General features: G+C 33.5%; 4 protein-coding genes and 1 long non-coding RNA gene across 6 annotated transcripts; 1 reads left to right on the plus strand and 4 right to left on the minus strand.

The window, feature by feature from the left end:
- Positions 1-23,004: 23,004 nt before the first annotated feature.
- On the minus strand, positions 23,005-23,466 carry LOC130980542 (conglutin beta 4-like). The gene has a single exon (XM_057904209.1). The coding sequence runs from the start codon at positions 23,464-23,466 to the stop codon at positions 23,005-23,007; it is 462 nt and encodes a 153-aa protein (XP_057760192.1).
- A 3,052-nt stretch (positions 23,467-26,518) lies between these two features.
- On the plus strand, positions 26,519-27,295 carry LOC130980543 (transcription factor TCP3-like). Its single transcript, XM_057904210.1, has one exon. It carries the CDS (start codon positions 26,519-26,521, stop codon positions 27,293-27,295), a length of 777 nt encoding a protein of 258 aa, XP_057760193.1.
- Positions 27,296-28,277: 982 nt separating this feature from the next.
- LOC130978970 (uncharacterized) lies at positions 28,278-31,724 on the minus strand. The gene is made up of 3 exons (XR_009086499.1): positions 31,679-31,724; positions 31,546-31,580; positions 28,278-28,378 (listed from the first exon to the last, which is right to left on the minus strand). It is a non-coding gene; the product is annotated as an uncharacterized LOC130978970 (long non-coding RNA).
- A 3,868-nt stretch (positions 31,725-35,592) lies between these two features.
- Positions 35,593-39,334, minus strand: LOC130982523 (type IV inositol polyphosphate 5-phosphatase 7-like). Of its 2 annotated transcripts, none has more exons than XM_057906560.1 (12): positions 39,114-39,334; positions 38,883-38,979; positions 38,667-38,741; positions 38,414-38,594; positions 37,649-38,324; positions 37,367-37,560; positions 37,167-37,275; positions 36,940-37,078; positions 36,580-36,849; positions 36,243-36,340; positions 35,946-36,110; positions 35,593-35,827 (listed from the first exon to the last, which is right to left on the minus strand). In XM_057906560.1, exons 1-9 carry the CDS (start codon positions 39,141-39,143, stop codon positions 36,716-36,718), a joined length of 1,635 nt encoding a protein of 544 aa, XP_057762543.1. In that variant the 5' UTR covers positions 39,144-39,334; the 3' UTR covers positions 35,593-35,827; positions 35,946-36,110; positions 36,243-36,340; positions 36,580-36,715. The 2 variants fall into 2 exon arrangements, with proteins under 2 accessions (XP_057762543.1, XP_057762542.1); XM_057906559.1 differs by having other exon boundaries at positions 36,940-37,088; positions 37,158-37,275.
- A 4,064-nt stretch (positions 39,335-43,398) lies between these two features.
- LOC130982470 (putative 12-oxophytodienoate reductase 11) lies at positions 43,399-45,033 on the minus strand. Its single transcript, XM_057906484.1, has 3 exons — positions 44,562-45,033; positions 44,299-44,475; positions 43,399-44,078 (listed from the first exon to the last, which is right to left on the minus strand). Exons 1-3 carry the CDS (start codon positions 44,893-44,895, stop codon positions 43,471-43,473), a joined length of 1,119 nt encoding a protein of 372 aa, XP_057762467.1. The 5' UTR covers positions 44,896-45,033; the 3' UTR covers positions 43,399-43,470.
- Positions 45,034-72,089: the final 27,056 nt, after the last annotated feature.

Raw genomic sequence — 72,089 nt, forward strand, 5'->3', positions numbered from 1 at the left:
ATTTTCTGGAGCTACAGAACCCCAATTGGCGCGCTCTCAACGGCGTTGGAAAGTAGACATCCAGGGCTTTCCAGCAATATATAATAGTCCATACTTTATTCGAAGAATGACGACGCAACTTGGCGTTGAACGCCAAGTACACGCTCCTTTCTGGAGTTAAACGCCAGAAAAACGTCATGATCCGGAGTTGACGCCCAAAGCACATCATAACTCGAATTTCAACTCCAAGAGAAGCCTCAGCTCGTGGATAGATCAAGCTTAGCCCAAGCACACACCAAGTGGGCCCCGGAAGTGGATTTATGCATCAATTACTTACTCATGTAAACCCTAGTAGCTAGTCTAGTAATATAGGACATTTATCTATTGTATTAGACATCTTTGGTCTCATTTTGTTTTATTCTTCATCCTAAGAGACTATTGATCACGTTTAGGGAGGGCTGGCCATTCGGCCATGCCTGGACCTCTTTCACTTATGTATTTTCAACGTGGAGTTTCTGCACACCATAGATTAAGGGTGTGGAGTTCTGCTGTACCTCAAAGATTAATGAAGTTCTATCTTCTCTTATTCAATTCTCTACCTTATTCTTATTCCAATATATTCATTCGTACTCAAGAACATGATGATGATGATGAGTTGGATAACCCTCATTATTATTCTCACCTATGAACTCACGTGATTGACAACCACTTCCGTTCTACATGCAACAAGGCGTGAATGTGTATCTCTTAGATCTCCAACAGAATCTACGTGGTATAAGTTAGATAGATGGCGGCATTCATGAGAAGCCGGAAAGTCTAAACCTTGTCTATGGTATTCCGAGTAGGATTCTAGGATGAATGACTGTGACGAGCTTCAAACCTGTAACCTGCTGGGCGTTAGTGACAGACGCAAAAGAGGGATTCTATTCCGGTAGGGGAGGGAACCGACCGGTGATTGGCCGTACTGTGACAGAGTGCGTGAGCATTAGCTTTCACTGCGAGGATGGGATGTAGCCACTGACAACGGTGATGCCCTACACAAAGCTTGCCATGGAAAGGAGTAAGAAGGATTGAGTAGAAGCAGTAGGAGGGCAGGCGTCCGAGAGCTCTACAGCATCTCCATTCCGCTTATCTGAAATTTCCACCAATGAATCTGCATAAGTATTTCTATCCCTTTTTATTAACTCCTTTTTATTCATTATCCATTCCAATAAATCCAATTTTAATCTGCCTAACTGAGATTTACAAGGTAACCATAGCTTGCTTCATACCAACAATCGCTGTGGATTCGACCCTTACTCACGTAAGGTTATTACTTGGACGACCCAGTACACTTGCTGGTTAGTTGAACGGAGTTGTGAAGAAAATAAACAGTGCCCTAAGAGTAAACATCCTTTATAAACAAATAACATGTGATCACAATTTCGTCCACCAAGTTTTTGGCGCCGTTGCCGGGGATTGTTCGAGTATGGACAACTGACGGTTCATCTTGTTGCTCAGATTAGGTAATTTTCTTTTCAAAAACTTTTTCAAAAATTTTTCTTTTCTTTTTCGTTTTTCTTCACTTTATTTTCGAAAAATATTAATAAAAATCCAAAAAAAAAAATTAAATTAGAAAATCATAAAAAATCAAAAATATTTTGTGTTCTTGTTTGAATCTTGTGTTAATTTTTAAGTTTGGTGTCAATTGCATGATTTAAAACTTTTTCTTGCATTTTTTCGAAAATCTCATACATTCATAGTGTTCTTCATGATCTTCAAGTTGTTCTTGATAAGTCCTCTTGTTTGATCTTGATGTTTTCTTGTTTTGTATTGTTTCTTGTTTTTCATGTGCATTTTTGCATTCATATTTTCCATGCATTAAAGATTTCTAAGTTTGGTGTCTTGCATGTTTTCTTTGCATCAAAAATTTTTCAAAATTTTGTTCTTGATATTCATCATGATCTTCAAAGTGTTCTTGGTGTTCATCTTGACATTCATAGCATTCTTGCATGCATTCATGGTTTTGATCTAAAAATTTCATGCATAAAGTGTTTTTGTTGTTTTTCTCTTTCATCTTTAAAAATTCAAAAATAAAAAAAAATATCTTTTCCTTATTTCCCTCCAAAATTTCGAAATTTTGGGTTGACTTGGTCAAAAATTTTCAAAATTAGTTGTTTCTTACAAGTCAAGTCAAAATTTCAATTTTTAAAAATCCTATCTTTTAAAAATCTTTTTCAAAATCATATCTTTTTCAAAATTTTTCATTATTTTCGAAAATTTCAAAAAAATATTTTTCAAATTGTTTTCAAAATCTTTTTCTTATCTTTATATCATTTTTTCGAAAATTAGCTAACAATTAATGTGATTGGTTCAAAAATTTGAAGTTTGTTACTTTCTTGTTAAGAAAGGTTCAATCTTTAAGTTCTAGAATCTTATCTTGTAGTTTCTTGTTAGTTAAGTCAATTTTAAAATTAAATCTTTTTCAAAATATCTTTTTATTAAAATTTTTATCTTGTCTTTTCATCTTTTATCTTATCTTTTTCAAAAATTTTATCTTTTTCAAAAAAATTGATTTCAAAATATCTTATCTAATTTGCTATCTTCTTATCTTTTCCAATTTTGATTTCAAATCTTTTTTTTTTTTCAAATCAACTAACTAACTTTTTGTTTGTTTCTTATCTTTTTCAAAACCATCTAACTACTTTTCCCTCTTCTATTTTCGAAAATATCTCTTTCTTTTTCAAAAATTATTTTTAATTAATTAATTGTTTCATGTTTTAATTTTAATTACATTTTATCTCTAATTTTCGAAAATCACTAACTCCTTTTCAAAATTATTTTCGAATTTTCTCTTCTTTCTTCTTCTTCTATTTAATTATTTAATTACTAACACTTCTCTTCACCTCTCTTCATTCATATCCTAACATCTCATCTCACATCTCTGCCATCCTCACAGTTGTGTTTCTTTTTTTTTTCCATTCTTCTTCATCCTTCTACCCTTTTCTTTTTTCTACTAACATAAAGGAATCTCTATACTGTGACATAGAGGATTCCTTTTTCTTTCCTTGTTTTCTTCTCTTTCATATGAGCAGGAACAGGGATAAAGGCACTCTTGTTGAAATTGATCCAGAACCTGAAAGGACTCTGAAGAGAAAATTAAAAGAAGCTAAATTACAACAATCCAGAAGAGCCCTTCTTGAAAATTTCGAACAAGAGAAAGAGATGGCAGACGGAAATAATAATAATAATGCAAGGAGAATGCTTGGTGACTTCACAAAGCCAACATCCAAATTTGATGGAAGAAGCATCTCCATTCCTGCCATTGGAGCCAATAACTTTGAGCTTAAGCCTTAACTAGTTGCTTTAATGCAACAAAACTGCAAGTTTTATGGACTTCCATCTGAAGATCCTTACCAGTTTTTAACTGAGTTCTTGCAGATCTGTGAGACTGTAAAGACGAATGGAGTTGATCCTGAAGTCTACAGACTCTTGCTTTTCCCTTTTGCTGTAAGAGACAGAGCTAGAGTATGGTTGGATTCACAACCCAAGGATAGCCTGGACTCATGGGATAAGCTTGTCACTGCATTCTTGGATAAATTCTTTCCTCCTCAAAAGCTGAGCAAGCTGAGAGTGGATGTTCAAACCTTCAAAAAAAGATGGTGAATCCCTCTATGAAGCTTGGGAAAGATACAAGCAGCTGACTAAAAGATGTCCATCTGACATGTTTTCAGAATGGACCATATTAGATATATTCTATTATGGTCTCTCTGAATTTTCGAAAATGTCATTGGATCATTCTGCAGGTGGATCTATTCACCTGAAGAAAACGCCTGAAGAGGCTCAAGAACTCATTGACATGGTTGCAAATAACCAGTTCATGTACACTTCTGAGAGGAATTCCGTGAACAATGGGGTACCTCAGAAGAAAGGAGTTCTTGAAATTGATGCTCTGAATGCCATGTTGGCTCAGAACAAAGTGTTGACACAACAGGTCAACATGATCTCTCAAAATCTGAATGGATTGCAACATGCATCCAACAGTAATAGAGAGGCAGCTTCTGAAGAAGCTTATGATCCTGAGAACCCTGCCATGGCAGAGGTTAATTACTTAGGTGAACCTTATGGAAACACCTATAACTCATCATGGAGAAATCATCCAAATTTCTCATGGAAGGATCAACAAAAACCTCAACAAGGTTTTAACAATGGTGGACGCAACAGGCTGAATAATAGTAAGCCATATCCATCATCTTCTCAGCAACAGACAGAGAATCCTGAACAAAATAATTCTAATTTAGCTAATATAGTCTCTGATCTGTCAAAGGCCACTTTCAGTTTCATGAATGAAACCAGATCTTCCATTAGAAATCTGGAAGCACAAGTGGGCCAGCTGAGTAAGAAAGTCATTGAAACTCCTCCCAGTACTCTCCCAAGCAATACAGAAGAGAATCCAAAAGGAGAGTGCAAGGCCATTGATGTGATCAAAGTGGCCGATTGCACAAGGAAGGAGGAGGACGAAAATCCCAGTGAGGAAGACCTCCTGGGACGTTCCTCAAGCAAGAAGGAGTTTCCTATTAAGGATCCTGAGGAATTTGAGGCTCATACAGAGACCATAGAGATTCCATTAAACCTCCTTCTGCCATTCATGAGCTCTGAAGACTATTCATCCTCTGAAGAGGATGAAGATGTCACTGGAGAGCAAGTTGCTCAATATTTAGGAGCTATCATGAAGCTGAATGCCAAGCTATTTGGTAATGAGACTTGGGAAAGTGAACCTCCCTTGCTCATTAGTGAACTGGATAATTGGATTCAGAAAACTCTACCTCAAAAGAAACAAGATCCTGGCAAGTTCCTAATACCTTGCACCATTGGCACCATGAGCTTTGAAAAAGCTCTATGTGATCTTGGGTCAGGGATAAATCTTATGCCACTCTCTGTAATGGAGAAGCTGGGGATCATTGAGGTACAACCTGCCTTGTTCTCATTACAATTGGCAGACAAGTCTATAAGACAAGCTTATGGAATAGTGGAGGACGTGCTAGTAAAGGTTGAAGGCCTTTACATCCCCACTGATTTCATAATCCTAGACACTAGGAAGAAAGATGATGAATGCATCATCCTAGGAAGACCTTTCCTAGCCACAGCAGGAGCTGTGATAGATGTCAACAGAGGTGAGTTAGTTCTTCAATTGAATGGGGACTACCTTGTGTTTAAGGCAAATTGCCATCCCTCTGTGACAAAAGAGAGTAAGCATGAAGAGCTTCTCTCAGTTCAAGGTCAAGAAGAGCCCACACAGCCAAACTCTAAGTTTGGTGTTCAAACCCCATATCTAAACTCTAAGTTTGGTGTTAGGACCACACTTAAATTGACCTGATCACCTTGTGGAGCATTGTCAAGCTACTCACATTAAAGAAGCGCTTGTTGGGAGGCAACCCAATTTTATTTATCTAATTTTATTTTATTTTGTTTCTTTGTTATTTTTGTGTTTAATTAGGTACATGATCATGAGGAGTCACGAAAAAAATCAAAAAAATTAAAAACAGAGTCAAAAACAGAAGAAAAAATTTTTCACCCTGGAGGACGCACGGGCTGGCGTTCAACGCCCAGAAGGTGCATCTGGCCGGCGTTCAACGCCAGAACAGAGCACCATTCTGGCGCTGAACGCCAGAAACAAGCAACAACCTGGCGTTAAACGCCAGGATGGTGCACAGAGAGGACAAACTGGCGCTGAACGCCAGGAACAAGCATGAAACTGGCGTTCAACGCCAGAAACATGCATTACATGGGCGTTGAACGCCCAGAACATGCACCAATGGGCGTTTGAACGCCAGAATGGTGTGCAAAGGCATTTTACATGCCTATTTGGTGCAGGGATGGAATTCCTTGACACCTCAGGATCTGTGGACCCCACAGGATCACCTCAGGATCTGTGAACCTCACAGGATCCCCACCTACCTCGCCCTATCTCTCTATATTCATGGTCATCCCTTCTGTTTTTCATTCACCACTCACCCTTTCCCAAAAACCCCACTCACCTTCAACATTCAAAATTTTTTCCCACCCAATCCCACCCATATAGCCGAATCCATCTCCCCTCACTCACCCCCATTCTTCTTCCTCTTCTCTTCTTTCTTTTCTTGCTCGAGGGCGAGCAATACTTTAAGTTTGGTGTGGTAAAAGCATAGCTTTTTTTTGCTTTTCCATTACCATTAATGGCACCTAAGGCCAGAGAAACCTCAAAGGGAAGACAAAAGCTTCAACCTCTGAGTCTTGGGAGATGGAAAGACTCATATAAGCTGGAATAGCTCAGTTGGTTAGAACATGTGGCTGCAAATCAAGAGATCCCTGAGATACCTCAGGGGATAAGTTGTCCTCCACACAACTATTGGGAGCAAATAATGTTAAAAACACCAAAATCACTAGGGATCATGCAACAGAAGCAAGGAAAAGACATAAAGAAGCTCAAAAAGCACCATTGGACCTTCAAGAAGGCGCCACCCTCACTCAGGTGGATTCATTCCTTGCTCTTTATTTCTCTCTGTTTTCGTTTTTAATGCTATGTTTATCTATGTTTTTGTGTCTCTACTTCATGATCATTAGTATGTAACCATGCCTTAAAGATTATGAATAATTCCATGAATCCTTCACCTCTCTTAAAAGAAAAATGTTTTAATTCAAAAGAACAAGAAGTACATGAATTTCGAAATTATCCTTGAATTTAATTTAATTATATTGATGTGGTGACAATATTTTTGTTTTCTGAATGAATGAATGAACAGTGCATATGTCTTTGGATCTTGTTGTTTATGAGTGTTAAAATTGTTGGTTCTTGAAAGAATGAAGAACAAAGAGAAATGTTATTGGTGATCTGAAAAATCATGAAATTGATTCTTGAAGCAAGAAAAAGCAGTGAAGCATTCGAAAAAAAAATGGCTAAAAAGAGTATATAGAAAAAGAAAGAGCAATAGAAAAAGCCAATAGCCCTTAAAACCAAAAGGCAAGGGTAAAAAGGATCCAAGGCTTTGAGCATCAATGGATAGGAGGGCCCAAGGAAATAAAATCCAGGCCTAAGCGGCTAAATCAAGCTGTCCCTAACCATGTGCTTGTGTCATGAAGGTCCAAGTGAAAAGCTTGAGACTGAATGGTTAAAGTCATGATCCAAAGCAAAAGAGTGTGCTTAAGAGCTCTGGACACCACTAATTGGGGACTTTAGCAAAGCTAAGTCACAATCTGAAAAGGTTCACCCAGTTATGTGTCTGTGGCATTTGTGTATCCGGTGGTAATACTGGAAGACAAAGTGCTTAGGGCCACGGCCAAGACTCATAAGTAGCTGTGTTCAAGAATCAACATGCTTAACTAGGAGAGTCAATAACACTATCCCAAATTCTAAGTTCCTAGAGATGCCAATCATTCTAAACTTCAAAGGAAAAAGTGAGATGCCAAAACTGTTCAGAAGCAAAAAGCTACAAGTCCCGCTCATGTAATTAAATTAATATTCATTGATATTTTGGACTTTATAGTATATTATCTTCTTTTTATCCTATTTGATTTTCAGTTGCTTGGGGACAAGCAACAATTTAAGTTTGGTGTTGTGATGAGCGGATAATTTATACGCTTTTTGGCATTGTGTTTATATAGTTTTTAGGATGAGTAAGCTACTTTTAGGGATGTTTTCATTAGTTTTTATGTTAAATTCACATTTCTAGACTTTACTATGAGTTTGTGTGTTTTTCTGTGATTTCAGGTAAATTCTGACTGAAATTGAGGGATTTGAGCAAAACTCTGAAAAAGGCTGACAAAAGGACTGCTGATGCTGTTGGATTCTGACCTCCCTGCACTCGAAATGGATTTTCTGGAGCTACAGAACCCCAATTGGCGCGCTCTCAACGGCGTTGGAAAGTAGACATCCAGGGCTTTCCAGCAATATATAATAGTCCATACTTTATTCGAAGAATGACGACGCAACTTGGCGTTGAACGCCAAGTACACGCTCCTTTCTGGAGTTAAACGCCAGAAAAACGTCATGATCCGGAGTTGAACGCCCAAAGCACATCATAACTCGAATTTCAACTCCAAGAGAAGCCTCAGCTCGTGGATAGATCAAGCTTAGCCCAAGCACACACCAAGTGGGCCCCGGAAGTGGATTTATGCATCAATTACTTACTCATGTAAACCCTAGTAGCTAGTCTAGTATATATAGGACATTTATCTATTGTATTAGACATCTTTGGTCTCAGTTTTGTTTTATTCTTCATCCTAAGAGACTATTGATCACGTTTAGGGAGGGCTGGCCATTCGGCCATGCCTGGACCTCTTTCACTTATGTATTTTCAACGGTGGAGTTTCTGCACACCATAGATTAAGGGTGTGGAGTTCTGCTGTACCTCAAAGATTAATGAAGTTCTATCTTCTCTTATTCAATTCTCTACCTTATTCTTATTCCAATATATTCATTCGTACTCAAGAACATGATGAATGATGATGAGTTGGATAACCCTCATTATTATTCTCACCTATGAACTCACGTGATTGACAACCACTTCCGTTCTACATGCAACAAGGCGTGAATGTGTATCTCTTAGATTCCCCAACAGAATCTACGTGGTATAAGTTAGATAGATGGCGGCATTCATGAGAATCCGGAAAGTCTAAACCTTGTCTATGGTATTCCGAGTAGGATTCTAGGATTGAATGACTGTGACGAGCTTCAAACCTGTAACCTGCTGGGCGTTAGTGACAGACGCAAAAGAGGGATTCTATTCCGGTAGGGGAGGGAACCGACCGGTGATTGGCCGTACTGTGACAGAGTGCGTGAGCATTAGCTTTCACTGCGAGGATGGGATGTAGCCACTGACAATGGTGATGCCCTACACAAAGCTTGCCATGGAAAGGAGTAAGAAGGATTGAGTAGAAGCAGTAGGAGGGCAGGCGTCCGAGAGCTCTACAGCATCTCCATTCCGCTTATCTGAAATTCCCACCAATGAATCTGCATAAGTATTTCTATCCCTTTTTATTAACTCCTTTTTATTCATTATCCATTCCAATAAATCCAATTTTAATCTGCCTAACTGAGATTTACAAGGTAACCATAGCTTGCTTCATACCAACAATCGCTGTGGATTCGACCCTTACTCACGTAAGGTTATTACTTGGACGACCCAGTACACTTGCTGGTTAGTTGAACGGAGTTGTGAAGAAAATAAACAGTGCCTTAAGAGTAAACATCCTTTATAAACAAATAACATGTGATCACAATTTCGTCCACCAGGCGTCCCTCCCTCTCACTAAAATCTCTGAAACCTTTCCGGATGAGCAACTGTTTGCCATCCAGGAAGTGCCATGGTTTGCAGACATTGCAAACTACAAGGCAGTGAGATTCATACCCAAAGAGTACAGTAGGGTGCAATCAAAGAAATTAATCACAGATGCAAAGTACTATCTTTGGGATGAACCATATCTCTTCAAGAGATGTGCAGACGGAGTAATCCGTAGATGTGTGCCTAAAGAGGAAGCACAGAAGATCCTTTGGCATTGCCATGGATCACAGTATGGAGGACATTTTGGAAGTGAGCGAACAGCCACAAGAGTCCTCCAAAGTGGCTTCTACTGGCCTACTCTCTATAAAGATTCCCGAGCATTTGTGCTTAATTGTGACAGCTGCCAAAGATCAGGCAACCTACCTCACAGTTATGCCATGCCTCAGCAAGGAATCTTGGAGATTGAGTTGTTTGATATATGGGGCATTGACTTCATGGGACCTTTCCCACCATCATACTCAAACACTTATATTCTGGTGGCAGTGAATTATGTATCCAAATGGGTGGAGGCTATTGCAACACCCACTAATGACACTAAAACAGTGTTGAAATTCCTCCAGAAACATATCTTCAGCAGATTTGGTATCCCTAGAATGTTAATCAGTGATGGGGGCACTCATTTCTGTAATAAACAGCTTTACTCTGCTCTGGTACGTTATAGAGTTAACCACAAGGTGGCTACTCCATATCATCCACAAACTAATGGGCAAGCTGAAGTCTCAAATAGAGAACTCAAAAGAATCCTGGAACGGACTGTAATTAACCGTAGAAAGGATTGGGCAAGAAGCTTGGATGATGCTCTGTGGGCATACAGAACAGCATTTAAGACCCCTATAGGGACCTCTCCATACCAGCTTGTGTATGGAAAGGCGTGTCACTTGCCAGTGGAACTGGAACACAAGGCCTACTGGGCAACCAGATTCCTGAACCTTGATGCCAAGTTAGCTGGAGAAAGACGATTACTCCAGTTAAATGAGCTAGAGGAATTTAGACTCAATGCTTTCGAAAATGCAAAAATTTACAAAGAGAAAGCAAAAAGATGGCATGATAAGAAATTGTCATCCAGAGTCTTTGAGCCAGGACAGAAAGTTCTGTTATTTAATTCAAGGCTCAAATTATTCCCTGGGAAATTAAAATCCCGGTGGAGAGGTCCATATGTAATTACAAGCGTATCACCATATGGATACATAGAACTTCAGGATAGTGACTCTAACAAAAAGTTCATTGTTAATGGACAAAGAGTTAAACACTATCTTGAAGGTAATTTCGAGCAAGAATGCTCAAGACTGAGACTTAATTGAAGATCAGTGATAGTCCAGCTAATGACATTAAAGAAGCGCTTGCTGGGAGGCAACCCAGCCATTTACAAAGTTTCTTTACTAATTAAATAAATTTCTTTTTTTTACAGGTTTAAGTCCAAGTGTCTTCAAAGGTGAAATAGCAATTGGTTGAAGTCACAGAGTTACAGGGAAATTTGGAAGTTCACTGGCATGAAAAAGCCAGTAAGAAATACTTTGGGCGTTGAACGCCCAAAAGAAGCACCCACTGGGCGTTTAACGCCAGTAAGGGTAGCCATCTGGGCGTTAAACGCCAGAAAGGAGCATCTTCTGGGCGTTAAACGCCAGAAAGATGCACCTTTTGGGCGTTTAATGCCAGTCTGCTAGCATCCTGGGCGTTCAGAAAAACGCCCAGTGACGAAGGACTTTCTGGCGTTCAACGCCAGAAAGAAGCACCAAATGGGCGTTGAACGCCCAGGAGAAGCAACATGTGGGCGTTGAACGCCCAAAACATGCACCATGTGGGCGTTCAACGCCAGGATGATGGGAGGAGGTACAATTCGTTTTTCTTCATAATTTTTCTAAATTTTTAAGTTTCAATTCATGATTTCTTGCATAAACATGTTTCAAAATGTCATCCTTCAAAATCAAATTGGTTTTCTAAGAACCCTAATTTCTAAAATCCCTTTTTCAAAAACATCAAATGTATCTTAATTCATAAACACAAATCTTTTTCTAAATCCAATTCTTTTTCAAATATTTTTAATTTCTTCTCATATCTTTTTTCAACTCATCTTATCTTTATTTGAAAATGCCTTTCCTTCTACTCCTCTCCTTTCCTTTCTTTTGCTTGAGGACAAGCAAACCTCTAAGTTTGGTGTGATTTGCCATGATCACTGAGCTAAAACTCATTAAGATCATGGCACCTAAGAGAACAGGAAGAGCAAGGATGTGAACTTAAGGGAGCTGAAGCATCAGAAATTAATTCTTGAAGGCACCCCACAGACTAGAGGAACATCCACTTCCCAAAATACAGGTTGTTAAGTTCTAATTCCAGCTTTAACTCTGTGATAGTATTATTATAGGATTTTACCTTAGAAGTTATATAGTAGTAGTAATTAGTATGTCTATTTTGATTTTATTTCCAATTAAGCTATAATTTATTTTTCTCATCATCATCAGGCATGAATACAGTAGTATAAATTTTTTAGAATTAAGAAGTAATCTATATTTTTCAAGTTCTTAATAATAAAATTTATAATTAATTATATGTGGTGGCAATACTTTTTGTTCTCTGAATGAATGCTTGAACAGTGCATAAATTGTACTTTGAATTTGATGAATATTGGCTCCTGAAAGGATGAGGAACACGAAAAATATTATTGATGATCTGAAAAATCATGAAATTGATTCTTGAAGCAAGAAAAAGCAGTTCAAAAAAAAAAAAAAAAAACAAGCCATGAGCACTAGCCAAGAGAAAAAAAGGATCCAAGGCTTTGAGCATCAATGGATAGGAGGGCCCAAGGAAATAAAATCCAGGCCTAAGCGGCTAAACCAAGCTGTCCCTAACCATGTGCTTGTGTCATGAAGGTCCAAGTGAAAAGCTTGAGACTGAGTGGTTAAAGTCGTGATCCAAAGCAAAAGAGTGTGCTTAAGAGCTCTGGACACCACTAACTGGGGACTTTAGCAAAGCTAAGTCACAATCTGAAAAGGTTCACCCAGTTATGTGTCTGTGGCATTTATGTATCTGGTGGTAATACTGAAAAACAAAGTGCTTAGGGCCACAGCCAAGACTCATAAAATAACTGTGTTCAAGAATCAACATACTACACTAGGAGAGTCAATGATACTATCTGAATTCTGAGTTCCTAAGGATGCCAATTATCCTGAAAGTTTAAAGATACAGGGGGATGCCAAAACTGTTCAGAAACAAAAAGCTACAAGCCCCGCTCATCTAATAAGAATATGAGCTTCATTTAAAACTCTAAAATATTATTACTTCTTAATTTCTGCTAAATCCTATTTTATTTATCTAGTTGCTTGAGGACAAGCAACAGTTTAAGTTTGGTGTTGTGATGAGCGGATATTTTATACGCTTTTTGGGGGTAATTTCATGTAGATTTTAGTATGTTTTAATTAGTTTTTAATAGAATTTTATTAGTTTTTAAGCAAAAATCATACTTCTGGACTTTACTATGAGTGTGTGTATTTTTCTGTAATTTCAGGTATTTTCTGGCTGAAATTGAGGGAGCTGAGCAAAAATCTGACTTAGGCTGAAAGAGGACTGCTGATGCTGTTGGATCCTGACCTCCCTGCACTCGAAATGGATTTTCTGGAGCTATAGGATTCTAATTGGCGCGCTCTCAACGGCGTTGGAAAGTAGACATCCAGGGCTTTCCAGCAATATATAATAGTCCATACTTTGCGCGAAGATAGACGACGTAACTTGGCGTTGAACGCCAAGTTCATGCTGCTGTCTGGAGTTAAGCGCCAGAAAAACGTCATGATCCGGAGTTGAACGCCCAAAACACGTCATAACCTGAAGTTTAATGCCAAGAAAGGCCTCTACTCGTGGATAGCTTTAGTCTCAGCCCCAGCACACACCAAGTGGGCCCCAGAAGTGGATTTCTGCACCAATTATCTCTGTTTACTCATCTTCTGTAAACCTAGGTTACTAGTTTACTATTTAAACAACTTTTACAGACATTTCTTGTACCTCATGACATTTTCAGATCTGAATTACATACTTTTGACGGCATGAGTCTCTAAACTCCATTGTTGGGGGTGAGGAGCTCTGCAGCGTCTCGATGATTTAATACAATTCCTTTGTTTTCCATTCAAACACGCTTGTTCTTATCTAAGATGTTTATTCGTGCTTAATTGTGAAGAAGGTGATGATCCGTGACACTCATCACCTTCCTCAACCCATGAACATGTGCCTGACAACCACCTCCGTTCTACATCAGATTGAATGAATGTCTCTTAGCTTCCCTAATCAGAATCTTCGTGGTATAAGCTGGATTGATGGCGGCATTCATGAGAATCCGGAAAGTCTAAACCTTGTCTGTGGTATTCCGAGTAGAATTCCGGGATTGAATGACTGTGACGTGCTTCAAACTCCTGAGGGCTGGGCGTTAGTGACAGACGCAAAAGAATCAATGGATTCTATTCCAACCTGATTGAGAACCGACAGATGATTAGCCGTGCTGTGACAGAGCATAGGAACGTTTTCACTGAGAGGATGGGAAGTAGCCACTGACAACGGTGACACCCTACATAGAGCTTGCCATGGAAGGAACTTGCGTGTGAGAAGAGGATTTCAAGGAAGAGTTGAAGTTCAAAGGACAAAGCATCTCCAAAACTCCAACATATTTCCCATTACTGCACAACAAGTAACGCTGTTATTCTCTATTACTTTAACTTACAATTTTAAGTAGTTTGTAGTTTGGCCTTTTACAAATAAATCCAAATAACTTCATTAGCCTCCTGACTAAGATTAATAAAATAACATTGATTGCTTCAAGCCAATAATCTCCGTGGGATCGACCCTTACTCACGTAAGGTATTACTTGGACGACCCAGTGCACTTGCTGGTTAGTTGAACGGAATTGTGGACATACTAAAGATCAAAAGATAGAAATCACAATTTCGTCCACCAGGCATAAAAGCTGGCGTTTAACTCCAAGGAGAGTCTCTACACGAAAATGCTTCATTGCTCAGCCCAAGCACACACCAAGTGGGCCCGGAAGTGGATTTTTATGTCATTTACTCACCTTTGTACACCTTAGGCTACTAGTTTTCTATAAGTAGGACCTTTTACTATTGTATTTTCATCTAAGGATCTTGGTAGCTATCTTTGAGTTTTATGCTATCTTAGATCATTGGGAGGCTGGCCTCACGGCCATGCCTAGACCTTGTTCTTATGTATTTTCAACGGTGGAGTTTCTACATACCATAGATTAAGGTGTGAAGCTCTGCTGTACCTCGAGTATTAATGCAATTACTATTGTTCTTTTATTCAATTCCGCTTGTTCTTTGTCCAAGATATCACTTGCTCTTCAACTTGATGAAGGTGATGATTGACACTCATCATCATTCTCACTCATGAACAAGGTGACTGACAACCATTCTTGTTCTACAAGCATACGAGGCTTAGTGAATATCTCTTGGATTCTTTAAAAGGAATCTTCGTGGTATAGGCAAGAACTGATGGCGGCATTCAAGAGAATCCGGAAGGTCTAACCTTGTCTATGGTATTCTGAGTAGGATTCAATGATTGAATGACTGTGACGTGCTTCAAACTCTTGAGGGCGGGGCGTTAGTGACAGACGCAAAAGAATCACTGGATTCTATTCCGGCCTGATTGAGAACCAACAGATGGATAGCCGTGCCGTGACAGGGTGCGTTGAACATTTCCAATGAGAGGATGGGAGGTAGCCACTGACAACGGTGAAACCCTTGCATAAGCTTGCCATGGAAAGGAGTAAGAAGGATTGGATGAAGACAGTAGGAAAGCAGAGAGACGGAAGGGAAGGCATCTTCATTCGCTTATCTGAAGCTCTCACCAATGATATACATAAGTATCTCTATCTTTATCTTTATGCTTTATTCGTTTATCACTATACCTATTTGAGTCTGCCTGACTGAGATTTACAGGGTGACCATAGCTTGCTTCATAGCAACAATCTCCGTGGGATCGACCCTTACTCGCGTAAGGTTTATTACTTGGACGACCCAGTGCACTTGCTGGTTAGTTGTGCGAAGTTGTGTGTATGCCATGGTATTGAGCACCAAGTCTTTGGAGCCATTACCGGGGATTATTCGAATATGGACAAAGTAGTGATCACAATTTCGTGCACCAGTAGCCACTGACAACGGTGAAACCCTTGCATAAGCTTGCCATGGAAAGGAGTAAGAAGGATTGGATGAAGACAGTAGGAAAGCAGAGAGACGGAAGGGACAACATCTTCATACGCTTATCTGAAGCTCTCACCAATGATATACATAAGTATCTCTATCTTTATCTTTATGTTTTATTCATATATCATCTATACCCATTTGAGTCTGCCTGACTAAGATTTACAAGGTGACCATAGCTTGCTTCATACCAACAATCTCCGTGGGATCGACCCTTACTCGCGTAAGGTTTATTACTTGGACGACCCAGTGCACTTGCTGGTTAGTTGTGCAAAGTTGTGTTTATGCCATGGTATTGAGCACCAAGTTTTTGGGGCCATTACTAGGGATTATTTGAGTTGTGAAAAGTAGTGATCACAATTTCGCACACCAGTCACGCGCAGCGTCGCCATGGATATCTCTAAATCACGCGCACGCGTGCGCATCGCTCTTCGCAGCCATCTCCTTTGATTTTTGTGCTGCAGAAACTCCATCAAATCCAGCCGAATCCTACATAAAATAAACAGTATTGCACAAAACTCAAAATAGCATCCATAGTGGCTAAAATATAATTAATTCTTTATTAAACTCAACAATTTAAGTGCAAATTCACTAGGAAAAGATAGAAAAGATGCTCACGCATCACTACCCTTACTGAGGCAGAGTTGTTGAGGGCCGAAGTCACTCAACTAAAGAAGGATAAGGAGGGCCTGCTTTAGGATACTAAGGATGTTATCTAGGCTGCTAAGGAGACCATGAAGGCCCAGGTCCGTGTGTTAGCCCCGGAGGTGGATGTGTCTATTATGGGGGACTTCCTGACCATGCAAGATGGCCAGATAGTAGATCTTTGATTAGTTCTTTTTAATTTTTGAAGTGTTTAAGCCGTTTGTTCGGTGTTTATATTAATTGCTCTTGAACAATTTTCCTTTTGAAGTTTATAAGTTGTTTGTTCGGCATTTGTATGCATTGCTTTCGAACAATTTTTCTTTTTTGAAGTTTGTATGCCATTTTTTCGGCTTTTTAAACGTTTTTAGTGGCCTTTTGGTGGGCTATTTTTTCATGCATGAATAGTGGGCCTCCTAGTGGGCCGTTTTGAGTACTTGTTTTATTTTGTGGATATTCGTTTTGTGCTGGCCTCAGCAGTGATCAAGCCCCAGTGTAGCCATGTAGTTCGTGTCATTTTTGGTAGGAAATAAAGTATAACTTTTATTAATGTCGGGCCTCATTAAAACCTCCTTTTGTTGTTTGAATAGGAAAATGTACTCGAGGAAACGAGAAAACATAATAACAGGAAAGAAATAGAGGTAATACTAAATATTACAAAACGTATAAATAAATATAACAAAGTTACCAAATCAGTAGGGCTTCCTCATGAGTAGTAGTGCCATAGGTTTGAACCATCCCATGACCTCGATACCTCTGTCTCGTTACAAACTTGATTCGATAAGGGTCTTCCCAGTTGGGTGTGAGCTTTCCATCTCCTGTGATGGGGGGACCGATGTCGTTGCGTCATAAGATAATGTCTCCCTATTTATAGTCTTGTTTTACCATGTCGCGGTTGTACCTTAGGCTTATCCTTTGTTTCAGGGCTAGCTTTCGTAGGTGCGCTATGCTCCTGACTTTGTCCGCAAGAACCTACTCGGCGTCTTCATCGTGTCCTCCCATGGTTCTTTGCGGGCTGAGATCTTGAACCTCCAACGGGATGACGGCTTCTAGACCGTAGGTCAACCAAAAGGCAATTTCTCCGGTGGAGGTTTTAGGGGATGTTCGATATGACCAGAGGAGAGACCCAAGCTTGTCGGCCCATAGGCCCTTGGCCTCGTTTAGTCATTTCTTGAAGCCCTACATAATGATCTTGTTGGCCGCTATTTGACCGTTGGTTTGCAGGTGCTCCACCGAGTTGAACCACTGTGAGATGCCGAGTCCTTCTAGGAACTCCTTAAATCATTTGTCCATAAACTGGGTTCCGTTCTTCGAGATTACAATCTCGGGGATTCCAAAATGATTTATGACTTGCCTCCATCAATATGGAGTTTCCATAACTCTGTGGGTTCGCTTTCCGTTGTCATTTTGGCAATGAAGTCTGCCATGGTTTGAGCCTTAATTGTGTTTCTGGGCTCAAATTTGACCTCGTATTGTGACAGCTCGACCGACCAAGCGAGCATCCGTCCTGCCAAGTCTGGCTTATGTAGTATTTGTCTGACCGCTTATTCTGTCTATAGTCTATACCACATTGAGGTGGCTTTGGAAATACTGCCGAAGGCGTCGGGACGCCATGAGTAGCGCATAGGTGGGCTTTTCGAGTTTGGAGTAGCACGTTTCCATGTTTTGGAGAATTTTACTTATGAAGTGTTAGCGCCGCTGCTAACACTTCTTCCGTTATGGACAGGTAGAGATATAGGTCTATCCCGTTCTGGGCTTTAAGAGTATGGGAGGTTCTACTAGCACCTTTTTAAAGTGCTAGAACTCTTTTGCATTCGGGTTCCCACTTGAAACTACTCCCCTTCTTCATGAGTTTGAAGAAGGAGATGGCCTTTTGAGCCGAGGCATCGAGGAACCGTGAAAGAGCGGCAAGTCGCCCGGTCAGCCTTTGGACGTCATTGATATTTGCCGGGCAGCTCATCTCGAGGATGGCTCTACATTTTTCCGAGTTTGCCTCTACTCCCCGTTGTGTGATCATGAAGCCACAGAATTTTTTGCCCTCCATTTTGAAAGCACATTTCATCAAGTTGAAGCACATTCGGTGCTTCCTTAAAGTGCCTAGTATGAGTTTGAGGTCGTCAATGAGCTCGTCGCCTGTCTCTATTTCGGCTAACATGTCACCGATATAGACCTTTAGTTTGGTCCTCGAGAGGTCTTTGAAGATCTTTATGACGAGCCTTTTGTATGTGCCCCGGCGTTTTTCAGCCCGAAGGACATGACTGTGTCACAGTACGTACCCTCGGGAGTCACGAACACCATTTTATCCTCATTCGGTTTGTGCATGGGTATTTGGTTATACTCTAAGTAGACATCCATGAAGTTGAGGTACTAATGTCCCAAGGCAGCGTCCACCAGTTCGTCAATGTTTGAGAGAGGATATATGTCCTTTGGACAAGCTTTATTCAAGTCCATGTAGTCGACGTATATTCGTCATTTATCGTTTGCCTTTTTGACTAGCACGACATTGGTTAACTAGGTCGTGTAGGGTAATTCCCGGATGAATCCTGCTTCGAGTAAGTTTCTATCTTCCTTCTTGACTTCGATTGCTCATTCCGTGGACATTTTTCTTCTTCTTTGGGCTACTAGTTTGGCTTTGAGGTCCACGAATAATCGGTGAGACATCAGTTATGGGTCTATTCCCGACATGTCAGTTGGGGTGAACGCAAAGAGGTCCTTGTTTTGTTTTAGGAGTTCCATAGTTTGCTTTTTAGGCCGAAGGGTAGATTTTTGTTGATAAATGTGAATTCGTCTTTGGTCTGCCTTATTTGTAGCTTTTCCATGTCTCCCTCAGGTTCCAGCCTAGGTTGATCCTCTTATCTTGTGTCTAGGTCAGCAAGAAAGATTCATGCCGCATCCCAGGACCTCTTTCGTAGGGTCCGATTGGTGGTGTCGCATTCTACGGCGACCTCCCAGTCGCTGTGTATCGTTCCTATGGTGCCGTTGTTGGCTTGAAATTTCATGATTAGGAACTTGGTAAATATGGCGGCAGAGAGTTGTTGATTGTCTTTCTACCCAAGGTTATATTGTAGGCCGTGGAATCTTTTAAAACCATGAACTCGGCGAGTATGGTCCTCTTCTGGCATCCGGTTCTGATAGCGATTGGTAGCACGATGGAACCATCCAGCTTGAGGAAGTTATCTTCGAGTTTGGTTACTCCGTTGCGATGACTTTGTAGGTTTTCTTTTTGGAATCTTAGCTTGTCGATAGCTCCTCCGAAAAGGATGTTGGAGTTAGCTTCGGTGTCTACCAGTATACATTTTACCAAACTGATCCCGACTTTAGCGGATATGATGAAGAGGGCATTTTCTACCGAGGTGCCATCCTGGCACTCATCGGGGGAAAGGCGATCGTTGTCGAAAACAAAGAGGGTATTTTTTCGTCTTTTATGGCCAGCACCCGGAGATCCTTTTTCAGTGCCGATTTGGATTTTTCTGCTGCATCTTTCCCGGTGATAATGTTCATGATGATTGTTGGGTTGGTTTTCGGAATCTTCTATTGTGCCTGCCTTACCATCCTAGGATTGCTTCCTTCCCGCTCTGGCGATATTTCTCTTTCGGCTTTCCTAGTTTCTCGGATAATTTTGGCAATCTCGGGGAGTTTTCTATCTCAGACGGCTTGCTCGAGAGCGTCTTTCAAATTAGATTAGTCTTGAGTCTTGTGTCCATATCCTCTGTGATAGTGGCAGATAAGCTTTTATTACCGCCTGTCTGTTTCTTTAATTATCGCGCCTTCGGGAGGATGTTTCGCTCTGCTGTCTAGTGATAGATCTCCGTGATTGGGGCAGTAAGGGGCGTAGTTCATGAACTTCCCCACCTTGGGTGGCCAGCTAAGGGTAGTGGATTTAAAGTGCTCTTTTGGAAGGTCTTTGGGCAGGGGGTTACCTCGACGTGCCGTGCTGCCATTTTTTCGCTGCCACGACTTGGGTTACTTCCTCGTCGTTTATGTATTCCCTAACGAGGATCTGGATTTTGTGCATGGTCCAGACTGGTTTGGTCATGAGGTGCTTATAAACGTTTTCATTCATGAGGCAATTGGTTAGATAGAGGCTGGCCATGGAATTTGTGAGTTCGTCAACCGTTAGGCACTCGTCGTTGAACCTATCGAGGTACTTTCTTGTGGGCTCGTCTTGCCGTTGCGTGACTCCGAGCAGGCTGATCGTGTGTTTGCAATCCTAGTAGTGAAATGTGCCATGAACTTCCTGGAGAGCATTAAACCACTTGATTGCTACGCCGGCCAGGGTCATCGGGAAAGCCATGCATTGAACTGCGTCGACAGCTCCTTTTAGGTTCATCCTGGCCTCGAAGGCCATTAGGTGTTTCTAAGGGTCTTTGGTGTCGTCATATTTCATATCGATTAGTTTGTCAAAACCCTTTGGTAACTTGGCCTTTAGGATCCTCTTAGTAAACAGGGTGGCTCCCATTAACACGTGCTCACTTTTTATTCGTTTAGAATCTTGTTGGTGTCTTCTATCTTCGTCATTGTGACGGCGCTCTAGTTCCTGAGAAACACTGTGATTTCAGTATTTTTTGTGGTGCCAGTTGATGCATGAGCATCTTTCTTATCATTTCCTAATGAATTTGTATTTAAATTATTGAGTTTAATCAAGAATTAATTATCTTTTAGCCACTATGGATGCTACTTTGAGTTTCGTGCAATTTTGTTTATTTTAGGTAGCATTTGGCTGGATTTGATGGAGAGGAAGCTTGCAAAAATGGAATGAGCACAAGAATTAAAGGAGATGATCACCGGTCGGGCGATCTTTCGTTCCTGGTTTCTCGCCATGATCGGCTCCTGGAGGTTGCTTGACTTGTATGTTCCGGGTAGTATCGTTCTTTGAAATCAACCCGACCCTCTAGGATTTGTACTCTTTGGTAGAGCTCTTGGATTATTTGGATCGCTTTCTCTCTTAGGCCATTAGTTATTCTGGTCTTATCCAGCTGGCGGTCGTCTTCTTTTGGTCGTTGCCTGTCAGGGGTTGGTTGACGGGTGCACGGTGCTAGTTACCCTCCCGTGAGTCGGTGAAAAATGTCATTTCGTGGCTCGTGCGTTAGGTTTGGTGGGTCTGATTCGTAGAGATGGCTTGAGGACCGCTCTTCAAATTTTTCCATCATGTCGTCAAGACTTGGCAAGTCTCCAGACGGTACCAATGTACAAGATATTACTAGTACAGATTGTAAGATGGATCAAGGACTCGTCGATCAAATTGAATCTTTGGAATGGCAAGCGTAATACCTGCAAAGATACTCCGATGCTCAAGTCAGAATAGATTTAAGAGATATATATATGGAGATTAAAATATGTAGCATATCTAAAAAAACCCTTAATTTCCTTTAAATAGTTGAAGTTTGTTATCTTATTTTATTTTATTGGATTAGATAAGAGTGATATTTAATTTTGAATATTGGTTTATTTGATTAGAGATTTGGAAACCATGAATGAGGTCCAAATCTAAATAACCAAATAAAAACTACTTCGATAAAGGACCTGAAAATCAAGTCCGGAACAAATACAAATAAGCTATATATATATATATATATATATATATATATATATATATATATATATATATATTGGATGAGTTCTTGATCAGCGTGTAACTATTATTCATAAAATACTTTCGAGTACTAAAATTAAACGGAAAAAACAGCAATAGAAACAACAAGAAACGAAAATGCAGTATAATGAGGATTGAGGAGTCATATAATGTAAAAAAATTGTCATATTGATCAATTAAGGAGTCGCTTTTTCAACTTTTAATTTTAAATCATAAATTATAAATTTTAATTCCTAAATTTTATATTTTAAATTTTAAATTTTAGTTTCTAATGGTAAATGCTAAATTCTTTAAAAATTAAAATAAAAAATAATAATTTTTATGTGTAATAAAAAGTTAATTAATATTAACTAATTAAATATACACGAGTTAATATAAAAAATGGTTAAGTATGATTTTGATCTCTGAAATATAGGATAAAATTTTTTTTTTGTCCTTAACCTCTTTTTGCATATAAAATTATCTTTTTTTATTTAAATATTAAAATTTTAGTCTAAATTACCCATAACAAAAAAAAGAAAAAATAAAAGAGAGAAAGTGTTTCTACTCTTCTTAAAGGGGAGGGACAAAGAAGGAAAAAGAGAAGAAAAAGAAGAAGAATAAGCTGTCCACGATCCACCTCTGTCTCCATTTTGGCCATTACCTCCGTATGATTTTGTTCCCTAAGATCAGGATAATTTTAAAACCAAATTAAACATTAGAGACAATAATTTTGTATGAAAAAATGTTAGAGATAAATTAAAAAAAAATTGTCATATACCTTAAGGACCAAAGTTATACTTTGTTATGGGTAAAGAAACAACCACAAAAATCAATTATTATTTATGTATAAATAAATATATTATTTAATCTATTTTTAACATATAATAATTAATTTAATAATTAATTTTTATATACACCTAATATAGTTAATCTATATAACTATCATGAATTATGATACTATAATTTCCAAATAGCATTATAACTTGAAGAGTGGCAATTCATCATGATTATAATAACTCTGAGCATGTCATATTGACTGATCCTTAAATATTAAGATTTAGGAGTAGTGAGAAAAACAAAAGAGATGGAACGGAATATAAAAGCAAAGAAACTTCTGGTGTTTATTTTACTCTTGGTACATTCGTGAAATTTACTTAATACAGAGGTAGAGATACATACAAGTGATACAAGGACCAAAGGCAATTGAATTGATTCTAATTCCTTTTTTCCATTTATTATCTAATAAGTAGCTACGTCTTCTACAGTTAACTTCATTCCCCCTTCCTTCATAATAATGCAGCTACCTTCCGTCCTTTCATTTCTCCTTACGACGTCCTCTGCACCCTCCTCCTCCTCCTCCTCCTCCTTCTTCTTCTTCTCGTTCTTTTTGGTGCTCACTTTCTTCTTCATCGCGTTCTTGCTGGTGCTCACTTTCTTCTTCTTCACGCTCCTTATCGTGCTCTTGTTCTTCCTCTTGACGTTCCCTATCGTGCTCGCTTTCTTTCTCTTCGTCCCTTTCCTTTTTATTATTGCGTTGTCTGGTGATGAGGTGGAAGGTTCTCTTATGGCAAACCAAGTATCCATAGATGATGCTTCTCTGAACTTGAACTTCATCTGATTTGCATCGTCCCCTGCTGCACGAGTTGATCACCACCTTCTTGTTTCTGCGGTTATTCTCATCACCCAAACAAACAGAACAAAATACAACCATCAAGAACAAAGGAATGATGATGATAATTAGCCTATTATTATTGTTGTCGTTAGCTTTGATTGCCATGGCTGCCAACTAGAAAACAGACGAGTGAGAGAACTTAATTAAGTTTGATGCAACACAACATTATATATAGAGACTAGAGAACATTGTGGCTTGTGGTTTGTGTGTTTGTGATGTGCCTTATTTATAAGGCGTGATCCCATGCACGTGCAAGAAGGAGACATGGCTATGCATATATAGTTGCGTACTCATGCACGTTGACGCCTCTAGATGGTGAAAACTAGGTGTAGTCAACTTTACTTAAAGTTGATAACGAAAAGTGATTAGATAAAAATTTAATAAAATCAATTAAATTATTTAACCGCTTTCGGCTATTAATTTTATTTCAAATTGACTGTACATAAATTTTCATTATACTAGATACACATACATTCATTTCACATAACATATAGCGTCAAGTAGGGTTAGAAATGAGTCAAGTTAGCTTATGAGCCAGTTCGAGCTATATTCGTTGATAGCTCAATAAAATAAACTCGTGAATTTGTGAGCCAAGTTTGAACTTGAACTTGAACACATAAATTAAATGAGCCAAACTTAAACTTGGATAAATTCAACTCATTAGCTCGTGAATTGACTTGATTATATATATGCATTTAATTTATACTTTTAATATTATATATACGCATGAATAGTAATATATAATTATATATATATATATATATATATATTAATGATCTTAATTATTTAAAATTTTATATTTATTTTTTATATATAATTTTAATGTAGCACAAAAATATAAAAATTTATAATTTATTGATAGATAAACAACATATAAAATTAATCTTTTTAAATTTTTTTAAAATATATAAATTATAATTTATTGATATAGAATTATAGATTATGTTCCTATTAGCTTTCGATGAGCCGAGTTTAAACTTAAGAAATAGGCTCAATTGTTAATGAATTGAGTCGTGAACCAAGTTCAATTTTTATAAGCCGAACTTGAGTTTGGTCTAGCTCGATTCACTTCTAACCTTAACGTCAAAAGACAATAATGAGAAAGTAACTAGTAATTGAACATGTTAAAATTTTTAAAAACCTACAACTGTTTTTTTATGAAATCAAAGTTAAAATTATTAAATTATATTTAATTAAATATATTAAATAATTTAATAATTTTTATTAATTTTATATAAAAATAACTAGAGCCTTTATTTAAAATTTTATATTTAAGTGTAATATATATAAAAATTATTTGTTTTTTTTTTGGTGACTATATAAAAATTATTTGTTTAGTATTATATAAATGAACAAAAAAATATTTTTAATATTTATAAGAATAAATTACTAATGTATTTATTTTATTATATATTTTTAAAAATAGAATTCTAATTTTATAATATCTTAATGCCGGTGAAAAAGAGTTCTTTGAAAAAAGAAAATATAAAAACGAGCTCTATATATAACAGTAATTGTATTTATGAATAAGTTAATTTTTTTTTTATCTTGAGCTAGAATTTCTTTAAATAAATGTTCTCAATGGGTGCTTGCTTAGGCTGTGTTTATTTTTCGAGATTGAAACTAAAATTGGGGGACTTTAGACTGTGTTTGGTTTTTATTTTTTAAAATTTTGAGATAGAAATACAAAGATATAAACAGTAAAACATATAAATTATACATAAATATATTTATATTTGTATTTGACAATTGTGATAGATAAAAAACAAGTTACAATAAATATTGCATATATAAGATAGAATTTAAATTTCTAATACTTACTCAAGCAAAATTAAAGAATTAACTACTATATTATCGCACAGCTGGACTAAATATATGCCAAGCAGCTATGCTGGACAGTGCTAGATTGCTAAGCTTAATGCCATTGCCAGCGTTTTCAAATTAACTGGGCTGTTAAGGGAGACTATAGTGAGTCCAATTGTTAAGGCTCAGAGCCCAGTCCAGATACCAGACCCAACTAACTAAAATTTAGAAGCCATGTCAAAACCGACAAAAAGCAAAGGAATAAAGGATTGTACTCCTCTCTCTCTCTCTTAGTCGGACTTTCAATAAGTTGTTGCCGATGCACATCCCAAAGTAATTAATAATCATCAGACCGAAATACAAAAAAAAATACTAATAATCACCAGACTCAAAAAAACATCCGTTATTGACTTATTGAAAGTAATGTTTTCTTGTTTGACCATTTTTAAAAAAAAAAATAATCTATAAAAATGGTTCATGAGCTCCAAGTCTGATGATGTACAGTTGAGAGTGAAAAAGTATTCAATCACTCTCACTCGAATATATACAGATACCTTAAATGAAAGGAGAACTACCTCTATATATATATATATATATATATATCTTTAGAAGAAGAAAAAAATAATGTCTTTGAGATCAATTTGTATGGTAAAGTGGGAACCGCAAACTATCTTCTCATAATTATTAGATCCTTCCAATTTAAAATAGGGAGTTTAATAGTTGTATAAATAGGATTTTGATCTTCTAAGCGGACGAGTGAGCTGACCACTCCATCAACCCAAATTGGTTTGGCTCATGTATATTATTAACGTATTATACAAAATGATAAACACATACTAGCTACTTCATTAGAGAAAATTAAGTTGATATTTTCTTTTCCTTTTTTTTGTTGGTACTTAGTAGTGATGCATATGGAAGAGTGAAATGAGAGTTGAAGTTGAATTAGGTTTGGAGTTGATTGACGTGATGGTGTTGAAGGTTATGGCTTTAATGTGGTGTTAAGAAATAAGAATGCAAAACAAAATAATTGAATGTCCTTTTTGATGTGGATAATGAAACGTAACTATGTATGTATGTACTATGTACTGGTTGGGTTCCCTTACTTCCTCATCTCTTCCCTTGTCCATTTTTGTTAGTAAAGTAGCTTTACCACTCTTTCTTTATTTTGGCAACTGAATGCTGATGCCAAGTACCTTACTTGAAAGCTCTCCACTTTGATCCTACTTATAGCATTACCATTCCCCTTCTCTAACCAGATTCCTTTGCTTCCTGCATCACTATTTATCTTATCTTACAACCACTTCTCATCCCTCAAAAAATAAAGTTAGGGTTTTTCTTCACTATATGCAGATCTATGTTCTCTTCCTCCAACCCTTCTTCTTCCTCTTCTTCTTACCCTCCTCTTCTTCATCCCTTCTATGTTGATGATTCTCACAATGATAGCAATGCTTTTGTTGTTGCTAATAGTGATGGAAGTATGTTTGACCCATCTTCATCTCTTGGTACTACTACTCATCAAGCTCCATTACTGTTCCCAGCAGCAACAAATCTGAATGTTGCTGACTATGCTGCCATGCTCCAAAGGGACTGTTCTTATTATGATTATGGTGGTGGTGCTAGTGCTGGTGCTGTTGTGGGTGGTCATAATGGTCTGAACTTGTTGACAAAGAAAGGGAAGAAAGACAGGCACAGCAAGATTTTTACATCTCAGGGTTTGAGAGACAGAAGGGTGAGGCTTTCAAGCGAGATTGCTAGAAAGTTCTTTGATCTTCAGGACATGCTTGAGTATGACAAACCCAGCAACACCCTCCAATGGCTCTTCACTAAATCTGAGAATGCTATCAAAGAGCTTCAAAGAACCAAGCAAGCTAATCCCACCACCTGTTCTCATCATGATCATCACACCTTCTGCTTCACCTGCTTCTCATCATCAAAGGACAAGAGATTCCCTCCTCCAGATTCATCAGATCCTCATCATCATCATCAACTTATGGATGTTGAGCTTCAAGACCCTAATCTACTAAGAACCAATTTCATGAGCCTTGAGATCCCTCAACATCAGGAAGCTAGTTTCAACAACATTAATAACAATAACAACCACTCCCCTCCCAATTGGAATTTATACCAATGATGCCACTATATATTAATGGAAACTTCAGCATGAATCTCTATTCAGGTATATATATTGATGTACAAATAGTGTTTAATGATTATTTTGCAGTTTGAATAGTGATACATGTTTAATTAATGTGTTTGTAGAGCTTCAAATCTTGGAAAGTCTTGGGAGGAGTGCACACCAACAATAATAATCATCATCATTCACCAAGGAGGGAGCAGTAGCATAAACAGTGATGTGTGGAATATATATATTATATGAGATATCAGTAGAATGAGTCATATTCTCAAATCTAAATTACTTAGCTTTGACAAGGACTCATCTTCATGGATCGATGCATATTTTTCCTGCTGCCCTTTCTCTATCAGTAACTTTTTTTTCTGCCTTATAATTTCTCACTTTAATTACTTCTGTTTGCAATGTTTTTCCGCTTATCATTCTTGCTTGCTTGTTTCTGGCGATGATGATAATGATCAGCCAATGGCACAAATTAATATAATGTTTCTGAGATCTGACAAAAGCTAGAAATATATCATGTTACTATGTATGTATTAGAAGATTGTAATATATCGGAAACAGTAGTATTTCAAACATTGCTTGATGGGATCAATCATATAGTGAAAAACTTCAACTCCATCATAGATTATTATATTAAGGGGAACAATGATCGAATAAGTAAATACTAATGTAGAGAAAATTTAAATGATCGGTATTTTTTCAGCTAATAATTTCATTTTTACTATTCTTTTTTCCCTAAAAATGACAATGCAAGGAAGAAAGAACTAACATTCTTAATTAGTTGGTTTTCTTATTTTGACTATGTGTTATTTACAAAACTCTTAGCCATGTATTATGATTCATTTTTTCTGTTCATATATATAACAGTGTTTGCAAGTTATCAAACATTAATCTAGCTAATACTTTTTGAATTAAGCAATGTGGATGGGAGCAATATTCATGTTTGAATTGTGATGATTATGAATGATTTACCACACTTTTTGCTTTCAAGTTCTCTCACTCATTGGGAAGGTTCATCTTCTCCTTTCAAAGCTCCAAGATGAATATACATGCATCAAGATCTATGTTTTCCTTCTGTATCTGATAGCAGTTTAATTATACATTTATAGTTGTATTAATGGAATGGAATGTAAAATATCATATATATATATATGGTGATCTGCATACATTGGTAACTATATCTATACATACATATACATTTACTGCTGAAAAAAAACAGAAGTATGGATGATTATTTAGGACATGCATGTACTCATATTTTCTGTTCACAATTATTAATGGAGTGATTTCAAATGTATACAAACTATATTGCAGTTCAATGCTATTAAATGTTCAGTGTCACTCTATTTTGTCCTCCTCCTCCTCCTTATATATGCCCTGATTATCTATCTTAATTTTGAATAAGGGAACTATAATAAGAAGATTAGTATTATATTACTAATTATCTTCTGGTGGTATGAGCATTTTCTTTTGGTTAATATTATTCAAAACACAGCTTTTGAGTAGCTAGTTTGATGGAATATTAACTGATAAACTTATACAGGTTTCTTATCTTTGACATCATTTTAATTAGACCACTCAAATATTAATTGTTTCAACTTTCAACCTAATTAAATTTTATCCTTTTTATGTTAATTAGAAACAAAAATAGGGTTTCATTGTGAACAGGTTAATTGATGCAGCAAATTACAAGGCCAAATATTGAATGACTACTTATGGCTAAATGATTTTCTTGATGCTTAGCTATTCAAACATTCCATGATCGTGCAATTAAGTATTAGGATATTTAATTAACATTCACCTCAGTTTATCTTTTAATTTGTACGGATACTAGCTAAGTTAGGTATACAATTCTGACATACATAGCACTTATTTTAATCTGAGTCTACAGCTTATTAACTAAGAAATTCAAAGCATACCCTAAATTTCTATGATAAATTAATATGAAGCATGCATGTCTTTGATTGCAATAAAGAAATTAAAAAACAAATGGTGTCATTTCTAATAAGTTTCTGAACTTTTGAAAGCTTATATGTGGTAAACATGTCAGCTTAATCAGTTTTAAATAAAATTTCGGCAAATATATAGCATTATTATCTTTTACAAAATTACTAAAGAAACAACATATTTTATTTTATAACGTGATTATTGGTTAAAAAATTTGACCGCTATGTCAAAAGTAGATTCTAATATATATATAGATTATTTTATAACTCATGCTATAATATAAAAATCCGCTGTTGAATAAAGGACAGAAGAAGAGAAATCATATAGCAATTTTCCACGTGAAAGAGATGAAAGAATGCAAGCATAGTAGCCAACATAATATAAAAAATAGCTCACAATATAATACATAACAAAGCTCAAAACATAAAAACATTGATATATATATATAGTTTTGATAATTACTCTGACAACCAGAAAAGCACTTTAACCTAATCTATTTCATAATTTATAAGCAGTTACAACGAAACTATTCTGAGAGGGCAGCAAAGATACCAAAGAGCAGCAATATAAAATGATCAAAGTCATGATTTATGAAAATAAAAGTTGAAGTTAGCTAGGTTTCAGTGTACTACACTGTACACCCCCTATTCAGAAAAAGTAGAGGCACGCCAATAGATATTTTAATTTTCTCAAGGTCCTTTTGGACGCATTATTAGACCAAATTACCGGTTTTAGACCAAGTTGTTTATAAGGCTCTTCAATTTGAGAGTTAAAATTGCATTATCTTACCTCTTTAATTTATGAGGAAGTATAAGAAGTCAATGGAGTATCTGTATAATGTGTATAATGGGTTGTATTGTGTTCGATTCAATAGAATCTCAAATGTTTATTATCTTTGATATCCGGATGGCTGGATGGTTATTTTAGATAGTATGAGTGTATTGTGTTTGATAAATTAATAATATTTTATCTTAGATGTTTATTTTTAACTTATATTGGGTCAAATAAATAATCCATTGTATATATTGTACAAATACTCCATTGACTCCTTAACAAGATTCTTAATTTATTGGCATTTTTGGCCAGAATGGCCATGGCGGCGGCAGCATCAGCCATATGTATATATCACCGCCGTAATAATGAGCGGCAAGGCAACTTGTTGAAACTTTTATTTTTGAAAGCCCTATCCTATTACTATTTGCATCTAGTACTTCCAAACGCCATAAATTGCGTTACCTAACCCAACCCAAATTATTTTCAAGCAAAAAACTCCACTTTTTTTTTAAATATTTCTCCGACCTGAGCTTTCATGACTTGTACTAATATGTCATTGCTTTGTAATATTGTCTAATTTGTTAAAAAAAATTAAAAATAATATTTAATTTAAAAATATAAAAATAAATAATTTTTAAATATTTAAAGTTTGTTATAAATAATAAATTAAAAAAATTAAACACCAAATAATAAATACCAAAGAATTAGTCTCATTTACTTTAATGTCGATAGTTAGAAATTTATATTTCTTCTACGATCTATATTGTTGTAGTAGTGAGTTTTTTAATCCCATTTTTATGTGGGTTGTATTATATAGATTTTATTAGTTTTGTTTTTTTTTTTTTTATAGTAACGAAGCAATTTAGACGTGGAACAAAGATGTAATTGGTTTATCAATGGGAAAAAAGATAGTATTTACTTTTTCTTATTAACTCTACCTTCAATTGATTAGGACCGAAAGTGATCAAGAACTTGAGTGAAATCGGGAGAAATTCTTTGTACTAATAGCAAATTAAGTCATTTGTTCTGCTCTATTATTGTTTGACATATCAACAATTGAAAGTTATTGTTCTTTTTTTTTTAAATTTCTAGAAAAGTATCCATAATTTAAAAAGAAAATTCGAAACAACAAATGATATAAAAGTATAAAACAAATGACTTAATTTACATCCAGAGCACATAAGAATTTTCCATGAATAAAAAGATGTTAAAATACTAAAGATTATTTGTATAAAAATCATTTACAAAGATTAAATGATCACTATTTTTCTCTTGTATTTATTTTTTATTTGAATTAAAACTAACAAATTCTTTTACAAAAAATGTTGACTTCTTAAACTTAATATTTCATATTTATGCAATATAAATCAAATCCCTCGCTATTAAATTACTCCCAACAATAACTTTAACTAGCTAATTGGAAGTTCAAATAAATTTTTGTGCAATGGGTATGGTAGTATGTAGTTTCCTTAACATGTAAAACAGAAATTCCATGAAAACAAAAAAAGCAAAAGACGAGCACTAACCGATGGAAGCTTGAAGAGTGGAAGCCGCGATCCACCTACAATTAATAGAAATAATAATTAAACTCAGAGAAAACAAGGTTAGTTACCTGGCATGCATGAAATGAAATGAAAGAGTGTGTGGTGTTTGTTGTACCGTCTTCAAATATAACAGAGTTGTGATTTGAAGGAACAAAGAAAAGGATAGGGAAGCGTTCAGAGGTGCAGAAGCAGAACACATTATGAATGAATATATATAAAACCTTGACCAAATAAGACAATATTCAAGTACCAAATACCAATCATATCAGACAACCACACAACTGTACACTCACTAGTCACTATTCCCACTTTATATGCATGCACATATTTATTTAACTAATAAATTAATTTCTTTTTACGTATAAATAATCCCATCCCATTTTTTAACATTTATAATTGTCAAATTATTTAAGTAAATCAACTTTAAATTTTATTCAAAAATAATATGTATACATTAAATTCAGTTATTAAAATTAGTCACTATATATTTTGTATAAATACATAATATACAATTTAATTTAATTTTTGTTTAATTATTTTGTTAGTTTTTATATTTCTACCAAATTTATAATAAGATTCTATTTTTTTTAATTAAATTCTTACGATATTTTTAATTTTGTAATTAAATCTTTTTCATCTTAAAAATATTAAAATTAATAAAATATTTTTTTTTAAAAAAATATGTGTTCAAAGATCTAATTAGGTTTTTAATTTTATATATATATATATATTTGACCGAACTTGAACCCACAACCTCTTAGGTGAATATAGAGAGACTATGTCATTTGAGCTATAATTCATTAGCAATTAGGTTCTTAATTATAGATATTTTTAATTTGTTAAAAAATATTCAATTAATTCTAATATTTTTTATATTATGAAGGATCTAATTACAAAATTAAAAATAATGTAAAGACTCAAATAAAAAGAAAAAAATTATAAGAATCTAATTAAAAATTTAGTAAAATTATAACAACCAACAAAATAATTAAACTTTTATTTTTTATATGTATTTTATACTAATAATTAATTTTAATGTATACCTAATTAAATTATATTTTATGTACACATTAAACTATTGATGATAATGATAGTAAATTTTTTATGAGCCTAATATTTTTTTCTTTTTAATTTCTCGACATGAGTAATAGGTTTAAATGTTGGAACCGTTACTCATATTTTTGGATTGATCCCTGCATTGCATTACCCGAATGAATTGTGTAGTGGCTACCTAATAAGCTACTTGCTTAGCTTAATTAGGTTTTTAGCTTCCATTTCTATTTCTGATTCCATAACTCTCCCCAATCCCCATCCCCAAATTAAAACAAATAAAAATTAAAGCACACAGCAGCCGCATCAATCAGAATACTACTATTATGCCAATGCCACCTCCATATCTATCTCTATAAAACACTTTAATTTCAGCCTTCTTAATACTTTTAATTTATTTATATTTTGTGGCTGCACCTAATACACATGCACCCACCTAGCTAGGCTTAGCTTATTATATATATCTGGGTTGTTGGTGTATCGTGTATATATAATTTCACTCAAGTACTGTACGTAATGCATATACTGTATACTATTTTATATCTATGAATTATAGTACTAGCTATTACTGCATGAATTAAAATAATTTGGTTAAGTGTATATATATGCATGATGAACATGATGATCAAGTAGTCTAAGTTGTTGTACATATATACATATATAGCTAGTCTGATTTTCTTTACTTCTCACATAACAATATAACAGCAGCTTTTTACCAACTCTCAACCCATATGTAATTAATTACTTTAACACTAGTGGAGAAGGAGAAGGACTCATGATTTGATTTTGCAAGCATCAAACTGTGCAAGTGTACCATTGTTGTAGATTTTTTTCATCATAAAACCTATGTAGCTGTGTATTTTATAGGACATCATTTCCCTCCTCTTTCACATTAACACTCTAAGTTTGACCAAACCCCTTGCATCTTTTGACTCTCTTCAATTATTGCTCCATCCCTCAACAATTACCACAAAAATCTTTCACAATAATTACAACAAACTTAAATATCAAACTTTCTTTTTTTCCAAAATCTCACCTTGTTTTTTGGATTTTTATGCATAAAAATTAAATTTAATTTTATCAATATAAAATAATTTTATACGTATATTTAATTATATAATATGTAAAATTAATTACCTTACATTGATCTTTTAATAGTCGTTTAAAATAATAAATATAATTAAACAACAATTATACTATTCATATGCTAAAATTAAACTCAAAAAATGCTAAAGGTAAGTAAAGAAAAGAGATTATATATATATATATTGGTAATTAAGATATTTGGTATATTTATTTCATAGGCATGCTCTCCAATATAACGAAAGAACTTTGACAAGCCACTCACTCTTTTTAGCCACTTCAAAAATGTGGCTACAATTAACGGTTTATGGTTTTTTTTTGTTCAAGCCTCCAATGGTTTTTTTTGGTATACTCGAATGTTTTAGATATTAGACAATTGCCAGTTGCCACCCCGAACCTTTCTTTTTGGGTCATAGCAACTTTCAGTTTTGGTATTGTGGGTCATAACCACTTCACACAAACATTATGCTGTTTTCAGTCAAAGGTCGGAGTAGTTTAACAAAGTTTTCTTGGGCTTATTGGGCTTATCTTTTAAGCATCAACCAAAAAGTCATACTCAGTCCAAAATCCCAGTCTTATGTGACCCACTACAGTATTTGGTTCTGTTTATTGTAAAATTATTCAAATACCAAAAAATAAATAAATAAATAAATAAAATTATTCTTTTAATAATTTTTTTTGTTTTGCCCAAAAAGAGACTACTATTTTTGGAGAATTTAGAGTTTAATATTCAAATTTTGAGTGTAAAAGTCTAAAATTTAAATTAAAAAAAATTACTATGTCAACCAAAAAAATCTGACTTTTTAATTAAACTCTAAATATGTATAATTTAAAGTAGGAGGATACTCCAATAAAAATTTTATAATTATTTTTTTATGTGAAAATACTTTCTTTTGGCAAATGATAGATCCTAGAATTAGATTTTAATACATTATAAAAATATTATTTTTATTTAAAGTGTGACTAAATAAATAAATTATACTTTTAAACAAAGCATATTCGTAAAAAACATGTTTTTGATATCTTTATTTAGTGAGGAGGTATCTTTAAAGTAATCAAGTTTCGAAGGACAAGAGTAGTTTAGTATACTAGGATGCCTCAACAAGTATACGTAGTTACATACAACATTATGCTAAAGTATTATATATAATTGAGTTAACTTTAATTTGTCTTCCCTATGGATGGTCAAGGGCAACTTAGTTTAATTCCTGTAACAAGAATCTATTGACAGTTGTCATTTGTTAGTATTTGCAAATAAATCATCAAATCAAAATATCAAATGATCATACATGACTAAATAAGCTATTGATTACGCATGTCAAACAGTTATGATGCATTCTCTTCTGTCAACACACATTTTCACAATGATCTCTCGCTCTCACATGCTTTTACAATTATCATTATTTCTAAGATTATCATTTCAGCCATCTTTCATTAGTTTTGGACCAACTTGTGTTGATTATATATAGTATGCAACCAAATTTTAGTTTCTTACACATACATATATTCCATATCAAAAGAAATTCATAACTGTTTACCAAACTTGTCTAATTATCATGATTAAAAATCAAAATAGTACTATATATTATTATTAGCATATATTTTCGTCTCATTTTCTACTTACTAATGTTTAATTCAAAAAGCTAAATTAAATTAGTCAAAAGCAAAGAGTAATTGAGCATCAGAATTCAGAACTGATGGCTTTAAAGCTGTGAGAAACTTTATAATCTGTTAAATAACTCTCCAACAATCACAAAAAGACGAGCACGCATATCAGGAATCAAAGCACTACATACTATTTGATGTATCATATCATATCATTAGTAGTGCAGAGAAAAAGACAAAGACAATCACCAGTGGGGGGCTCTGAAAATTCTATCTTCATTAATTAACTAAATCATTTCTTTTCAAATTCTTTCTACAGTTTTTCTTTTCCAATCACTGTAGCTATCAGTATACATCATCATAACTACTCTTCTCATTTTCTATGCATTATTACAAGAACAAAAAAATAATAATAATGTTGATTATTTTGACTATATTTTCATCTTCTTTTAGTCATCATAAATATTCTCTGGAAACAATTTAAGAATGATGAATAAGAAAATGAAAAATCATCCTCTTCCATTTCCTGCACACAAAAAAAGAAGGGTTTGATTATGATTATGATTATGCGTGCAGCGTGCATATCACTAGTAACTTACATATACATTAACTAATTAATTAATCAGAAAAGAATAATTTAGTACCTAATGATTGTGCAGCACTGTGATTTGTCATAAGAAGGTATATGAGACAACGGAAAGTGAGTGTTGTTAATTGATAGAAGCTGGCGTGATTAGGTAACAACATTCATGATGATTATGAACTGTACTGATCATGCGTTAGACAAAGGTGAAATTACATATTAGCACCTGACAAATCACAATGCAAAAAAAAAACAAAAGTTAAAGTTAGAATTAGACAAAGAGGTTTGGAACCAAAAGCAGAAACCAAGAAAAGCATCAGAGTTTAAAAAAAAAATTAATTAACAAAAAAAAACTAACCTTTTTCGGTATATGGGAAATGGGTTGTCTTTATCAACCAACCTCTCCATTTATGTATGAATTTCTTCAAAGTGACTTGTTCTTGTTTGACCAGTTTTCTGAACAGTAATAGGTTGCATCATGCATGTAAGATTTCTAACTCAGGTGGAAAATTCATTGTAATTGTAATGACACAAAGGACTTCATGATTATATCATAGAAAGATGCAAAATAGCTTATATTTTCAGGATCAATACTTAGCCTGAATAAACTTTAATTTCAGGTACCTAAGTTATGCTTTAGAAGCAAGAAATGTGAGCATATATGATTATATATGAACAAGGGATAGAGAAAGTACTTGAATATGCATGGAAGCATCAAATATGTAAAACCATGCTTGCTTCAGAAAAAGGTTAGTTCTGTATATCCATGGGAATATGGCAAAAGTTCCTCCACTTCAATTCTGGAACGAGAAGAACAACTCATACTTTTCTTCATTCTTCCATGACTTGACTCAACTTCAGCCCAAAATATGCCATAAACAGGCCTATGGTCTGAGAATCTTGATTCTCCACGCACATAAGACAATTGATGGAGTCCTCCACCGTGCCACAAAATACGGTCACACCTACACCAAGAATCTAAGGATTACTATGTGTTCATAACAAGCGCAGCAGTAGTAGCAGCAGAAGTAATAGAGTAATCCTAATGATCTCACCAGGCCGGTGTTCGCCTTTTCTCCTTAGGGTGCATATCATCTCCTGCATATCTATCAGAATTGGTTGAATATTTGTATGTTGGAGGGAAATAAATCTTGCCTTCATTCCATCCAACAAATGCACGACCCTTTTTCTGCTCTATTCTCAGCTGCCACAAAACTTAGCATAAGATTCATTGGTGCTGCTATGCTTAAACAAAGAGAAGATTGTTAATTACCATTGGTACCTGGTCATTCTCCAATAATGCTCTCCAATTTTGCATCTCAACAAGTGCCTTTGCTGAACGGTAGGATAGAGCTATCCGGTAATTCAAATCTCCAAGCCATATAATTCGACTGAAAAAATGAATCAAAATCAAAATTACAACAGTGTGTGGAAACAGAAATGTTTTTGATGTTGATTCTGCATAATAAGATTCATCCTTACTCATGCTGGAGGATTGTCTCCGGAGACTTGTCATTGTCAGAACCATGAACACGTGGAAACCTTGTCTTCTTAAGAATCTCCATCACATCAGAGTTCCTTCTAAGTTCATCTCCTTCTTTCTGTCCAGAGGTCAAGTGGCTACAAATGAAGCAAAAGTTTGTTTCATGGATAGACATGCTAATTGATATGGATCCCTGCAAGTACATACATATCAGAGATGAATCATTTTCACATAGCTGATGAATCTTGAAAATGATTCTAGGTGTATGAATTGAAATTGACCTTATTTCCAAGATAACCCATGAGTCCTCTGCCAACGCAAGACACTTTCATGTTCCCAACATGATCCTTTAATTCACTTCTAACCCATATGGTAAGAAATATTCCTACCATTTGCTTGCTTGCAACAACACAATACCTTGACCTCCCTGCCATTCCATATCCATCTTCATTAGAGGCAGCTGGCGAAAACGCGGTATTGGGTGAATCTCCAAGGCCATTATCATCATCAGAGGAACCCCATCTTGAGTAGTCACTTGGTCTGGAATAGTCACTTGTTCTGGAATAGTCACTTGGCCTATAACCCCATCTAAAACTGGGATCAAAGTCACTTGGTCTGTGACCGAATATCACACGATCACACACACTGAATCTTCTATCCAGCCGTGGCTGTGCAGTTGAAGGATCATTGTCCATTCTCCAGCTGGTTGAAGAAGATGTCTGGAAAGAGAGGCGATGAAAGTAACAAGAGTTCTTCTGTCGAGCCGATCCCTCGAAATCTGCATCCAATTCTACAACCGGCTGAGGAATAGGAGATGGTGCATAGTACACATTGCCTCCATTAGCACCAGGAAGATTGTTCAAAGTCTTCCCAATCAGAGCAAGCCACTTTTTTGCAGGACCATTGTCCTCAGCCCCTAAGATATTACCAGCATTCAAGGGAACTATCTCTTGAAATCTGCAACACAAACAAAAGTAGCAATCTTGTTATTGGTAACCAATTAAAGCAAAGACTTTTCCCTCAAAAAGAAGTAATTTAATTCATACCCAAGAACATATATATCTGCAGCTGGTGATGCATGAAGCCAATCATCTATGCTCAAATTACTTGTTGGGGATCTTCCAGCCACATTCCATGTTGCAACAAAAATGCTATAGTTGTGGACATCTATGATTCGAGGTTGCTCAAGATTCATTCTTCCTCTTCTTCCTCCTCCTCCTCCCTTGTCTGTACATTGCAATTTATGAGGATTTTGTATAAATTGTCAGAATCCATTCATTGAAGATTGTGTGTGTTTACCTGTTTTGCTCTTCATGTTTGAGCATGGCTCTCTCTCGGAGAAGCTGCTTCTGCTTCTGTATTCCACGTCACCAACTTCAGAAAGAAACAAAATTCATGAAAATCAATGAGCATTGGTGAATCCGAAGCAGCAGAGAAAATGCATAGGAATGAGGGATGAATTTGATGAAGGAAACTAGGCTTTAAATAATTGTTGAATAAAAAAAAGATGTGCACCTCCATAACCATAAGAAACAGCATTTGGTTGGTGAGAGTCCTCAGTTTTGGTTTTGATGTTGAAGAACTTTCTGACCATTCTCTTGGACCATGATAGCTTCATGATTCACCACAACAGAGGGAACAAAAGTTAACAGAGTTGCCGAGAATTCAAAGATGGTTATGGAAGAAGAAAAAACAAAAATAAAATGAGAGAGAGAGAGAGAGAGAAAGAGTGGAGAAAAAGCCAACCTTGGTGTTGTTTGAATGATCAAGTCTCATTGTTAATGTTGTAATTCATAAAGATTGAGAAGAGAGGAAGAAGAAGAATTTCATGTGACTAAAGAGGGTTATGGTTGTGAATTGTGAATTATGTTGTTTGTGTGTCTTAACTCTTAAAAGCATAAGCATAGTGCCTCGTTCTGTGGAACAAGGTTGTTGTTTTTTCAACAGAATAAAGCACAGTATGTATGTAACAACTTTATTCATAAATTATTAAATCAATATTATATTATGTGCTTTATAGAGAGAAGAGAGGGGCATAGCTTTTAACGATTCTGAACATAGAACAACAACCGCCACAACCAGCAAAGGCTGCACCCACCTTACTCACCAAACGTTTCTATATTTTTGCATGTATTCTTCTTCTTCCCGTTCTGCTCTTCTTACCAAAGCCAAAGCAAAAGTAGATCATACAGCATTAAATTATTATTTTTATTCATTACAATTTAGAATCATCGTGAATTTGTTATGTTTTGTACCATACTTTTGTGACAACAGTTATATAATAATGATAGATTTCGTCCTCTTTAATAGGTATAATTTTACAATAAAATGTTATTATTTACAACAAATATTCTTTTTAAGTCTTCCTCTAACAATTGTCTTTACTATCATATAGTATTGAGCATTTTATGGAGCAATGTGATAGTATGTATAATGTATATGATTGGTGGAAGGGGATGCATATATAGCACGGAATGTTTGGATCTGTAGCCAATCAAGTTGAAGAACTTTTGGCACTCCACCCAAATTTGGGGTTCATCTTTTTCTTTTTGATTTCATGATGCATTAGGAGGGAGGTTTCAGTTTCATAATGTATGTGTTTGTTATGTTAATTTAGACTTTAGAATCATGCGCCGTCCATTGCTACTGCCTTTTGAATATCCTCGAGCGTTCAACAAATCCATGCCATCTCTATTCTCTAACATTAACACTATGCGGGTCAAATCCTCAAATGTTCAACCATAATTCCAATTTCAGAAAACAACAGTTCTAGTGTACATGGTTACGTAAATATAATTAAACTAGCAAAGGGCACAAAACTGTAACAAAGAGAGAGGCATATAGTATAAAATAGTATAAAGTGTACATGTAAATTGAATCATACACCTTAGGCGAAGAAGAAGTGGTCCTACAAATTTGGGTGGCACAGAGTTTTCATGTAATGTAATAGTCTATATCTATTTGAGTATAGACAATCTATACAAGATTCAGCATCTTCATCAGTGGTATCATATCTAGCTAGCTAAGAAGAACCAACCAACTTCTTTGGATTCAATAGTGATATGATGTCCATTTTCATTTTGAGAAAGAGAGGCAAACTTTGTGGTAGAGAATTAAATGCTATGCCTTCTGAACAGATATTTAGCAATACAATTTGTACTGTCACAATGCAAAGTGCTGGTAAGGGGAACACATTTAAACGCAGTGATGATGAATTATTGAATTTGTTCAATCATATTAAAATCTATCACGCATAGCATGGATCTGTTTCCTTAAATATGTAGTTAAGCTTGAAAGTAATAAATGACTCATTATTCAACGTATGAGTGAAAAAGCATTGGCCACAACTGCACGACATTCAATTGTTGAAACTTGGAAATAAGACCATCCATATATACATAAAGACATCATTGAGTAACACAAATTTTAAATTTTTATAAGACATAAAAATACTACTACGTATATATAAAATATAAAATATTTTTAGATAAATTATAATGATAAATTAATATTTTATTGATATTAAAATATAAATTAATTTTTTAATTATTTTTAATATTTTTTAATTATATAAAATATTTAAAAAAATTTTAATAAATAATAATGTGTATTATTGCTAAACTCGTTTTAAGAATACATGTTAATAATAAAATTAAATATGCTAACACATGATAGTATTTAGATATATCCAAATCGTATGAAAAATATTTTTTATTTTTTACTAAGACACAAGTTGAACACAAATGACACACGTGTCAAACAAGTGTCAGATGAATATCGTGTTCGAAATGTGTCTAATATATATGAGCACAGTCATTCAGCAAAATGTCTGTACTTTAAGTTGTGTTTGTTTATTGAGATATGGATACTACTTGTTAGATACAGTGGTACACGTCTAACATTTGTTTGGTGAGACACGGATTTAGATAGACACTGTGGTATATAGATACACACAAAATACATGTATTTAGTGCTCCTCTTAAAATTGAGACAGAAAGACACAATGCATAAAATACAAAATTTAACCTTTCTACCCTTAATTTTTTTTAAATTACCAATCCATAAGACACAATGCATAAGATGCAAAAAGTAAAATTGATATTTAATTTATAATGTGTGTCTTGTACATTATTACTAAACACAATATAAAATTTATGTATCTTTATGTTTATGTATCTTTGTATATTATTTATGTGTCTATATGTTTCAAAGACATTAAGCAGAGGCAGCATTATAGCATAGAAAAGTAGTTTGGTGCATTAGCATCTGGCATTAACACACAGAATGTAGAAAGGGGTCATACCCAAAAACAATAATATTAATTAGATTAACCGGTTGTTAATTAATATATAGATATGTATGAAAAAGCTCGTAAGAAACCAAAAAGAAGTGAAAGAAGATCTGCTTGTTGCTTTTGCTTTTTGTGTTCCAAGATTGTAAAATTGAGTGAGAGGGGGTAAAAATAAGCGAGGCAGTTCAGTCAAAGGGAGCAGCATGGTCTCTTTTGGCGCTTCCAGTTTCCTTCTTTTCTGCTTTGAACTTTAATTTTTCTTCTCTCTTAGTCCATACTCTATACATACATACATACATAGAGTGAAATGAGGGTTTTTTGGGTTTGGGTAATGTATGTGACAAAGCTTTCCTCATCTGTCACTATCTTTTGCATTAAACATGGATATACTAACAAGCAACACTGTATAACTATGATGTAGACCTATCTTATCTCATTATAATTTAATAATTTAAATATAATCATACATCACATACAAAATCACTTATTATATGACTATACCATATATGTGGGGCACGACTCCATGTAGAAAAGCTAAGCACTAGTTTTATTTTAATTAGAAATGTATGAGGTGAAAAGGTTGTCATAATTAGGAAAACATGGTTGGACCAAACGGTAGCCTAGTTTGGTAACCATTTTATTAGGGTGGTTGAGTCACGCTTCCTTGCCCTTGTGTTGTGTTAAATGGCAATGTTAACCATGATGATGCAATGATTCTGTGTGCTTGTTCCCTTTGTCATGCTCGGTATCTCTACTAGAAGTAGCAGTGGCGTGGAATGTGCTTCTTCATTCCCAAATTGAGGTGAAAATTGATTGTTGGGTGGGTAAAAGTAAAAATCTTAAATGCATTATTGGACCACACAGGGATGAATGAAATCAAGGTCGAAACCAAGTACACAATTCATACAATAATTGAATTGAACCTACGCCATACTCTTCTCGCCTAGCCTTGCCTTGCCTATTGCCTTCATCACTACCTAATCTTATAAAATTTTGATTCATTAATTCATGTTACAACTTACAAGTGAGTGAAATGACTAGTACCGGTACCACCAAAGATCATGTCTCTCGCTCCTAATTCTCAAATGGGCTCGTTAATACCTAGATACTCCGGATTATTTTGGGCCATGGGCCGAAAATATTGAAGTCTATGCTTTCAATGAGATTTGAGAGGTTTAAGTTTGACCAGTCCCTTACGGGCCTTACCCACCCACTTTCAGTGATTTGTTTACCAAACATTGTAGTTCTCCAAACCTTTATAAGAATACAAATAAAATCAGAGATGAATTACTAGTTCTTTCTAGTCTAGTATTCTATATCGAAAAATCACCTAAGCAGATATTTTTGACTAAGAAAAAGTTAGAACATGAAAGGCAGTCTCAGAAAAAAAAAAATAGCAACAAGACAGCATAACAAGGTCATAGCAAAGAGCATTACACAACTCTAACCAAAACTCCCAACCACTCGATGAATTCTGTCTTATCCCAGACTCAATAGTTACAACTTTTGCCTTTCTTTTAACAAAAATTGAATTGAACCTCTCAGTTAAGATTCAATAGTTTTCTGATCTTCGTTACTAAGTCACCTTTAAAGTAAGGTGGCTGCTAAGAATCAAATTAAAACAAACAAAAAAATATAGATTTACTTTAATCGAATCTTTTTTCGTTGGGACCTAAAGCAGATGAAATATAATAACACTATTTTTACCCAGGAAGTATAATATAATTAATATTAACACAATGCTCATATGGCATTAGAAAACTAAGTTTGTAACACAATACTTTGAATCTAGTGAGAATAATCAACTTTGCATTACATAGGGGAAGAAGCAGCAGCATCATCAAGAAATGGATAGTCAGTATAACCAATAACAGGATCAGATGTATAGAACGTTTGGCGGTTATACTCGTTGAGAGGTGCATTAAGTGCGAATCTCTCTGGCAAATCCGGATTAGACAAGAACCAACGACCATAAGCAACAAGATCTGCCCTGTCTTCAGCTATGGCTTTGATCCCATCCTCTCTATCATACCCTCCAGCAACAATGAAAGTGCCATTGAAGGCCTTTCTCATTGGAACCAAACTGTGAGGGCATTCACCTTTTTCTCCAGCGGTTATCATTCTCGGTTCAACCATGTGACAGTAGAGAATACCATATTTGTTGAGTGCATTAACCATGTAAAGCCCCAATGCTTCAGGGTTGGAATCTCCACAATCTAGATACTCTGCATAAGGTGATAGTCTAATTCCAACTCTTTCAGCTCCTACCTCATTCACAACTGCCTCAACAACTTGTAACGGAAATCGACAACGGTTCTCAAGGGATCCACCGTATTCATCTGTTCGGTCATTCACTTTGTCTTTCATAAACTGCTCAAGTAGGTAGCCGTGAGCCCCATGGATCTCCACTCCATCAAAACCTAAGAAGAGTATACCCAAATATGATTTATTTGTCCAAATAAAAATAACATATCTAACTACGGCAGAAACTTATATGTGTTTAAGAACCTCAATATAATAAAAAAATTTTAGAGATGAAAATATTATGCAAACTTTTTTAAGGATCTGTTTGAATATATACTCACAAAATTAAAATTTCACACATGAAGATGTTTCCATGCAATTAATTAATTAAGTTACCAGCTCGAATAGCATTTCTAGCAGCAAGTCTGAAGTCGTTGATAACTTGAGGAATTTCCTGGATGCTTAGCGGCCTTGGTTTTGCGAAGGTATCGACTTCGGTGCCACTGCCTCGAGGTTGTGGTGAGAGTTGCTTGTCCGTAGAAGATACAGGGGCTTCACCGTTTGGCTGATAACCTTTTTGTAGCGTAAACATACAACACTTAGTTACCTTCACATAAACGACACTAGTATTTCTATTAAGAGAGAAAGAGAGTACGTACATGTGTTGGAGACTCTTCCAACATGCCAAAGCTGACAGAAGAAGATGCCGCCGTTGGCATGAACAGCGTCCACGATGGGCTTCCATGCATGAACATGCTCGTCGCTCCACAACCCGGGAGTATCAGCATAGCCGCGAGCAGTGGGGGATATACAAGTGGCTTCCGCAATGAGAAGGCCGCCATTGGTGGTTCTCTGGGAGTAGTACAAAACTGCATGGGGCTGTGGAACATTGTGGTAGGACCTCTGCCTTGTTAGTGGCGCCAACACAACCCTGTGTGATAAATTGAACTTCCCCATCTTGTATGGAGTAAGGAGAGGAATAACGCTATCCATGGCATAAATATATATGTGTCATCAGCTTCGTTGCTTCATTAAATAGCGCAGTGCCTGGTGGATCCTCAAACGTAGGAACACATAGTCACCATTTTCGATTCCCAAACCAGATATCTTTTCCTTGAATCAGGTAGGTACCCATCAGACTCAAGCTGCAATAAGACGCAAAAGAGTTTTCTATTCTCTATCTCTCTGTTATTTTTGACTTTTTGTCAAAAAAAAAGTCCACCTCTCTATACTGGAACCATCTTTTTCTTTCTTTTTTAACAAAACAAAACATATTTTTTTAAATTGATGGTCAAATAATTTTTATTTAATTTTAATTATAAATTAATTTTTTATATATATTATTTAATTATAAAATATATTTTTTATTTTATAAATTATTATTTTATTATTCGTCTATCATATTTATTAATAACTAATATTTTTATCCGTAATTATATTACAAGAATACAAATCTTTTAAAATTAGTCACAAAAAAAAATCTTTTAAAATTACGTCGGTTTTTTTTCTAATATTATAAATTATGATACAAAAGATTTATAAAATTAAACTACTTTTACAAAAAGATTGTACGGACAAAAGTTTTTATTGACTAAGAAAACCAAGATCTTCGTAGATAAAAATTCGAATATTAAGATTTTTAATTATTATTTACATGTAAAAGAGTTTAATTTATTACTAATAATTAATTTTAATTTCGTTATCTAAAATTAGAAACGATTTAACTTGTATATTTTTTATTAGGTGTTAAGTTTGTTGCACAAATAGAAATAATTAATTTTTATACTTGCTATTTAAAAATATTTTTTTCTCTATATATATGTATATAAAAATATAATTAGATATTAGCATAAAAAATATATTGATAGTTATAAAATTAACTCAAAATCAATTTTTTTTAAACAATTGACTTTTAATTTTAACTTTTAATCGTAACATTAGAATTCTCTTCAAATTATATTCAATAAATATTTAAAAGAAGAGAAATAAAAATATAGATTAGAAAGATAAGCGGTGAAAATTTAAAACTAAATAAAAAACTTAAAAAAATATGTATATAATAATAATATTTTTTTATTTAAATTATATTATTTTGTTAATTTTATTTTTGTAGAACAAAAAAATAGAAAAATAGAGAATGAGAGAAAAAAGAGAGAAAGTTAAAGATGAAAATTGAGAGAAAGAGTTTGTTAATTTTGAATTTTAGTTGGGGAGTTGACAGAGCCAAAAACCTAAATGATTGACGGAATTAATTGTTAGGGACCAATCGAGTAATTAATTTTAATTGAAGATTAAAATGTCTGGTTCAAAATTCTTTGAAAATTAAAATGAATATATACTCTTTCTTTTTTTATTGAGAATGGTGCGAAGTATCATCTACTATGGCCCATTACCAAATTTAGGGTAACCGGCCCACAAACTAAAAAAATACTTAACAGTCTCATTAATCATAACTAAGCACAGTAATGAGAACGGAGAATGAATAACATCAACAAATAAAAGAGCTATTAACTAAGTTTCACGCTCCCAAATCGCCACGGGTTAATATCATTCCATGCTCACAATATGGGTCAACACCGTAGAATTGTTCATTCATTAATTCTTATTATGTTTTGTCAAAAGACACAACTAAATTTTTATAAGAAAATCATATGTATTTTATGAAATACTAGTGTTTTTCTAAAGAAAAAAACACTCATCTCGAGAAATACAGATAATATCATAACTAAAATTCTAAAAGTAAGTATACATATCAATTCATCAATCAATACTGGTAATACTGAACCAGTTCTACAAAAACGCAATATCAAGGAATAATGGTTGGAAATATAACATAAAGATGAAAACTTACAACAGGTAATACTGAACCAGAAATATGTGAAACAGGGTCTTTAATAGAAATCATATTTGAAGCCGAAACAATAGCACGCTAATTATACATATTTTGATAGAAAAGAGAATATTATTGTTAGGCATAATACTAAAAAAGTGAATAAACACTTATTAAAAAATAACTTGAAAGTCAATAGAGGAAACTAAACTAACTGCATTCAAAACACGATTCTCAACACGTTCAATCAGCTTTAACATAAACCCATGTGTAGAAACTTTAAAAACATTATACGCATGGCATATTGTGTCACTCTCAACGGGTTGAGGATCAACCATAAATACCAATTTTTTTTGTATTAATTTGTATAAAAAATTGGATGCATCCAAGTGAAATTGTTCATTCTGATAATAGCAGAATAGAGAAATCAGTATATGAATATACAGAGAAAAAAATAGAATATCAAACCCAAAAAATTAAAGACACAGAAAGAGAACAAAATAAAGAGTAGTAACGATACACGTGACGTATCTTTAAGATACAAATTAAGGAAACCATCAATTGATATCACACCAGAGAGAATTTTACAAAATTTTTCACTTTTGACCACAACAATTTTTTTACATTAAATGAATAAAGATAAAGATATATCATTTAACAGGTAGAAATATAAAAGATAAAGAATTCCAATCTAGAGCACATGGTGAAAAAAAAGGCAGAACAACAACATTATTAATTTATTCAATTAAATCCCCAATAAAAAATGTAACATCAATAATTCAAATATTAGAAACTAACTTAGCATCATAAATAAAATTAAAATAGATGTCTTGTTTTCTAATAAAGTTAAGAATGTGACATGCAAGACATAAAAATATTTTTAAATTGAAAATACCACTAACAAAAAACACACACACACAACCAACTCCTAAATACATTACCGATTTCGAGAGAAACAACTCAATCGTCAGTTTTAGATTACAAACAATAAATAACTAAATGTTCAACATATCCAAAGAAAATTCAAGTGGTGTATAATAACATAGCTAAGGATAAACTACTGACTAATTTTATTTCAATATTAGTTGTAAAAAATACAGATTTTCAGTATTAATTATAGCACCATATGAAATAAATGAGTTGTTATCAAACCCACATCTAAATAGTTCACAATTTTTAGATAAATTATAAGCATCAATGTAACAAATAAATAATAAATTAATCTCGTTTAGAAGTAACTCGTGAAGAAGCTAACCAAGATAAATGAGCCATTATCTCTTAAAATCTCAGAACATTTTCGCCCCATTAAGTGTTGCACATCTCCATCATGGAGAACTAATGTATTGCAACCACTAGTGTGATTAACAAAAATTTTTATTTTGTATCTACAATAACAAAATAATAGTAAAAATATTTTAAAATAGTCCAAAAGTCCTAAACTAACTCAAAAATCTACTAATTAAACAATATATAAATAAAAATGAACATAGTTCAAAAGATAAACTCAAAACTCCATCAGAATAATGTGTCAAGCAAAGGTGACAAAAGAGCTTAGATTGGTTTGCATCTATTTTTTCACCATACAAACAAACTGAGTACCACAAATTTCTATCATTGGAGATAGATGTAATTGTACCAGCCAACAAAACACAAGGATCCTACAATTTGTTGAATTTTATGATCCAAAAGAAACAAAAGAAACATGAGAATGAAAAAGTGTAACTCCTCTGTCTTTAGTGAGCAAGGCAAACCAAATATTAGAAAGCAAAGAGTTTCAGCAGAAGTACAAAAGAAGAATCTAAACCAACAGCACCTATCCAAAATCCTTCCGAAGAACAAAGCAAGGTTTGCACCATCCATGTGAAATGTTCCTCTCCCTTTAACTTCTAACCGTCTCTCTTAACACAAAAAGAAACCAAAAAATGCCTTTTTTATTAATTATTCTAATACAATATTTTGTACTAAGAGAAAAAATTGTTGGTCTATTCTTCAGCGCTGAAAACGCAATTAGCAACATCATAAAATTGGATGGCGGTGCATGCAGATAGAAATGATGCCAATAGGTAAAAATCTGAATCCTGATTGATACTTGATTTGCATGTGTATAAAAAAATTGAACATCAAGTAACACTCAGTTGGTACATGATATAGAAACTTATTATTCTAGATTAGTAAAATTGCGAGTCCTCTTACCCCACATTTTCGAACAAATCCTTCAAATTAAATAGCCAAACTCTGTTTTGAGATCAGTATATATAAAAAGAAAGCTAACTTCGTAGAGATATTGACAAACAAAAATTATTTTAAGTAATTAAAAATAAATATCCATCAAAAGAATAGTTGATTTTTAACCCAACTCAACAAAAATACAATTCTTAATAATTTCATTATTTTAGTAATTTTTATATAACTTTTTATGTAATTGTTTTGAAAATAAATTATTCGGAATCAAATAAAAGATATATTAGCATAAGATTCATGAAATAACTGTACTCATTAATAAGTTATTATGTACCAAAAGTTTTCTTAATTTTTTAATCTCATTAATTATAATTATTGTTTAGATAACTATTTTTTATATGTCATATTTTATCAAGCTTGGCTTGGGTTGAAGTAACTTATGTCATTAGCTAACTGTAGATTTTTTAGTTCAGATTTCTTTACCACTCTATTCATTTATCATAGGAACTGAAATTAACTATAGTTTCTACAATTTGTATATGGCTTCAAAATAATCATCGGACAATCATATTCCATTAATGATGTTTGTAGTCTATATGTGTTAGACCAACCGTGGGGAGCTCTCGACCGGGAGATTTCGGAGAGGAATCAAGTGAGATAAGATAAGATGAGTAGACACCACATCCAACTCAAAACCTTAAGGTAGTAAGTTAATGGGTCTCTCATCTTATAAACTCCTCACTCTGCCTTGCTTTCTTTGATGTGGGACTAACTTCAACACTCCTCACACTTGCAATATTAAGAATCTCTTCCCCCCAAGTGTGAGCCTCCACATCAACCATCAACTCCTCCTTTTTCTAGCTCCTCCACCACGGGTATTCGTCTATCACACCGCCGCAAAACACCGCGGACACGCCGCCCGAACCACCTTTGTCGGGAAGACTTTCGATACTTCATCTTGAATACCCCTTAAAACCACCAAACCGATTAACCATCGGCTCTGATACCACTTGTTGGAAAAAATTCAACAAAGGTTCAAAACAAGAACCTGTCTAACAGCGGAAGCACAAAAAATAATTTTCCCACAACCTGTACAACTAAATAGGCAATACAAAAGTTACTCCAAATAGCAAATATAATGACAAAAATTAAATATAACAATGAAAGATGACTATTTACTTAAGTCGGCATGTGTTCATTTCTTACAATTCAAAAAATCGAAGTCTCACTAACTTATGATGGTGCTGTTATATGCTCTCAGAAGGTTTATGGCAACTCAAGAACACTGGATCAAAGGAAAAGAAGCAACTATGAAGTTTTGACTATACGACGGGCAGGTAACCAAATATATGTAATATTATGTCATGTATCGTAAATAGCATGTGAGTTGCAGCATTTAATTTGAACTGTAACATGAAATATAGGGAGACAGAGCTCTACCACCGTGTTTTGAAGCAATTTATGGGCACGGATTAAGGTTCTCATGCTACGCAACTGATGAGTGAATAATTGCTTAATGTTGGATATAGAAAATAAAAATAAATAGAAGGCCATAACTAAGGTTCATTCGAGCTGATTTGGGATTTTTATTTAGTCGGGAGAGCTAGGACTGGCAATGGGTAGGGTTTAGATCCAATCCTAACCCTACCCGCGGGTTGAGATTTTTATATAAACTCAACACAATCCTACCCACGGGTTGAAAATATCTCAACCCTAACCTTATCCGCTCTTAACCTGCGGGTTATAAAAAAGATACACTATTATTATATAACTTGATGACAATTCAAAATAGAACTGACTTTTATATAAAAAAATATTAAATTAGCAATTAATGATTTTTTTAGTGGCTAAGGATCTTTTGCATTGAGTGAGAGGTCTTTGGTTCAACATCCACTTAAAACATATTTTTATATAAGTATATAATATATACATATATAGAGTGCGAGTTGGTCGGGTAGAGTTGTGGCTCAACCCGTACCCTACTCTACCTGCAAAAGAACCCTACCCGCTGTGGATCGAGATGGCAACCCTACCCAACCGGGTAGGGTCGGGTTGGGTACCCGCAGATAGGGTACATATTGCCACCCCTAGGAATACTATACAGTTTACCTATGCAGGTTTTGAGATATTTTTCATTTCACTTTTCAATAAAATGAACCAACCAAATTAAATTTTTTTCTGATAAAAACTTTTATGTAAGGGACCGATTGGACTAAAATACACTGCACAATATAAAAAGAGCATTTTATCTAGATTACAACAGCAACAGTGATGCCACCTCACCTGATGTTATGATACTATCCGGGTCTGAACCATCAGAGCTTCAAGACTCATCAGTTAAGGATGAAGATTCAACAATGGAGGGTAATAACCCTAACAACCCAATAATTATGTGTGATGAAAGCAATTCATCCATTGAGTTGAGCGAAGATAGTTCTGAAAGAGAAGAAATACCTGATAATAGGTAATGTGACACTTCATTTATGTATTTATCCATTAATTTTATTTCTAGATAACATTGAAATAAATTTTAAGATGGAGACTAACAGTTTAAACTATCCTCAAGCAGGTACAATCCATAGGTTTCCTATAGGAAGACATTGACACGTGCTGACGTGACCGGAAGTAGATTGGTAAGATGATTCTAAATAATTCATATCAATTTTATGCAAACACATCAAATTCTGATTATCCATTTACGATACATAACCTTAATAATTTCTCCCAAAACACTAACAATGCTTCATTTTTTGCAGTACATGGGTGCTAGTTTTGCTGCACATCTCACTCCATTTGGACATAGTTCAATTTGGCAAATTGCTGGTCCATCATCTAGCGGAGGCAACAATGTCTTTTTTTTCCATCTACTCAAAAATCAAGGGATAAATACAGAGTAAAAATTCGGAGTGGATTGCGCCGAATGTTGTCAAACTTATAACTTGAAGGAAAATGACAACATTATCCTGAAGATGGACTCCTTGCAGAACCGCTGGATAGATCTAACAATTGAAAGATTTTAAAGTCTGTGGGTGATTGGGATCCTAAAATTTATATTCACCATATTTTGAACTCATGAAGTGTATTGTTAATATTGTAGTGTCTATATTATTATGAAGTGACTAAGTTTGTATGTATAAGCTTCATAAAAAATTTGCTAGTCTTTCTGAGTATAGAGAACTTCATGGATTGAATGGTATAGTGCCTGCTGCTGCTGATCTTTTCGTTATGACATGATGCAAAACTTTGTTACCTATTTACATTTTACATATTCAACATATATTGAAAAAATGGATTCAGTAGTAATTGGATAAAATATAGTGAATACACCATTCATTATATTCAAAAAAACTTAGTGTTTTCGTAAATGGTGACAATGAGAACAGAGTTATTATTATAAAATATATAGTTAAACTTACTCTACAGTAAATAAACTAATCATAAGTAAGTTGTTCGTGTTGAGTCACAAGAACATGAAAAATATGGTAAGCGAACGAACATATTAACCCACTCGAAGACAACTTATTAACTAACAATTTAGTTATGCTATAATGTTAATACAACTCATGTTTTAAAATAATAAAATTATATTGTTATGTAAATTTAAGCAAATATCTAGAAATTGATGCTATTCTGATATTTCTTAATAATATATGATGTTCTAAAGACAATAAAGAACCAGTAAGACATAATACAAAAAAAAACTTAGTTAGACATAGTTGATATAATAATATATTCTGATATACTTAAGTAATAAAGAACCAGTTCTACAAAAACGCAATATCAAGGAATAATGGTCGAAAATACAACATAAAGATGAAAACTTACAGCAGGTAATACTGAATCAGGAATATGTGAAACAAGGTTTTCAATAGAAGCCACATTTGAAGCCGAAACAATAGCACGCTAATTATACATGTTTTGATAGAAATGACAATATCATTGTTACGCATAATACTAAAAAAAGTGAATTAATACGTATTAAAAAATAACTTGGAAGTCAATAGAGAAAATTAAACTAACCGTATTCAAAACTTGATTCTCAACACGTTCAATCAGCTTTAACATAAACTCATGTGTAGAAACTTTGAAAACATTATACGGAAGGCATATTGTGTCACTCTCAACGGGCTGAGGATCAACCATGAATACCAATTTTTTTCCTATTAGTTTGTACAAAAAATTAGATGCATCCAAGTGAAATTGTTCATTCTGATAATAGAAGAATAGAGAAATCAGTATCTGAATATACAGAGGGAAAAAAAAGAATAGAATATCAAACCCAAAAAATTAAAGACACAAAAAGAGAACAAAATAAAGAGTAATAACGATACACATGACGTATCTTTAAGATACAAATTAAGAAAATCATCAATTGATATCACACCAGAGAGAATTTTATAGAATTTTTGCTTTTGACCACAACAATTTTTTTACATTAAATGAATAAATATATATCATTTAACAGGTAGAAATATAAGCGATAAAGAGTTCCAGTCTAAAGCACATGGTAAAAAAAAGAGACAAAACAACAACATTATTAATTTATTCAATTAAATCTCCAATAAGAAATACAATATCAATAATTCAAAGATTAGAAACTAACTTAGCATCATAAATAAAATTAAAATAAATGTCTTGTTGTCTAATAAAGTTAAGAATGTGACCTGCAAGACATAAAAATATTTTTAAAATAAAAATGCCACTAACAAAAAAAAAACACACACACACAACCAACTCCTAAATACATTACCGATTTCGAAAGAAACAACTCAATCATCAATTTTAGATTACAAACAATAAATAACTAAATGTTACACATATCCAAATAAAATTCAAGTGGTGTATAATAACACAGCTAAGGATAAACTCGTTACTAATTTTATTTCAATATTTGTTGTAAAAAATACAGATTTTCAGTATTATTTATAGCACCATATGAAATAAATGAGTTGTTATCAAACTCACATCTAAATAGTTCACAATTTTTAGATAAATTATGCGCATCAATGTAACAAATAAATAATAAATTAATCTCGTTTAAAAGTAACTCGTGAAGAAGCTAACCAAGATGAAGGAGCCATCATCTCTTAAAACCTCAGAACATTTTTGCTCTATTAAGTGTTGCACATCTCCATCATGGAGAATTAATGCATTGCAACCACCAGCGTGATTAACAAAAACTTTTACTTTGTATCTACAATAACAAAATAATAGTAAAAATATTTTAAAATAATCCAAAAGTCCTAAACTAACCCGAAAATCTACTAATTAAATAATATATAAATAGAAATGAACATAGTTCAAAAGATAACCTCAAAACTCCATCAGAACAATGTGTCAAGCAAAGGTGACAAAAGAGATTAGATTGGTCTGCATCTATTTTTTCACCACACAAACAAACTGAGAACCATCAAGTCCTATCATTAGAGATAGATGTAATTGTACCAGCCAACAGAACATAAGGATCTTACAATTTGTTGAATTTTATGATCCAAAAGAAATATGAGAATGAAAGAGTGTAACTCCCCTGTCTTTAGTGAGCAAGGCAAACCAAAGATTAGAAAGTAAGGAGTTTCAGCAAAAGTACAAAAGAAGAATCTAGACCAGCAGTATCTATCCAAGATCCTTTCGAAGAACAAAGTAAGGTTTGCACCATCCATGTGAAATGTTCCTCTCTCTCTAACTTTTAACCGTCTCTCTTAATACAAAAAGAAACCAAAAAAAATTTATGTTTTATTTTTTATTCTAATACAATATTTTGTACTAAGAGAAAAAATTGTTGGTCTATTCTTCAGTGCTGAGAACGCAATTAGCAACATCATAAAATTAGATGGCGGTGCATGCAGGTAGAAATGATGCCAACAGGTAAAAATCTAAATCCTGATTGATACTTGATTTGCATGTGTATAAAAAAATTGAACATCAAGTAACACTCAGTTGGTACATGACATAGAAACTTATTATTCTAGATTAGTAAAATTGCGAGTCCTCTTACCCCACATTTTGGAACAAATCCTTCAAATTAAATGACCAAACTCTGTTTTGAGATCAGTATAAAAAGAAAGCTAATTTCGTAGAGATATTGACAAACAAAATTTATTTTAAGTAATTAAAAATAAATACCCATCAAAAGAATAGTTGATATTTAACCCAACTCAACAAAAAATAATTCTTAATAATTTCATTATTTTAGTAGTTTTTATATAACTTTTTATGTAATTGTTTTGAAAATAAATTCTTCGGAATCAAATAAAAAATATATTAGCATAAGATTCATGAAATAACTGTACTCATTAATAAGTTATTATGTACCAAAAGTTTTCATAGTTTTTTAATCTCATTAATTATAATTATTGTTTAGATAACTATTTTTGATATGTCATATTTTATCAAGCTTGGCATAGGTTGAAGTAACTTATGTCATTGGCTAATTATAGATTTTTCAGTTCAGATTTCTTTACCATTCTATTCATTTATCATAGGAACTGGAATTAACTATGGTTTCTACAATTTGTATATGGCTTCAAAATAATCATCGGATAATCATATTCCATTAATGATGTTTGTAGTTTATATGTTACTATCATAGCCAGCATTTTTTTTGTTCTTATACAGCTTAAATATATCAATGAAAGATTACTATTTACTTAAGTCAGCACGGGTCCATTTCTTACAATGCAAATAATCGAAGTCTTACTAACTTATGATGGTGTTGTTATATGCTCTATGGAGGTTTATGGCAACCCAAGAATACTGGATCAAAGGAAAAGAAGCAACTCTGAGGTTTCGACTATATGACGGGCATGTAATCAAATATATGTAATATTATGTCATGTATCGTAAATAGCATGTGAGTTGCAGCATTTAATTTGAACTGTAACATGTAATATAGAGAGACAAAGCTCTACTATCGTGTTTTGAAGCAATTTACGATCACGAATTAGGGTCTTCATGCTATGCAATCGATGAGTGGGATAATTGCTTAGTGTTGGATATAGAAAGTAAAAATAAACAGAAGATTATAATTAAGGGTTCATTCGAGCTGATTAGGGATTTCTATTTTGTCGGGAGAGGAAATACTATACAGTTTACCTATGCGGGTTTTGGGATATTTTTCATTTCACTTTTCAATGAAATGAACTAACCAATTAAAATTTTTTCTGATAAATTTTGGGATATTTTTCATTTTATTTTTCAATGAAATGAACCAACCAATTAAAATTTTTCCTGATAAAAACTTTTATATGAGGGACCGATTAGACCAAAATACACTGCACAATGTAAAAAGAACTTTTCATCTAGATTACAACAGCAACATTGATGCCTCCTCACCTGATTTTATGATACTGTCCGAGTCTGAACCATCAGAACTTTAAGGCTCATCAGATGAGGATGAGGATTCAACAATGGAGGGTAATAACCCTAACAATCCAATAATTATGTGTGATGAAAGCAATTCAACCATTGAATTGAGCGAAGACAGTTCTGAAAGAGAAGAAATACATGATAATAGGTAATATGACACTTAATTTATGTATTTATCCATAAATTTTATTTCTAGATAATATTGAGATAAATTTTAGGATGGAGACTAACAATTTAAACTATCCTCAAGTAGGTACAATCCACAAGTTTCCTATAGGAAGACATTGACACATGCTGACGTGACTAAAAGTATATTGGTAAGTTGATTCTAAAAAATTCATATCAATTTTATGCAAACACATCAAATTCTGATTATCCATTTATGATACATAACCTAAATAATTTCTCCCAAAACACTAATAATACTTCATTTTTTGCAGTACCTGGGTGCTAGTTTTGCTACACATCTGACTCCATTTGGTAGTTCAATTTGGCAAATCGCTGGTTCATCATCTAGCAGAGGCAACAACGTCTTTTTTTCCATCTACTCAAAAGTCAAAGAAAAAACACAGAGTGAAAATTTGGGGTGGATTGGGCCGAATGTTGTCAAACTTATAACTTGAAGGAAAATGACACCATTATCCTGAAGATGGACTCCTTGTAGAACTGCCAGATATATCTGAAAATTGAAAGATTTTAAAACCTGTGGGTGATTGGGATCCTAAAATTTACATTCACCATATTTTGAACTCATGAAGTGTATTGTTAATATTATAGTGTTTTCAATGTCTATGTTATTATGAAGGGACTAAATTTGTATGTATAAGCTTCATAAAAAGTTTGCTGGTTTTTTTGAGTATATAAAACTTCATGGATTGAATGGTATAGTGCCTGCTGCTACTATATTTTCATTATGACATGATGCAAAACTTTGTTACCTATTTACAATTTAGATATTCAACATATATTCAAAAAATGGATTCAGTAGTAATTGGGTAAAATATAGGGAATACACCATTCATTATATTCAAAAAAAACTTATTGTTTTCGTAAACAGTGACAATGAGAACAGAGTTATTATTATAAAATATATATAGTTAAACTTACTCTACAGTAAATAAACTAATCATAAGTAAACTATTCGAGTTGAGTCACAAAAACATGAAAAATATGGTAAGTCAACGAACATATTAACCCACTCGAAGACAACTTATTAACTAATAATTTGGTTATGCATATAATGTTAATACAACTCCTTGTATTTTAAAATAACAAAATTATATTGTTATGTAGATTCAAGGAAATATCTATAAATTGATGCTATTCTGATATACCTTAATAATATATGATGTTCTAAAGACAATAAAGAATGAGTAAGACATAATACAAAAAAAAATTAGTAAGACATAGTTGATATAATAATATATTCTGATATACTTAAGCAATAAAGAACCAGATCTACAAAAACGCAATATCAAGGAATAATGGTCGAAAATACAACATAAAGATGAAAACTTACAGCAGGTAATACTGAACCAGAAATATGTGTAACAAGTTCTTCAATAGAAGCCACATTTGAAGCCGAAACAATAGCACGCTAATTATACATGTTTTGATAGAAAGGACGATATCATTGTTACGCATAATACTAAAAAAAGTGAATAATCACTTATTAAAAAATAACTTGCAAGTCAATAGAGAAAACTAAACTAACCGCATTCAAAACACGGTTCTCAATACATTCAATCAATTTTAACATAAACTCATGTGTAGAAACTTTAAAAATATTATACGGAGGGCATATTGTGTCACTCTCAACGGGCTGAGGATCAACCATGACTGCCAATTTTTTTCCTATCAATTTGTACAAAAAATTAGATGCATCCAAGTGAAATTGTTGATTCTGATAATAGATGAATAGAAAAATCAGTATCTGAATATACAGAGAAAAAAAGAATAGAATATCAAACCCAAAAAATTAGAGACACAGAAAGAGAACAAAATAAAGAAATTGTTCAATCTAATAATAGATGAATAGAGAAATCAGTATCTGAATATACAGAGAAAAAAAGAATAGAATATCAAACCCAAAAAATTAGAGACACAGAAAGAGAACAAAATAAAGAGTAGTAATGATACACATGACGTATCTTTAAGATACAAATTAAGAAAACCATCAATTGATATCATACCAGAGAGAATTTTACAGAATTTTTCACTTTTGACCACAACAGTTTTTTTATATTAAATGAATAAAGATATATCATTTAATAGGTAGAAATATAAGAGATAAAGAGTTCCAATCTAGAGCACGTGGTGAAAAAAAAGGCAGAATAGCAACATTATTAATTTATTCAATTAAATCCCCAATAAGAAATACAACTTCAATAATTCAAAGATTAGAAACTAACTTAGCATCATAGATGAAATTAAAATAAATGTCTTGTTTTCTAATAAAGTTAAGAATATGATCTGCAAGACATAAAAATATTTTTAAAATAAAAATACCACTAACAAAAAAAAACACAGACACACACATACACAACTAACTCCTAAATACATTACTGATTTTGAGAGAAACAACTCAATTATTAGTTTTAGATTACAAACAATAAATAACTAAATGTTAAATATATCCAAATAAAATTCAAGTGGTGTATAATAATACAGCTAAGGATAAACTCCTCACTAATTTTATTTCAATATTAGTTGTAAAAAATACAGATTTTCAGTATTACTTATAGCACCATATGAAATAAATGAATTGTTATCAAATCCACATCTAAATAGTTCACAATTTTTAGATAAATTATACGCATCAATGTAACAAATAAATAATAAATTAATCTCGTTTAGAAGTAACTCGTGAAGAAGCTAACCAAAATAAAGGAGCCATCATCTCTTAAAATCTCAGAACATTTTTGCCCCATTAAGTGTTGCACATCTCCATCATGGAGAATTAATGCATTGCAACCACCAGCATGATTAACAAAATGAAAAGTATACGTTACCAAGAGAGAGTTTGCCAACTATTACCAACAGAAATTAAAAAAAATTAAAATTAATTTATATGGTTTAATTAGATTTAATGTGGAGTCCATGAAAATTTTTTTGAAAAAGTGAAAAAATAGTAACTGTACATCAGGTGAGTAGAAACTTGATAGAGAAATCCAATATCCCAACCCTTTCACGCAACCCTAATCCTAATTCTCATCGCGAACGTATCTCGTACCATTATCCAAAATTTTCAGTCTCTTTCCCTAACTTCTTCCCCTCCCTCCTGCACGTGGTCACACCGTTGTCAACCAAGATCATCGCCGCTAAAACGCCGGTCATTAACCCAAACAGCGCGCTTCGAGGCCACAACTGTGCCACGAAAACGCATTGACTCAACAACTCACACCATTCTTGGAGACCCATCTCTGCACCGCCGGTTCTCTACACCTCATCTTTTTTTTACCACAGTGCACAGAGGAATTGAAGACCCATCCTAGTGCGAAGAAATAAGTAGCAAGCACAGCCCCTGTTCTACTCGTGGAACCCAAGCCATCGCCGCTTACAACCTCGTCACCTAGTCGCCATGCCATACAGGGTTAGTGGTTATAAACATTTCTTATGAACATGGATTCCTACTGGTATGAGATAGATAAATACATGTTGATTCTTCTATTTTTGTTTTTATAGGGAAAAAATTGAATATATCCTATGTCTTTTTATTATTAGTCAATATATAATTTGTCCTGTTGTAGAAGGTTTTGAAATGTGTCAACGTATATTTTATTTTTGGTTATGTCCAGTGCTTATTCCTGAAGAATAGGAGCCATGTCTTGTGATGATGAGTAAAAAATTAGAAGTATTTCCATTAACTGAATATTACCTTGGATGTGTCTTAAAAAAATTTTGGTTTGTTACTTGATCTTTAAATTGAATATGCATAGTTGATTGTTGTTAAGTAAACAAAAAAAATTAGTTAGATCGTTTTAATTTGTTTTTAATGGATTGTGTTTTGGTTTATGAAAAGTATAGATTTAAGAAAAAATATATTCAGTTACTACTTAGAGTACTTGCTAACGAAACCTAATTGAAAAAATAAATGGTTACAACATGGATAATTGAATCTTTGAAGTAATTCTTGTAGTTAATTCTTTTCTTTTTTTTTTTAATTTACACTTAGGTTTATATAGAGTTGTAAAAGGTTTTGAAATGAGTCAACGTATAATTTGTTTTTGGATATGTCCGGTGCTAATTCTGTAAAGTAGGAGCCATGTCTTGTGATGATGAGTAAAAAATTAGAAGTACTTACTGAATGTTACTTTGGATGTGTCTTAAAAAAAATTTGGTTTGTTACTTAATTTTAAAATTGAATATACATAGTTGATTGTTGTTGAGTAAACAAAAAATAATTAGTTGAATTGTTTTAATTTGTTTGTAATGGATTATGTTTTGGTTTATGAAAAGTATAAGTTTAAGACAAGCATATTCAGTTACTACTTAGAGTATTTGCTAACGAAGCCTAATTAAAAAAATAAATGGTTACAACATGGATTATTGAATCCTATGAAGTAATTCTTGTGCTTAATTTTTTTAAATTTACACTTAGGTTTATATCGAGATTGTTAAATAATTGATTGGTTTACGGGCCAATGAGCGACCATTGTAAAGGAGTAAAATAAATTTAGTTTATATGGAATGTTCCAAAAAAAAATTTTCGTACTCAAATTGATTATATTACTATACATATAGGTTAATTAAGTGGCTTACGAAAAAAATTGGTTTATGACCTGTGTGTTCAATTACTACTTAGAGTACCATTTTAAGAAACCGAAAAAATAAATAGTAACAACATGGATCATAAAATCTTGTTAATTAATTAATCTGGTCAAAATCGAAGTCATAAATACATTGAATTTTATGATGAGTTTTTTTATATAATTATTTGGTTTATGATCTAAGGAGTGACAAATATAATGATGCATTTTCAATTTTAAATTGGTGTGTCTTATGATCAAATTTAGCTTTTAAGGAATGTTCCTAAAAGGTTTTACCTACTCAAAATTGATTCTATTACCATACTTATATATATATAGCTGGATTCTAGTTGTCCTCATTTAGCTATTTTTGAATAATTTGATTGTCATGGAAGTAAACCTTCATATAATTAGAAAAGTGTGCACGCATATAAGAGTGTTGTCTTCAGTATTTTTTTATTCTTTGATTAACATAATTTGATAGTTAAATTACTCCTTGGCTTGTTATTATTGAACGTGTGTTTATGTAGGTATAGAAAATACAAAATATGAAGTTTGATCCTTGTTCTAATTGTTTGAACGTGTGTCTATTTGAATTCACCTACAAAATTTTAAGGTTGTAACAAATGCGACACCCTCGCATGGTGTTTTGTGATTAGTCTATTTACTTGTGTTCATTTATATAATATACAAATGAACTGGCATTCTTTGTTGCACATTTATATCCATTTGACAGTGACTTTCACATGCAGGACACCATTAAGTTATATAGGTTGGAAATAATGCTTGACATCATCCTAATGTCACAAAAATTCAGCCATTAGAGATGTTTTGAATGCCCTTAACAGTCATGCTCGACCTCCTGTGCTTTGCAACTAACCCAGGAACAAACGTAAGGAGGTTAGAACACCATTCACAGCACCTAACACCAAGATCATGCTTCAGCGAGCTACATGAAAGCTGAAGAAAAAGACCATCAAAAGGAGCTAAACATGGAAAGATAAAGTCTAAAGGCTTCATGTTACCTCCTTGTTTACCTAGGGCGGGGATATCCACATATTATGTGTTATATACTATTGAGACTTTATTTTCCTTATTGTACACAAAGTGATTGTGTCTTTTGACGAACTTTATTGGTTAATTCAACGATAATGCATGTGATGTGGATGTGAATCTTATCTTTTACACTCTGATTTGTAGTAATTTTGTGCACATGCACAACACCTTATGCGTTTTGAAGTATTTTTATTGCTAGTGACTAATCTTGTTAAGGTTCCAGTATGTTGACCTTGGATGTCTCTACATATGTTATTCATGTGTTGTTAGTCTTGTATTGTTCGCAGGTGACTGAAAATGGAACTATTTTTTGATTGAAATGTCTTCATATGGATGTGTCTTCTGCATTATGCGTATATGTTAGTTGTGTAATGTTAGCAGGTGTGTCTTCTCAAGGATGTGGCTTATGATGGAAGTGTCTTTTGCCGATGTGACATTAGAAATTTGTTTAACTAAGGATGTGTCTTCCGAGGGAAGTGTCTTCCTCCCGTGACTTCTTTGGAGGCATTCTCATGTGGATGTGTCTTCTGCATTATGTGTCTATGTTAGTCGTGTAATGTTGGCATGTGTGTCTTTTCATAGATGTGTGTTATGATGGAAGTGTCTTTTGCCAATGTTTCTTTCGGATTTTGTTAACCTACGGATGTATTTTCCGAGAAAAGTGTCTTCTTCCAATGACTTTTTTGGAGGCATCCTATGTTGGATGCGTCTTTAGCTGGAAGTGTCTTATACGAATGTGTCTTTCGTATTTTCATGTAATCTTGGATGTGTCTTTCGAAGGTTGTGTCTAATTTCATGAAATCGATAACCGAGGACATATCACCAACAAAGATAACCATAAATCCTTCGATACTCAACAAAACTCTTCCAACAACCACTTATCCATTGATAACACCAAATAATAAACAACTAAAACTAAACTCATATAATACAACACTATCATTTTCATATCTATGAAATAAAAATTCATCAAAGTTGCTAACATCAATTCAAACTGGTGAGCAAAAAGAATAATAAACCACATCAAATGTAGAAAAAAAGAATCATTCTAGCATAATTGAAAGAAAAAATATCCAAATCAATTGTAATTAAACAAATGAAATCACAATCCTTCCAACAAAGCTTATTACTGTTAATAACTCAAAGATTAAAAATAAGTTGCAAATAGACATAATCAAATTACTACTAACACAAATTACAATGTCCACACGTTGTGTGTCATCTTCATTCAGGGATGGGACATTAATGTTGGTGGAATTAGGATGATTGCTCACATCACACGTAGTGTCGGACGATGCTTCTTCACAAATTGATTGATCCATTGACGTAATTTGGTTCACTCGCCTCCAACGGAAACACATACACCTTACTCCGACAAATTTTAAAAATTATTTGTCAATGAGAGTGGCTGTTCACGTTACCAGTAACCTTTGAGGGTTGTTCACCTTGATCCTATGATGTTGGAAGGCTATGGCTATGGCTCAATGTGCATCCACGTCAACGATAACACCTATGGTGGGGTGCAATATAGTTGCATATGATGGCTTTATCTGTCACGGGAAGTACAGGGTCAAAAATGTAATACTCAAAATTAGAAACCTACACAAGCACTTCATTTAAATCTCAAATACCCACTAACCTCGTAGTGTCGCGATGGTGCCCAAGGGAAGACATGCTTCTACTCGGGCTCGTCCGCCAGTGAACAAGTGGCGCTTGGTGGCAGGAGCGAATCCAGAAAGCCACGAGGTTTCTAGCGAACCCACACAGCCCTACGAATTCAGCCGCGGCTTGTGGAGAGTCCGCGCTGGATTGCTGTGTCTTGTACAAGGCCGGACAGTCAGATGCGTCTTCGAGGCACCTCCAATGAGCACATGCAACAAACCAAGCGGCTTCACGGCAACTTTCGAACCGTACTCTTGACGTTGTGGTCTGGTGGTCCGCCTGCGTTGACTTTCCCTTGGCGCCAGAGACCGGCGGAGACGGCAACAAAGGATTCTATTTGGTGCTAGATGCGGATAAGGGGATTGGGAGAGATGGTCCACCGTCAGTCAATTTAGTTTGGGGGTATGGTAATTTAGGTTAACGTAGTAAATTAGGTTTAAACCATGGTTAATTTAGATGTGGCTTTGGTGAATGAATGGACTTGATGTCCAGCCCAACTAAAGTTGGCAGATCTTGGGAAATAAAAAGTTGGTAACGTAGTATGATTGTTAACAAAAACTTTTACTTTGTATCTACAATATTTTAAAATAATCAAAAAGTCCTAAACTAACAGAAAAATCTACTAATTAAATAATATATAAATAGAAATAAACATAGTTCAAAAGATAACCTCAAAACTCCATCAGTACAATGCGTCAAGCAAAGGTGACAAAAGAAATTAGCTTGGTCTGCATCTATTTTTTCATCACACAAACAAACTGAGTACCGCCAATTCCTATCATTAGAGATATATGTAATTGTACCAGCCAACAGAACACAAGGATCCTACAATTTGTTGAATTTTATGATAAAAAAAATAAAAGAAATATGAGAATGAAAGAGTGTAACTCCTCTATCTTTAATGAGCAAGGCAAACCAAAGATTAGAAAGCAAGGAGTTTCAGCAGAAGTACAAAAGAAGAATCTAGACCAGCATCATCTATCAAAGATCTTTCCGAATAACAAAGCAAGGTTTGCACCATCCATGTGAAATGTTCCTCTCTCTCTCTCTAACTTCTAACCGTCTCTCTTAACATAAAAAGAAACAAAAAAATTTCTGTTTTATTTTTTATTCTAATACAATATTTTGTACTAAGAGAAAAAATCGTTGGTCAATTCTTCAGTACTGAGAATGCAATTAGCAACATCATAAAATTGGATGGCGGTGCATGCAGATAGAAATGATGCCAACAGGTAAAAATCTGAATCCTGATTGATACTTGATTTGCATGTGTATAAAAAAATTGAACATCAAGTAACACTCAGTTGGTACATGACATAGAAACTTATTATTCTAGATTAGTAAAATTGCAAGTTCTCTTACGCCACATTTTGGAACAAATCCTTCAAATTAAAAGGCCAAACTCTATTTTGAGATCAGTATAAAAAGAAAGCTAACTTCGTAGAGATATTGACAAACAAAAATTATTTTAAGTAATTAAAAATAAATACCCATCAAAAGAATAGTTGATATTTAACCCAAGTCAACAAAAAATAATTCTTAATAATTTTATTATTTTAGTAGTTTTATATAATTTTTTATATAATTGTTTTGAAAATAAATTCTTCGGAATCAAATAAAAGATATATTAGCATAAGATTCATAAAATAACTGTACTCATTAATAAGTTATTATGTACCAAAAGTTTTCTTAATTTTTTAATCTCATTAATTATAATTATTGTTTAGATAACCATTTTTGATATGTCATATTTTATCAAGCTTGGCTTGGATTGAAATAATTTATGTCATTAGCTAACTGTAGATTTTTCAGTTTAGATTTCTTTACCACTCTATTCATTTATCACGGGAACTGAAATTAACTATGGTTTCTATATTTTGTATATGGCTTCAAAATAATCATCGGACAATCATATTCCATTAATGATGTTTGTAGTCTATATGTTACTATGATAGCCAGCATTTTTTTTGGTTCTTATACAGCTTAAATATATCAATGAAAGATGACTATTTACTTAAGTCAGCACGGGTCTATTTCTTATAATGCAAATAATCGAAGTCTTACTAACTTATGATGGTGATGTTATATGCTCTTAGGAGGTTTATGACAACCCAAGAAAACTGGATCAAAGGAAAAGAAGCAACTCTGAGGTTTCGACTATACGACGGACAGGTAATCAAATATATGTAATATTATGTCATGTATCGTAAATAGCATGTGAGTTGCAGCATTTAATTTGAACAGTAACATGTAATATAGGGAGACAGAGCTCTACTACTGTATTTTGAAGTAATTTATGGTCACGAATTAGGGTCCTCATGCTATGCAATTGATGAGTGGGATAATTGCTTAGTGTTGGATATAGAAAGTAAAAATAAACAGAAGGCCATAACTAAGGGTTCATTCGAGCTGATTAGGGATTTTTATTTTGTCAGGAGAGGAAATACTATACAGTTTACCTATGCGAGCTTTGGGATATTTTTCATTTAACTTTTTAATGAAATGAACCAACCAATTAAATTTTTTTCTGCTAAAACTTTTATGTGGGGGACCGATTGGACAAAATATACTGCACAATGTAAAAAGAGTATTTTATCTAGATTACAGCAGCAACAGTGACGCCTCCTCACCTGATGTTATGATACTGTCCGAGTCTGAACCATCAGAGCTTCAAGACTCATTAGATGAGGATGAGGATTCAATAATGGCGGATAATAACCCTAACAATCCAATAATTATGTGTGATGAAAGCAATTCAACCATTAAGTTGAGCGCAGACAATTCTAAAAGAGAAGAAATACATGACAATAGGTAATGTGACACTTAATTTATGTATTTATCCATAAATTTTATATCTAAATAACATCGAGATAAATTTTAGGATGGAGACTAACAATTTAAAATATCCTCAAGCAGGTACAATCCACAGGTTTTCTATAGGAAGACATTGACACGTGCTTACGTGATCAGAAGTAGATTGGTAAGTTGATTCTAAATAATTCATATCAACTTTATGTAAACACATCAAATTCTGATTATTCATTTACGATACATAACTTTAATAATTTCTCCCAAAACACTAACAATGCTTCATTTTTTGCAGTACCTAGGTGCTAGTTTTGCTGCACATCTCACTCCATTTGGACATGGTTCAATTTGGCAAATCGCTGGTCTATCATCTAGCGGAGGCAACAACTTTTTTTTCCATTTACTCAAAAGTCAAGGAAGAAACACAGAGTGAAAATTTGGGGTGGATTGGGCCGAATGTTGTCAAACTTATAACTTGAAGGAAAATGACACCATTATCCTGAAGATGGACTCCTTTCAGAACCGCCGGATAGATCTGACAATTGAAAGATTTTAAAGCCTGTGGGTGATTGGGATCCTAAAATTTACATTCACCATATTTTGTACCCATGAAGTGTATTGTTAATATTATAGTGTTTTCAATGTCTATGTTATTATGAAGTGACTAAGTTTGTATGTATAAGCTTCATAAAAAATTTGCTAGTCTTTCTGAGTATAGAGAACTTCATGGATTGAATGGTCTAGCGCCTGCTGTTGCTGATCTTTTCATTATGACATGATACAAAATTTTGTTACCTATTTACAGTTTACATATTCAACATATATTGCAAAAATGGATTTAGCAATAATTGGGTAAAATATAGTGAATACACTATTCATTATATTTAAAAAAACTTAGTGTTTCCGTAAACAGTGACAATGAGAACATAGTTATTATTATAAAATATATAGTTAAACTTACTCTACAGTAAATAAACTAATCATAAGTAAACTGTTCGAGTTGAGTCACAAGAGCCTGGAAAATATGGTAAGTGAACGAACTTATTAACCCACTTGATGACAACTTATTAACTAATAATTTGGGTATGCGTATAATGTTAATACAACTCCTTGTGTTTTAAAATAACAAAATTATATTGTTATATAGATTCAAGCAAATATCTATAAATTGATGCTATTCTGATATACCTTAATAATATATGATGTCCTAATTTTTTTTTGTTAAAAATTGTTATTTATAATTTTGTGCCATCAATGTCAAAATTGTGTATTCAGAGAATTGCCTATTTCACTCTCAAAATGACATGAAAAAGAGTAATAAGATCCAAATGTTTTTGAAATTACTTTATCTAATAAAAAAAAATAAACAATCGAATAGAAAATCATGACTGATTTTGTGGTTACACATAGCCTTGTCATCATTTTAAGTATATGTGTTATTAGCAGCACTAACAAAAGAAGATAAATGCATGCACCAAAAGAGAAAATTATTAATGTTATGATACAATTGGGAAGTGTCTTAAAATTATTGCTAACACAAACATATAGAACACGTAACATTTCAGAAAACTCATAACACATAGAAATGATTAGTTCGGTGTCACAATATCCAGTGACGGATCCAAAAAATTTTGGTAGTGGGGGCAAAATTTATATAACATCATAATTATTTTTATAATAAAAATAATATATGTATATAAAAAATTAAATATTAAATTATTTATTAATTATTATATATCTGTGTATAAATATATGTATTGTTTAACTTATTTTTAATGTGTATTTTATATTTTAATATATATTTTATACAAATAATTATTTTTTATATACATATAACATAATTATTGTTATGATTATATTTTATTATTGTAAAATATGATTAGCCTTCAAAATATCTAATATATAAATTACAATACTAAAATAGTAATTTAAATAATAATATATAATTTAAATTTCTATTATTTAAGTTTTATATTTTAAAAAAATTAAATAATTTTTTCTGTTAACTATCATTAAAATTTCTCTCTTTTTATATATATTACTAAATAATTATTTAAAAATTTACTTCTTAACACAATTAGAAGTCGACTCTTATTTATATTTATAGTTAAAAAAGTTCTTTCAATTAATATAGTTGCTATGCAAAAATTAAAGCTAATTTGAAAAGAAGATAAATAATATTCTTTTGAGTTGATTTTTAAAAAAGAACATTAATTTCGTTTAAATTTGATAATTGATCATTCTAAATTCTAACGAATTTCTAAAATAAAATTTTTAAATTGACGATTAAGTACCAAAAGTTGAGTAAAAATTTATTGTGGGGTCAAATTTAATAATCTAATGGGGACAAATAAATATTATTATCATATACTACTAAAAAAATTTCAAATTGTAGTGGAGACGCTTGCCCCCACAACAATGTATGTAGAACCGTCCCTGACAATATCAATGCTAAAATGATCAAAGATTAGTGCACATTTCCATTTAATTCCTAACAACAGTTCTTTATAACATCATGGGTAATACTCATGTTAAACTAAGATAACAATGAGTATTTATAATCCAAAAAGTAAAAAATAATTTAACAAAGGAAGAGCTGCCAGCCGGAATATTTATTGCAATGAGAGTTAATATTTTCAGACCCTTTGAAAATCTGAGTGAACTCTATCTCCACCTAAGTCCTCACTAAAGGCCCCTGCTGCTACTTGTATAATATCTTCAATAAGTGCGAAGTTTTCCAATATATCAACATGAGCACCACTTTAGGTTCCCTTTCCTCCGAGAAGATTAGCCGGAGCAGCGTGTTCATACTCCTTTATGAATGTTCGGATGCCTGAAAGATTAAAGCAGGTTTTTCCCCGCCAATCTTTTGCACACATGAAATAAGCGCTTAAAACAAGAACGGTTTTATTCCCATTGGCACTATAAACTCCATCTTTTAAAGAAGGGTCCTCATCTCCAACATTTGCTGATGTGTCAATCTGAAACGGAATGTAGTATTTCGATTGGGAAGTTGACTTATAAACATAGGCTCTTTACATTGGGATCCCGACCCCATTCATAGAGTAAATCTCCATATCTGGAGTATGTGGTAATCTGCAGCAGCAGGACAAAAATATAACACAAACCACAAAGAAAAGTAGTATGAATAAACAACGAATTTTAAAAGACAGCAGGATACAACATTATAGAAGATAGCAAAAGCAAGAATCTATCAATGCTCCCAACCAAGGTAATAAAACGATTAATTACGTGTAGCTAAGTGTCAACAATAGTCAGATTCAAGAATATCAACACTCAAGAGACAGATATAGAAATATTTTCATCCGTTAATACCATTCATATAGAAGTGAATCACATTAGTTTTGCAAAGAAACAATATAACACTCGATTTAACTTTTTAAGTGAACACAAATTTAAATAAATAACTACTGGTGACAAAAAAGATAAAGAATGACATGAGTATTGAAGACAAATAGCATATATTCACCCAAATTTTTTTATTATTTAATTGTATAAAATTATATCATTTAAGATTGAGAAAAATAAGTTTCAAGATAAAAAAAACTTGCCATTCATAATAAAAAGATTAAAAATTGATATAGTATCAACAGTCAAAATAAAATAAATATCTAGAAAAGATAAAAACTTAAAAAAATAGGGGCCTTTCTAACCAATAGACATGCGAAAAAATACAGATAAAAAGTAATGGCTGAATTCAGATATAGCACAAGAATAAATTCACAAACTACATACATTTAGATGTCAACACTATTAATATTTCAATAATTCAATATTTATTTGATAGTATAATACCAGAAATTTCAGATTGAAACAACTAAAGTAACATTATAGCCTCTGTTAATTCAGAATTGAAATTTACTGCAAATTTATTTCTAATTTCTTTACACAAAAAAGCTATTATTATAAACAAAGTAGCTAAATTTTCCTTTAAAAAAACATCACCTTCATAGACTAAGTTTTAAATTCCAAAATATTCTTCATCTCTTGTTTAGTGACTAAGGCAAACCAAAGATAAGAAAGGAAGGAGTTTCAGAAGGCATACAAAAGAAGAATTTACACCAGTAGCATCTATTCCAAGATTTTTCCGAAGAACAAAGCAAGGTTTGAACCATCCAAGTGAAATGTTCCTGTCTCTCTGAATTCTAACCGTATTTCTTAAACAATGGCACACAAAGTATCCATAGCCCAGGTAGATTTCCAATTTCAAAAGTCCCATATTAACGCATCGAAACACATATCAATAAATTAATTCAATGAGATAAGAATTAGAATAAATAAATGAAGGAAATAGGTAAGGAAAGGTTACTTCGCGACTTTTCCAAGGCGGGTGTAGGCTTCGAGCACATTAATAAATCAAGAGCTCATGTGCTTATACCGGTAACTTTTAAAAGAAAATAAATAAATAAATAAAAGTAAAGCAAAGTATGATGTATAAATTTTAAAAAATTAATAGAAGAACACTCATAACTCACAATATCATATTTCTACGAAAAAAAATTACACAAAGATAATAAAGAAAAAAACCTTTAACCATATATAAAAGAGATAGTTTTCTAATAATAATGTTTATTTAACTCATTTTGTGCACTGTAATAAACTTTCTTATTCTCAAATTGATTCCAGAACTTATAGTTATATACTTTAAATACTAAACTAATTTTAGACATTATACTTCTATTATTGCTATAGTTTTTTTCAATAACAAATTGAAAAAAAATAAAGGAAGACCCAATAGAACAAGGGTCCCAATGAATGAATATATCATTAGAAAACTTAAATTAATCTAATGTCTACTAACCTGTCGAAGCTATTGGATCACCTCACAATTGCCATCATGAAAGCGAAAAGACAGCTCCATGACCACAAATCCAGCTTTTCAATTTGACCCATATTCCAATCAGCAATCACTCCCACAAATAATCCCTCTCCCTAAACCCTACCCTAAATCAAGTGTGTATGAGTATTAATAGCTCAATAGTTCAGTGTACATTATAGAAAATTGAGTATTAAAATCAACGAAAAATTACAAAACTCAGATTTAAAACACGCGAACCCCAGTGAAAAATCAGGAACACAATTGCAAACTCTAATAAAATCACTACATAATGAAATGAAGAACCTAACAGAAAATCGAAAAAAAATCTCTCTTCATGAAGACAGAGTTCAGAAAAAGAATCAAAATTATTTAAAACTACTATGAATTACATATTAGAAAACCAAATTCAATCTGATGCCTACAATTTCTAGGATATTCGGAAAGCAATTGAAGTATTTTCATATGGATTGTATATAGCTCTTATTATGTGTCTCACTTTCATTGTGTTTTTTTCTACATGCTTCTGTTTTAGTTGCTGCTAGAACCAAAAAATTAGCCACATTTTAACTAACAAAGCTAAAAGAAGTATGCATCTATGTACAACAAAGGTATATTTCTTTAATCTCCAAAGAAAAATTAATCAATTAGGAGCAGAATTTATAACACTTATAAGTTAAAAATTTTATTAAAAGCTGTT

The sequence above is a fragment of the Arachis stenosperma genome, chromosome 5 (assembly GCF_014773155.1).
Source record: "Arachis stenosperma cultivar V10309 chromosome 5, arast.V10309.gnm1.PFL2, whole genome shotgun sequence".
NCBI lineage: Eukaryota > Viridiplantae > Streptophyta > Magnoliopsida > Fabales > Fabaceae > Arachis > Arachis stenosperma.

Bases quoted from the DNA above. Each gene is read 5' to 3' on its own strand.
- LOC130980543 (XM_057904210.1), top strand. From the start codon at position 26,519: ATGTTCTCTTCCTCCAACCCTTCTTCTTCCTCTTCTTCTTACCCTCCT.
- LOC130982470 (XM_057906484.1), bottom strand. From the start codon at position 44,895: ATGGATAGCGTTATTCCTCTCCTTACTCCATACAAGATGGGGAAGTTC. The intron at 44,476-44,561 runs GTACGTACTCTC...CGCTACAAAAAG, and splicing joins TGGAAGAGTCTCCAACACAT to GTTATCAGCCAAACGGTGAA. The intron at 44,079-44,298 runs GTAACTTAATTA...TACTCTTCTTAG, and splicing joins TAGAAATGCTATTCGAGCTG to GTTTTGATGGAGTGGAGATC.
- LOC130980542 (XM_057904209.1), bottom strand. From the start codon at position 23,466: ATGGCAATCAAAGCTAACGACAACAATAATAATAGGCTAATTATCATC.
- LOC130982523 (XM_057906559.1), bottom strand. From the start codon at position 39,143: ATGAGACTTGATCATTCAAACAACACCAAG. The intron at 38,742-38,882 runs GTGCACATCTTT...TTCTTTCTGAAG, and splicing joins TGTTTCTTATGGTTATGGAG to TTGGTGACGTGGAATACAGA. The intron at 38,595-38,666 runs GTAAACACACAC...TGCAATGTACAG, and splicing joins AAACATGAAGAGCAAAACAG to ACAAGGGAGGAGGAGGAGGA.